This window comes from Ostrea edulis, chromosome 5, assembly GCF_947568905.1.
Source record: "Ostrea edulis chromosome 5, xbOstEdul1.1, whole genome shotgun sequence".
NCBI classification, from domain to species: Eukaryota; Metazoa; Mollusca; class Bivalvia; order Ostreida; family Ostreidae; genus Ostrea; species Ostrea edulis.
Window position 1 is genome coordinate 26,912,522 of NC_079168.1, and position 72,089 is coordinate 26,984,610.

The 72,089-nt window shown below is 34.6% G+C and overlaps 4 protein-coding genes across 4 annotated transcripts in view; 1 reads left to right on the forward strand and 3 right to left on the reverse strand.

The window, feature by feature from the left end:
* Positions 1-23,529: 23,529 nt before the first annotated feature.
* On the reverse strand, positions 23,530-29,691 carry LOC130054790 (uncharacterized). Its single transcript, XM_056165579.1, has 6 exons — positions 29,623-29,691; positions 29,236-29,295; positions 26,360-26,413; positions 26,205-26,255; positions 24,577-24,666; positions 23,530-23,655 (listed from the first exon to the last, which is right to left on the reverse strand). The coding sequence occupies exons 1-6, from the start codon at positions 29,681-29,683 to the stop codon at positions 23,603-23,605; spliced, it is 369 nt and encodes a 122-aa protein (XP_056021554.1). The 5' UTR covers positions 29,684-29,691; the 3' UTR covers positions 23,530-23,602.
* Positions 29,692-46,741: 17,050 nt separating this feature from the next.
* LOC130046251 (uncharacterized) lies at positions 46,742-52,151 on the reverse strand. Its single transcript, XM_048880972.2, has 6 exons — positions 52,068-52,151; positions 51,683-51,745; positions 48,996-49,049; positions 48,840-48,890; positions 47,807-47,923; positions 46,742-46,882 (listed from the first exon to the last, which is right to left on the reverse strand). The coding sequence occupies exons 1-6, from the start codon at positions 52,126-52,128 to the stop codon at positions 46,839-46,841; spliced, it is 390 nt and encodes a 129-aa protein (XP_048736929.2). The 5' UTR covers positions 52,129-52,151; the 3' UTR covers positions 46,742-46,838.
* Positions 52,152-65,747: 13,596 nt separating this feature from the next.
* Positions 65,748-68,157, forward strand: LOC125652503 (uncharacterized). The gene is made up of 5 exons (XM_048881733.2): positions 65,748-65,912; positions 65,998-66,086; positions 66,503-66,605; positions 66,719-66,822; positions 67,805-68,157. The coding sequence occupies exons 1-5, from the start codon at positions 65,765-65,767 to the stop codon at positions 67,982-67,984; spliced, it is 624 nt and encodes a 207-aa protein (XP_048737690.2). The 5' UTR covers positions 65,748-65,764; the 3' UTR covers positions 67,985-68,157.
* A 130-nt stretch (positions 68,158-68,287) lies between these two features.
* LOC125652504 (uncharacterized) overlaps positions 68,288-72,089 on the reverse strand; it is a 20,902-nt gene continuing 17,100 nt past the window's right edge. The window contains exons 6-13 of the mRNA XM_048881734.2: positions 71,646-71,732; positions 71,445-71,537; positions 71,238-71,363; positions 70,958-71,156; positions 69,389-69,538; positions 69,182-69,267; positions 69,028-69,098; positions 68,288-68,864 (exon numbers count right to left, since the gene is read on the reverse strand). Of these exons, the coding sequence (XP_048737691.2) occupies positions 68,792-68,864; positions 69,028-69,098; positions 69,182-69,267; positions 69,389-69,538; positions 70,958-71,156; positions 71,238-71,363; positions 71,445-71,537; positions 71,646-71,732 (885 nt within the window). The 3' untranslated portion in view covers positions 68,288-68,791. The remainder of the gene's footprint in view (positions 68,865-69,027; positions 69,099-69,181; positions 69,268-69,388; positions 69,539-70,957; positions 71,157-71,237; positions 71,364-71,444; positions 71,538-71,645; positions 71,733-72,089) is intronic.

A 72,089-nucleotide genomic window follows, 5' to 3' on the forward strand; every position in this document is an offset into this window, starting at 1 on the left:
AAGCAGAGTTTATTCAAAAATTTCTACGTGAAAAGAAAACATATCTTGTTGCGACCTTCAATTCGACATTTGCCCAGTAACTAAGTATTTCGTTACTAGCTTAAAAATACGGATGTATGTTTAATTGTTGTGAATAGATTTAGAAATTCATTTCAAAATTAAGGATTATCTCCCTCATGCATAGCTCTTTTCGGATTTCAAAACGGTAAATGAAAGGAATGGATTAATTTTTTCATATCTTGAAGTTTGGTATATTTCTGTTTTTGAAATTAAAGCTTAACCTGGAATTCGTTTGTGAGATAAGCATATATTGATCATCCCCTGTTGACCGGTCACACCCGCCGTGAGCCCTATATCCTGAACAGGTAAACGGAGGTATCCGCAGTCAAAATCAGTGTGCCAAGAACGGATTAACAATCGGTATGAAACATGTCAGACAGCATTTGACCCAATGCGAGGTTGTATTGACGAACTAGATCGTTATAACGATCATAGAATTTGCGAAATGCTGATTTCAATCGAGACTGTTGAAATCCCCGTACCATCAACTTGTTTGTCAGTAGCTTACCTCGATTTAAAAACTGACTATACCCAGAACAAGCTCTTGCATATCTAATCAGTTGAGATATATAAACACTATATGCAGGTTATAGTGGAATATTGCTACACAAATATGGAAAATTGACGATGGAGAAGCTGAAATCATCCCGTTTGTCATACAGTTGAGTTGTCAGTTTGCCGTTAATGTCTACTTTCAATAAAATAGCTAAGTATGAAGCAGAAACGGACGACTCTGTGGTGTCCTTTATTTCGAGCTCATAGGGATATAGCAAATCGACATATGAATGAAAGCTATCATTTTTAATAGACAAAACGTCATCGATATATCTAAAAGTCGAATTAAAGGTCACAGCGAGAGATTTTTTCTTCTCACATAAAAGTTTTTGAATAAATTCTGCTTCATATGAATATAAAAATAGGTCAGCAAACAAACGAGCACAGTTCGTGCCCATTGGAATTCCAACAGACTGTTGAAAGACCTGATCGCCAAAGACCACGAAGATAGTGTCAATGAGGAACTCTAGCATATTTTTTATTTCAACTTCAGAGTACTTGTGCGTGGAATCAGAGTGGTGTTTAACAAAGTAAGTTTTTGAATGACTGATCATTAGATATGAATATTTCCGTTTTCCGTTTTTGTTGAAGAAGCAACTGTCTATGATGTCAAAAAGTCTAGTCTTTAATTTATCATGAGGAATGGTCGTGTATAGTGTTGAAAAGTCATAGGTTTTAATGCTATTGATTTGGGAAAAATTCTGTGATTTCAAGTTTACTAAAAGTTCTTTAGAATTTTTTAGAATCCACATTTGATTAACACCACTTCTGGCATATGTAGTCGCACAGTAAGTTTGAAGTTTCTCCTTCACAGCTGTTAAAATTTTCGTGAGGAGCAAAGATAGGGGCTTGGTAGAGCACCTACTGGATCCAGCAATGTATCTTTGTTTGTATGGGGTTTTATGTAGTTTAGGAATCCAGTATAGGTACGGTAACTCATATGCATTCGACCCATTGACTGGAATATTAAATGTGTCTAAAACTGAAGCATGGTTTTGAAGAATTTCATCTTTTGAAAGGGCAGTTGGAGTACAAGTATGATTACGGAAAGTGGAATTAATGCCAAGTTCGTTTAAAATACATTTGTAATAATGAGCCTCACAAACAAAGACATTGTTGTTACTAGCTTTGTCAGCTGGAACCAAAACAAATTCCTCATGTAACCTATCTAATTCTTTTATCACTTCTGGTTTACTAAACACAGAAGGATAGATGGTACGTACTTTTGTTTTCATGTGTCTAATGCGGGATTTTAATATCCCTCTTATGCTTTTAACCCATTCTGACAATGTATCAAGTTCTTCTTTTTCATATTTAGCCCATCGTCTGGCATAATCTTCGACAGAACTCACAATAGAGATGAAGTTCTGTCGCCAATTAAAAGACCGAGGTTCTCTGTATTTAGGACCTTTAAGAATAAGTGATGTGAGGTCCTGATTTTCAACTATATCAACATCATCAGTAACGATATGTCCAGCTGGACTATAGTTGAAAGAAGATGAAGAACATGTTGGTGGATTACGTAGAAGATGGTCTATATCTAAGCACTGCAAAGTCTGTTTATAATTAAAAAGTTTGGATGCAATAGTAGAAGTCTAGCTGTAGGAAATACAGGGTGTAGACTTGAACTTGAAATAAGTTGGAATACGCGACTGAACCCTTTTATGACGAAGAATGTTGCCTATGTTGACGGCATCTATTCCTTTGTTTGTAAATTTGAGCTTAAGGAACTAGCGGCATGATTTAGAAGGAATATCATCCATGGTCCGTGCTGGTTTATAGAGCTTGTGGTAGGCAACATCCATAATCATAGAGTTCAGTTTATATTCAGTTGCTGAAAAATCCAAGTATAGACTAGCCATAGCTTCTTCAAATAACGTGTGTAAAACCCTCAAAGTTTTGTACGAATATGATATGGACCTAATTGTCTGTTGACGTAAGGCAAAAGTGAATCAAATGTGACATCATTTATACTTGATCTTTTATATGAACGATGTACATGACTGCGTTTTCGTCTTTGGGTATTGGGAAAGAGTCCCATCACATTCACGTTATTTCCTTGTGGACTAGTCAAATTTCCCACATCACATACATTATCATTGCATCCATATGGAAATACAGTGCCTAGGGTCCTGATCCAGTGATCTTCTCGTTGTCTACGAAAAGGGGTGCTTAATGTAGGATTGTTTGTGTGCTGGTAATTTTTTTTCTAAAATCCTTACCCTCATGGACAAGATGGAGTGGTTTGGTGCATTAAAATGCTTGTAAAGAAGTTGGTTACCACCATTATTAATTTGAAATTTGTGCCCCGATATTCTTTTATTAAGTGAACCCTTGGTTTCTCCCACATAAATTAAGCCACACAGGTTACACTCAATGGCGTAGACAACGTTAGAAGATTTACAAGTCAGATTATCAAACGTTTTGATATGTCGATTCGATATATCTCTGTGTGGTCGAAATAAAAGGCACCACAGAGTTGTCCATCTCTGTTTCATACTTAAACGTTTCATTGAAAGTAGACATTAACGGCAAACTGACAACTCAACTGTATGAGAAACAGGATGCTTTTAGCTTCTCCATTGTCAACTTCCCATATTTATGTAGCAATATTCCATTATCACCTGCATATGGTGTTTATATCTCTCAACTGATTCGATACGCAAGAGCTTGTTCTGCGGATAGTCAGGTTTTTTTTTTAATTTAGGCACGCTACTGACAAACAAGTTGATGGTACAGGGGTTTCAACAGTTTCGATTGAAGCCAGCATTTCTATAGTCGTGATAGCGATCTAGTTCGTCATTACAACCTATCATTGGGTCAAATGCTGTCTGACGTGTTTTATACCGATTGTTAAGCCGTTCTTGGTACAATGATTTTAACTACGGATAACTCCTTTTACCTGATCAGGATATATGGCTCACGGCAGTTGTCACCGGTCGACAGGGGATACTTACTCCTCTTAGGCACCTGATCCCACCTCTGGTGTGTCCTTGTTTGCCCAACTTTCTATTTTGTATTACTTATTTGATTTATGAGATTGATCACTGTTGGTTATCTTCACCTTTCATTAGTAATCAATGTGTATGAATATTTGTGTTGTCCGTTTTTGTTGAAGAAGTAGGCTTCTGACAAACAAGTTGATGGTGCAGGGGTTCTAACAGTCTCGTTTAAAGACAGCATTTAGCAAATTCTATTGTCATTATAACAATCTAGTTTGCGAATAAAACCTAGCATTGGTTGACATGGAAGTGATAATGTAATATTCCAATATAGATATGGGAAGTTCACAAAAGCGAAGATTTCTTAATTTTAAGGTGTATCACTACTGAAATGTGAAGATAACGAACATTGATCAATCTCACAATTCCTAGAAGCATCGCAAAATACAGAGTTGGGCAAACATGGACCCCTGGCTATACCATAGGTGCGATGATATGCCTAGGAGGAGTAAGCACCTCTATCAACCAGTTGTATTTGTCAAGTAGGTCGTTATAACGGCCAACGAATTTGTGAAATACTAAGTTTAAACGCGGCTGTTGAAAGCCCTGTAATATCAATTTGTATTTCACTAGCCTGCCTCGATTCACTAAGAGATCATATGGAAAACAAGTTTTGGGGTGTTCAATTAGTTGAGAGATATAACTCATATAAGAAAAACAAAATTAAGTGTTGTACAAATATAGAACCTTAGACATACCAAAAGTGGGATCGGGTATCTAGGAGAAGTAAGCATCCCGTTTCAATCGGCAACACCCAGCGTGAACCATATAGTTCCATTGGGTAAAAGGATGTACTGCGTAGTAAAAATTGTTACAACAAAATCTAAGATATGTAATGGTATTAATTTCATACACAGGAGAAGTTACTCACCAAGGTCTGAGGAAATTTCGAGATGATGATTACTTTCGTCAGTGCTCTTGCTGAATGATTCTGAAATAAAAAAAAAAATGTGTAAGTCACAATTATCGATAAATATCAATGAAAATAATACGATATATACTACAGTTGAACACGTAGATTTTTACTTTGCAGAAAAATACCAATTAGTGGTATTGCGAACAGCAGTAACAACCTCATAGGAACCATATTGAATATCCGTCCTTGCGATTCTTAATGATATCGAGAGAAAATATCATGTCTTTATATGCGCTGTAATAAACGCATGCCTATTAAAAAATACGTATATGAAATTACCTCTTTAATCACAGCTGTCAAATTGCCGGTTTTTTGAGCAAATACATAATGTCAAATTACCCACACAGTACTAATATTTACAATGTATGCAAACCCTATTCTGTTTAGTTATTGTAAAACACATCAAATTTTCAGGAAATTAGCTTGATTGATATAGGGTTCTCTTATGGGGTCTAAGCACCTTCTCCAAGCTGTCGCTCGAAGTTATAAGTTAGTGTATTTGATGTTGGAACTTTTCCGTTTACTTTCTCCAAAAATACTTTTCAAATTATAATCCTAACGAAACAGTCGTAGTTATGTTGTATAATATGATATTTACACAAGTAGAGACTGCAATTTAACTTCTCATCATGGTGATCAAAATAGCTTAACTCAATGGTGTAGGCTGTGAATATATAATTTCACAAGAAAAGTTTCCTTAAGCGATAACCATTATAAACCGTCGCATCGAATCGGCCGCCAGCATTTTGAACATCCTAAACAGTTTCTAAGGACAGAAAAGGAAATTGTGATACGCCATTTTTATTTTAAGATGTCGGAACAGACGAAACAGCTTTAAACACCTTCTATATGAAGAAAGCATGAATAATATCGGTATGTAGGAAATAATTTGTAGTTTTCAAAGATTATAACTACATTCAAACTTGTAAATAGACTAAATGCACTCTGGATATTCAAGTGCATCATAATAAGAACCTTTAATCGATATCTAAAATTACACGTGTTTAGAAAGTTGACTGTGATTGCTAGATTGAACTAAAAAGACACCCCACAGTATCTTCGACATCTGTCACGTACTTAGACACAGGAAGAGGTTTTGGCTTCCAAAGTGTAAGCTATTGAATACATTCTGCCATATAAGAATGAAAGGTGAAGATAACGAACAGTGATCAATACAAAATAGAAAGTTGGGGAAACACGGAGGCCTGGATATACCAGAGGTGAATATTATCGTATATCCAAGCTTGTCTTTGATATCCGCATTTTTTCCCGTAACTGTATCCTCGTCAGTTTTTACTATAAGGGAAGGGTGATTCTGGTTTATTCCGGGAATTTAATTCCACAATAATCTAATATATGTTGACACGTACACATCACTTCCTTTCTGGAACATTGTTCCAAACGGCATGGTCTTTGGAATTGGTGCAGCGTAAATTGGGTTTGATTGATTGATTTACTGATTGTTGAGGGGGCTATTCTGTGGTAGCCCCAACCACCACCGCGGCCAAGAACTCCAAAACAAATAAATAACGTTCATTATTAATTTGGTTGTACAGTGTTATTTTTGGACAGGAATCGGTCATAAATAAATATATATTTTGTTGAATATGTATGTTAACGGCAAACAAATAATTCAACTGTAAAAGAAACGGGACGACTTCAGCTTTTCCATCGTGGAATTCCAATATTCATATAGCAATGTTTTCTTATCGCCGGGATATGGTGATCATGTCTCCCAACTGCTTTAAGAGCCATTCTCTGTAAGCATAAGAAATTTCAATATAGGGATGGGAAGGCACCCTCAACGATTTTGCTGAAATTTGGCATTTAGTGATTATTTGATACCCTCGCATAGAATTTGGTATCAAAATTTGTAATTGAGGTACCATTGCCATGGTAACAAGAACACTTTGAAAATAGCTCCCAAGATGCTTCGAAATGCTCGATTTTGGCCTGCTTTTAATTGATTATTAATAAAAAAAAATTACTGGTGTACAAAATTTTCTATTGTTTGCTTATAATTATGCTAATTATAACAAATACATAATAAAATATCAATAAATCAATACTGGATTAGACATTGTTCCTGAAGTTGAAAAAATTATTTTTTATTTAGTATTTTGACTATTTTTGCAAAAAAAAAATCAACTTAAAGGCATTTTATGACATCATTTACAGTAAAACACAACATACATATATAAAAGTTATATATAATTTAATTCATCATTTTATGTTTAGAATATAAAAACACAACCAATGTCTAATTTTGCTAATTAAAATTATATAGCTTTAAAATTTGTTTGCCATGGTGATTTGAAAAATATCATGATCTGAATATATGAGTAATATTTGAATATTTTATCAATAAAATATCCCTAATCTATTAAATTTGGCATAAGCAATGATACATATTATGCATTCCAATGTTATGAAATATTTCAGATGCCATAGTTGTATGGTAGTTATAACGATCTAGGTCGTCAATGCAACTTCGCATTGGGTCAAATGCTGTCTGACGTGTTTCATACCGATTGTTAAGCCGTTCTTGGCACACTGATTTTGACTGGGGATAACTCCGTTTACCTGGTCAGGATATAGGGTTCACGGCGGGTGTGACGGGTCAACAGGGGATGCTTACTCCTCCTATGCACCTGATCACACCTCTGGTGTGTCCAGGGTCCGTGTTTGCCCAACTATCTATTTTGTATTGCTTATAGGATTTATGAAATTGATCACTGTTCGTTATCTTCACCTTGCATAGCAACCGTATTTCAGTATTTCAAAACAAAGTTATCATAAGTGAACTTGTACATCATTTATCATCATGATAATTTGTATCAGAAAGCATTACAGGTCTGCTTAACACCATGTGATAGTGTAAAATATATCATTGTCATATCATCTTTGAACAAATAAATGTATTATGTACAAATGACTGCTTATATTAGCTTAGTTATGCCAATGATTAAATATTCTGTTACCATAAAAGTTATTATATCAGATATATGCTTCCTTTTAGCTTTGAAGAAAACTGCTAACATATAAAACTGATTAGTTTCAGTAAGCAGAAACATGTATACCTATTGTTTTATGTGAAAGTGTTGTCATAATCTAAATGATTGTTATAAAGTACAAATTTCATAATTTCCATGATTTAGTCATAAGTTGATGAAGAATAACATCAATAAAATCTTGAAATCAAAAGACAGTGGTAGAATATTATACTTATAATAAAAATGAAATTTTATGAATGTGTTTGAATGACTTTGTATCGAATGTAATTTTGACTATTCACAAGATAAGATAACTAGATATTTATCTATATAGGTATTTCTTGTAAAAGTATTATATGACTCTATTTAATTATTTAGATGTAATTATTACATTGGGGAAAATATGAAGAAAATATGTTTCTATGGAAATGAAATGGCAAGCAACAATAATCATTAAACAATTCAATGTACTTCAGGAGATTGATTCTATAATATCATAACTTTATCTTTATATTCATAGGCTGGCTAAAATACTAATTAAGAAATAATTCAATTTCTAGTTTAGTTGCTATAGAAACCTTCTTCCATGGAAACATGATGTTGGTTATTCAAATCTCTTTTCATTTACATTACCTACAAGTATGTTACCTACTTATACTCAATTGAGTCAGTTTTGACCAGAGATAGTCCAAAAGTCCTATTAAAAAATGTTAGTAATCTGACTGTTTTGTCTCCATGGAAACATTGAATAGGAACTGTAGCAGCTACACGTAACTCTAGTATATTAATGATCGAGTATACATGCTTTTCCCAACATTTTTTAAGCACTGATTTTCATCAGCTATCCAAATTCGGAACAGTGTTGCAGATATACTAAAGATTTCTAATTTGTTTTCTATGTCATCTAAAACTGCAAGGTACCAGATACATTATGTTACTTAGGTCATAATCAACTTACACAACCCCTTCTTTCTATTTATTTCTTTCTCGATTAATCCAATGTTAGTGTAAAAATTGAATATGGATGTTCTTTGGGCTTGTGACATTGTGTCAGTTCTCTCTCCTAACGAACATAAGTGCACGTTTCTAATTAATTTGCAGCAAATAATTGCATTCATTTCCATTGATATCAGATTATGTGATGATGGCATTAAAAAGATAATTGACAATTCAAAATTGAAAACTGATACCTAATAAAATTTTCAACACATCCATTCTTCATAACAACACAATTTACAGGTGATGGATTGCCTTTGTTGAAAAGAGCTTAAGGTTGTGTATCAAAATTATAAATTGGGTTTATGTGCCATAGGTGAATGACTTATGAGATGCAGGCATTAAAACATATTGCCCACCTTCCAATTCTTTGTGGGGTGTTGGTGTTATTTTGTTTTTAAAAGCAAATTGTGTGTCCATGTTGGTTATATTAAGAATATGAATTTAAAGTCGTCCTGTTTCTGTCAGACCTATCCTCATTGCTTTGTATTAGATTAAGAATTGTACATTTTAAATTGCAGACTGTGAAGCCCTCAAGTCAGTGCAGGAAATGAATTAAACAATCTTTAACTACATTTATATGTTCAAGATTTATCTAAAATTGAGTTTGTAAATAATGACTAAGACACAATATTTGTTTTGTAATTTATTAGTATTCTTCGGTAAACTACATGTACAGTTGCTTTATTCAGTTGGGTACAATTCCTGCCAAGAGATGTAATGAGAAATTAAAAAAAACAGTCCATGAAATATTCTCCAACAGTCTCAGCATCTTTGATTTTTTTCAGTGGACACATTGCAATAGATAAATATTTTAACAAGTTACAGCCATGTTGGATCCACTTGTATTTCAATGACCCACAATTGTGTTGTCATATGATGATGTTGAGTCTTATACATTCCTCAACAAAAATATTTCTGTCTTAATTTTATTTAGAACATCCAATCTTGAATCCGCATGCCTGACAATCAGAACTAAATTGTATTGATATATCAAGAATAATAAATGTTTCCTGCTGAATAATACGTTTATAACATCAGAATCCTTGTTTAAGATTTTCATAGACGTTTATGTTCAACGGTGAATTGCATATATATTTGTTTACTGTCTAATTATGTTACAACCCAGGGTAAAATGAACAGCAATAAACTACTCACGGATGTGAACTGTGATGAAAGTGGCATTGGACACATTTAATGCCACTTGTGCATTTTCTTTCCCGGCTAATTTTCTCAGAAGTGATTGCATACACGTTTTCCCTATTGCAATGATGATCGCAGCGTAAATCCACTGATACGTCATCATTGAAAGCTACCCACCAAGAGCATAATGATCTACGACAAACACTTAAGTGTCAAATAATTTTTAGTTGATATAAATACTTAAACCAGCACAAGATATTCGAAACACCCTTCACTGTAATTGTGAGTTGAGTTCACAAATGTCTCCTTTCACTCCGCAATAGGAACGTAACTTGTCTTGCTCATGAATAAACTTGAAATAATCATTGCTGTTAAGAGTCGAGGTGATCAATATTTTGGAAACACTCACATATTTTCGCAATAGAGCAAGATTTGAAATTGAATTATTTTCTTAAATTAAATAAAACATCTATGATTGTTTGATATATTATTCTATTAGAAACCATGTACATTTATCAATGTAAGAAAAATCTACCAGTTGTTGTGTTTCTGCATAATATTGAAATAATTTTATTTTATTTTCAGTAGATAACTCCGTTTACCTGATCAGGATATAGGGCTCGTGGCGGGTGTAACCGATCGACAAGGGATGCTTACTCCTCCTATGCACCTGTTCCCACCTCTGGTTTGTCCAGGGGTCCATGTTTGCCCAACTATCTATTTTGTATTGCTTATAGGAGTTGCGAGATTGTTCACTTTTCGTTATCTTCACCTTTCCTTAGGCCCTTAGGTAATGTTATATTGACAATTTACGGATTATGTACATGACACTTGTAGATGTGCTTCGATTACAGGACTTTTTAGATATCCATTTTCTCTCAATCTACATGTATATATTATACTGCTTCAGCTTTGATCTTGATTTGTAAATAGTGGGTACATTTACGTGTGCGTTAGTTATTCACATATATGCATATGTACCCACTATTTCACTATTTACACATTAAGACCTAATCAACTATGTGTACATGATAACCTCGCTTTTGACAATTCCGTAATTGAAACACCATATTGTATTCCAATTGTATTTCATGACGGGGGCGGGGGCAAGGGGTAAACGGTAGAATTGCTACATGTACACAAGTGCATACAGGTATCATTATTACAACTGAAGTTGGCATTAATTCCACTTTTGGTAACCGTATTTACGTTTCAACTGCCCATTCAAAATATGAAATTCTTCAAAACAATGCTTCAGTTTTAGGCACATATAACATCCCAGTCAATGGGTCGGATAAATATGTGTTACCATACCTATACTGGATTCATAAACTTCATGAAAACCCCAAGAAAAAAGATACATCGTTGGATCTAGTAAATGTAAAAGACCATGGAAATATTAAAGCTGTAAAGGAAAAAGTTCAAACTTATTGTGCAACTACATTTCCCAGAGGCAGTGTAAATCAAACGTGGTTTAGTAAATTTGAAATTGCAAACCTTTCTTCAAATCAACATCAAAATGTATGACTTTTTAGCACTTTACACGACCATTCCTCGCGAAAAATTAAAGACTAGATGTTTTGACACCATTGCCAGTTGCCTCTTTAACACAAATGGAAAACAGAAATATTGATAAATATATAGTGATCCAGTAATCGGAAGAAAAAAAATCACTTTGTTCAACAATACTTTGATTCCACGTGCAAGTACCATGATTGATTAATTGATTGTTTGATGTTTTCCGGCCCACTCAACAATTTTTCAGTTATCTGGTGGCGCCCAGTTTTTATTGGTGGAAGAGAGAGCCCAAGTACAGTACCAACCTGACACCCAAGCAGTCCCAGAAAGCAGTCCCGGGGACTGCTCTGGAACTGCTCTCTCAAAAAGTGGGACTGCTCTGGGACTGCCCTGGGACTGCACTGGGACTGCTCTAGGACTGCTCTCGAAAGCAGTCCCACCAATCCCAGCGGTCCCAGCAGTCTCGGAACTGTTTTCTGGGACTGCTTTGTTCAGTCAAGCATGAATGAATCACGTCATGGTATGATTGACAAGAAAGCCTTGTCCACTCTGTATTCAGAATATACACAAATCACTTCAGTAGTTATTTCACCGCTTACTGACACACTTTCACTAGAGAACTGGAGAAAATAATGGATGGAAATAGAATAACAAGAATATCTCCCTACATTCGGCGGTGAATAATTATTCAAAATCATGAATATTAAACATTTGTACAAAAGCGTTTTCACATGAAAAAACAAACAAACAAACTAAAAAATCCACCTACGTTGTAAAAACACTTAAATACTTTTGTAAAAGCACAGTGGTCTGTCTTTAAAGTAATGGGAAATAGTGGATTGATAAGTCCACAAGTACATTGTACCTTTATACTTTTTCTAGTTTGTAACTCAGTATTAGTGTCTTAGCCAGAACAATTTGATTCATGATTACTGTACATGTGCACGCACATGTATGCAGTTTCTGGTTTTTTAAAATAGTTTTTTAAAGAAGCAGATTTTACATAAATGTGAACAATTTACTCCTTGTTCTTTTCCCACAAAATCATGATTTTACGTAACAATTTAAAAGTATGTGTACTTCAGTGATATTTTCATGTGAATATAACAACAAAAAATATTTGTCAGCGCCCGCTTTGGTCTTTGTGACATCCTCGGTGTTGGATTTTCTAACCCTGAATCACTCTTTCGGATTCAATTAGAATTTGCTTTATTAATTTTAATTGGGCAATTACATTTGAAAAATGAAATACATTACACCATCTATTAGATAGACGAGTTTATAGATGATTCTTGATGGGAGGTGAGTATGGGGTCGACAGGTTCGATCTGAATGGGGGAAGCTACTCGGGTATACTGTGTCCATGGAGACGGGAGGCACGGAATGCCGTCGTATGTTTACAGGTGTCAAAACAAGGCTATCATGAGTAGCAAAAGAGCAATTATTGTTAAATGTTGTTGTCGGTAACGCTTTGAACACGTTTATTCGAGAACATGCACTTTACAAACACCGTACCTTCGATTTCAGGTATCCTTTTATGACTCGTATTCATAAACTATCATTTTGTTATATATTCATGAAAAATATGTCTCAAAAGTATTTTGAATATGTGCTGTTTTCATGTATAGTGTTTTTTTCTTTCTTTTTAATTACATTGTAAATCATTTATCTTCAATTTCGACTACCGTATTGACGCGCTCCAGTGATTATCGACAATGTTTATTGATAATCTCACTGTCGGCTTAGCTCCTCCCACTAGTTATCTTAACCCCGCCTACTGAGACTGCTGGGACCTCTGGGACTGCTTTTCTGTTTGTTTACTGGGACTGCCATGGTACTGCCCTAGGACTGCTCCGGGATTGCTCTGGGACTGCTTTCTATCAGGTTGGGTCTAGTTGGTACTGTGCCATGAAGTTGCAATCAAAATATGCTGGAGTTCCTCACTGACAATATATTCATAGTCTATGGTGATCAGGTCTTCAAACAGTCTTTTGGCATTCCCATGGGCACAAATTGTGCTCCTTTATTTCTTGACCTGTTTTATATCCTTATGTAACAGAATTTATTCAAACATTTCTACGCGAGAAGAAAAATTAATGGCATGGCCTTCAATTCGACATTTAGATATATTGACGATGTATTATCTATTAATGATAACAATTTTCATTAATATGTCCATTCGAAATATCCCTGTAAACTCGAAATCAAAGACATCACAGAGTCGTCAACGTCTGCTTCATACTTATATATTTCATTGAAAGTAGATAGAAACTGCAAACAAACAATTAATGCAACTCTATGACAGTCGGGATGATTTCAGCTTCCTTATTGTCGATTTCCCGCATTTGTGTAGCAATGTCATTATCACCTGGTATTTATACCTCTCATGATTCGAGACGCAAGAGCTTGTTCTGCGTATAGACAGTTTTGAAATCGAGGCAGGCTACTGAAAAATAAGTTGATGGTACAGGGGTTTCAACAGTATAACGTAAAGTCAGCATTTCGCACATTCTTTTGTTGTTATAACGATCTAATTTGTCTATGCAACATATTATTGGGTCAGATGTTGTTTGACGTGTTTCATACCGATTGTTAGGCCGCCCTTTGCACACGTGGGTATGTTAAGGCAGATCATGCTTCCTTTATGCACGTAAAGTGCATAATTTTTAAAATCTGTCCTACACAGAGAGAGGGAGCTACTAACTTTTAAAAACTATTTTGGCTGTTTACGTGAGAACATTTTGTATCATAACAGCATAACAACCATGCGCTTCCGTATGACGTAATTGCATGACTGTTATAAATATATCATGGATGTACCTTAATAGAAAATGGAAAAGTAGTACACTACCCCAGGATCTAAATATTGGTCTAACCGGCGATAATGACGATAATTCACTTATAGTTTATCAGAATGCCACCACTTTCAGTAGGAAATAATTATTAAACATTTAAACACGAAACCATCTAGTCCACGTTTTACATTTTGCTGATGCTAGGCAGTTTTTAAAAAAAAAGTTTTTCTTAAGGTAGCTATTGATAGCTAGCCCCCCCCCCCCCCCCCCCAAAACCGTTCATTGAATGTTTTTCAATTTTATTTATTACAACATTTTGACTTTATCCTAAAACATATCATAAATCAACAAAAGTAATCAGGTTAATTTTCGAGGAAAGCTAGATTGAAATCCCCTCTTTTGCAGCCCCAAAAGGCAAAAAATGCCAAAATTGAGCAAATTAACACAGAAGCCAATCAAAATTTTATTGACACCAGAAATATTGTTTGTCATATACAGTTATGTAAATTAAACACAAACAGATAAAAAATCAACATTGATTAGAAATTCAAAATGCATCTAAGGAAAACATTGGGATGATTCGATTTGGCAATTGGCCAAATTTACCCTAAATATGGTGTTTCTCAAATACTATCAGGCATACATTTTCTGACAACAAAAAAATTCTGCTCATAAAATTTCTGATTTTATTTTATTTTTACAATAAGTCAAGTAGTATCTAAAATATTGAATAGAAAAAAATATACCAAATGAGGTTTAATCTGAAACTATGTCAGATTTTGTAACCCCTCCCTTCCAGAAATGAATTTTAAGAGATACAGTCAGCAGAGATAAACTATTGACATTAAATGATTAAGCATTCCCAAATTACGTATACATTTACATGACATCCGTTCGTTTACAATCACATGCACAGGTGGGAGTTATATTTTAAGCACACATGGAATACATACAAAATAATACATCTACTGTATGTCGTGTGTTTAAACTTACAGATGTTATTATAAATTGCGTCGTGAAATAGCAGAGGAAATGTGAGTTGAACTTTTGAATACAAATTTATGGCATTTTTTTCACTCACCAAACGAAACTATGATTTCGTTGTCCAAGTTGAATGCATCCACCAACTTCCTCTTCTTGCAAGAAACTTTGTTTAGCCTCTCAATGACTGTATAAACAGCATTTAATCTCGCAGCATGCTGCACTCGGACATTACGATGTATCAACCAACAACTTTGTTTACGTAGCGCATCTATGTACATGGATTGGTGGTTGGTTTAACATTTCGATTAGCAAAAAGTTTCACACAGATGAAACATTTGATCAACTATTATTACAGATATTGACGTATACTTATGTGGTATGTGCATATTTTCTCCAGGCGAGTCAGTCACAGCAACAAAACACTTTCGGAACCCCTTTTTGTTTTTCGACTATTCTATGACGGAGTAAGGAATTCCGGAAAATGAATTCACGTGAAAATACACAATTTTTACTGATCACGTGGTTGCTATCCGTCGCTACCTTAATAGACGATTATATCACTAATTGCCGTGTACATTAGTTTATGACCTTTCACACGGTGTATAAAAAGTCTTCTAGTGCATGCAGGACGATGTGGCCAAAAATAACTAGCCAGTGAATATTTTTTTCTGTTTTTCATGAAGCACCATCAGGATGTCCTTTACAATGTGTATAACTTTCATGACCACTTTCTAAGTATACAAGGGAGGTAATAAGCTTTGAATTACCCTCCTTTTTGAAAATTGTGAATTTTACAAGATCATTCCGATTTTCAATTCAAAAAAAATATTTGATGGAATTTTTATCTATATCTATTACAATAATCTCTAGAATATATGCAAAATATAAAATCTATAATAATAACATGCTTACACATAACCATATAATAAGACATTGGGAAAATATAATGATTTGGAGTGGAAATTAGTACTTTCCAAAAAAACAGGATAATCCAGATACTAAATGAAGCACTCCTCAAAAACCTGTCAATATATTTTTGTTCTTGCAAACACTGCAATTAAAAAATCTAACTTCCAGTAGAAATATGAAGGGGTGAAGGTAATCTTGATTTTGAGATAGGCGTCCTTGAAGTTGTACATTGGTATATTCACTTGGGGATATGGTTGGCGAAATATTTTTTAATAACTTTCAAGCTTATATTCATTTCATGTACAACTACTGTTAAATGTAATGGGCGAGGGGACAGCCTTAATTTATTTGTACTACAAAATAAAAAATAAAACGCTCATTATCAAATACGGGAGGGGGGAGCTTAATTCTTCGTGCTTGTTTTGGAATACATTGTTCAAAACTATATTTGATTTGAACCTATTGAAATAAGTTTGAATTTTCATGTTTATGAGAGAGAAAAAATTAAATTAATGAAAACAAATTATTTTTTTTATTTTTTAAAGAAATATAATGTATGTGTTAAACATGGATTCGGACAAAACGTCTAGTCTAGCATGACAATTAGTCTTGTTTCATACCACGGGTTAGATCAAGTTAACGTCAATATGAGCTACTACTTCCTTTACAAGTTCAACAGCATTTCCACGGCAATGCTAGCTAGTGTCGCTTGACTTGATCGTCCTCTTGCTATTAGTCAAGGTATTTATGTGTCGCACATGTTGTGACTTTGCAACTTTTTCTTTTTCACACGTCTGCTTTTCGCATACATTATCACGCGTGTCATGTTTTTTACATTAGTTGCCATTTCTGCAGCAGTTTTTTGTAAAATAATTTGGAATATGAAATAGTTTGAGGGATAAAACTTGCTTATATTTAAATGAAAATGCTTGCCAAAATTAAACATCCCCAGTATGGACGTTAATATTTGACCAAAAGTATCGATTGCCTTCATAAGGGGGAGGGGGTATTTTTTGCAAACAATGATCGATTATAAAAGCACCAGAATAGTTCGTACGTTTACCAATCAAGATTCGGAGAAATGTGTGTCCAGCACTAGTTTCAAACTACTATGATAAATATCAACAAACGATCATCATCTTACACTTGTACCGAGTCATTCTTTACACACGATTGACTTTCTTTTTGTAAATGCCTAGAGATGTAAATTGCATGTACATGTAGGAGCGATTGCAGTGACTTATAAGCTATACTATTAAAATTACTGTGGCGCATACTATATATATAATATATGCAATGCACATGAAAAGGGAAACTTGTAATCAATATGAAATAAGATAAAAATTATCATTTGACAAGAATTCAATCGCTCCTACATGTACATGCAATTTCAATTATGACGTCACATTGTTTCGCAGATTTTATCCCATTAAATATTTTCATAACCTGCCTTAACATATCCACGCACTGTTTTGGACTACGAATAACTCCGTTTACCTGATCAAGATCTAGACTCACGGCTGGTGTGACCGGGCGACAGGAGAACTTATTCCTGTGTGTTAAGCGGTCCGTGTTTGCCAAACTCTCTATTTTTTATTGCTTATAGGAGTTATGACATTGATCACTGTTCATTATCTTCACCTTTCATCTACATCATATTTTGGAAGATATCAGTAAGTATCGCCTACAATTTCTAATTAAAATAATTTATAGCCCAAAAGTCCATATTAAGAAAAAGATTTTATATGACCCCATCTTAACTTTAGAAGAGTCTATTTCTTCATTACCACTCTCCGAAGATAACGAATAATGATAAATCTCATAACTCCTATAAGCAATACAAAATAGATAGTTCAGTATCGTATATGTAGATATATATAGATAATATACTATAATAGATAGGTAGAGGTGAGACCCGGACCCTAGGGGGACATACAATAAAATCAGTATTATCACATTCTAGCTGATTTAACTAACGATAATGTTACATGAAAGGTGTAGATAACAAACAGTGATCAATCTCACAACTCCAATAAGCAATACAAATAGATAGTTGGGCAAACACGGACCCCTTGACACACCAGATGTGAGATCAGGAGCCTAGGAGGAGTGGGCATTCCATGTCGACCGTGAGACATATATACTTATCTGGTAAATGAAATTATCCGTAGTCAAAATCAGTGTGCCAAACCAGTCTAACAATCGGTATGAAACACGTCAAACAGCATTAGTCCCAATGATACTGACCGTAGAATTTGCGAAATGCTGTCTTCAATCGAGACTGTTGAAACCCCTGTACTATCAACTTGTTTTGTCAGTAGCTTGCCTCGAATTAAAACTGACCATATGCAGAATAAGCTCTTGCGAATCGAATCAGTTGGGAGATATAAACACCATATGCAGGTGACAATGGAATATTGCTACATAAATATGGGAAGTTGACGATGGAAAGTATGACATTATCTCGTTTGTCATAATGTTGAGTTGTCAGTTTGCCGTTAATGTATACTTTTAATAAAATATATAAGCATGAAGCAGAAGCAGACGCTTCCGTGGTGTCTTTTATTTCAAGCTAACAGAGATGTATTGAATCGACATATGAATGAAAATTGTTATTGTTAATAGACAAAACATCGTTGATATATCTAAATGTCCAATTGAAGGACGCAGCAAAAGTTTTTCAATAATTTTGAATATGTAAGATATTAAATATTTTGAATATGTGGCGTCGGTTGCCTAGTGAATAGGCTGTCAGACTCTCGACCGAAAGGTTGTGGGCTCGAGTCCTGGCCGCGGCATGGCCGATGTTGTGTCCTTGGAAAAGGCATTTTACATAAATATTCTCACTCCACCTAAGTGTAAAAGGGGTACCTGGCTATAGATAGTGAAAGATAGTGAAATATATTGTTATAATTTTAGTGCTCTAGCGCCTGTAATGGCGACATCCACTGTATGCTTCCCAGGAAGCTGAGGAAATTCTAGATTGGTATAAGGTCTGCCGGGGAAATAATGTATTGTAAATCGCTTTGAGCAGCATACACGGGAAAAGCGCGATATAAAAACCAATTATTATTGTTATTATTCATTATAATAAATTCTGCTTAGTATGAATATAAAAACAGGTCAGCTAATAAAGGAGCACAATTCGTGTCCATGGGAATTTCAACAGACAAAATTAGACGTTTTTTTTTTAATTTATTAAAATGCTCATTGAGATTGATATTTAAAAAATAATGGAGTTCCTTATTGACAATATCTTCATTTAACAGTCTGGCTAGGTTTTTCGAAAGGTGGTTAACTTTAACATAGTGGTTAAGTTTAACGCAGTGTTAACTCCTAACCAAGTGATTAGCTGTCACAATGGTTAAATTATGTTTTTCGAAAGCAATTTAACACATTGGTTAGTTAACACTGCGTTAACCGAGTTAACCACTTGCTAATCATTGAATTATCCATAATGCACATGTACTTCCTATGTAAACAATAAGAATGCAGGAGTAAATAAAAGTCTTGTTTGTTGGAGATAGCTGCTGAAATGTTCATGTATTGGTTAGTTTCGAAATACATGACAGTGACTGTGAGCCATGAACTTATACTTGTATAAATGCATTCATTAGTCTATTCAATTTGAATAATCATAGAGGTATTAGAGCATTATATAATGATATATATAGTAGGTCTTTAGAAGCCAAGTTGAGAACAACGGTGCTTACATATATGTTGTAGAAAGCAGGCTCATTGAATAGTTTATCAAAGTAGGGGTTTATAGGGAGTTGGACAAGTTGACTTCACAATTGTCTGAAAATACTTGACAAGCCAAAACAAAATAATGTATACACACACCCCTAAAATGAGGTGTTCTGTATGGGCCGAACCTAAGATTCTAAGTTGCGTGATAGGGGAGGGGGTCAGTTTCATGCTTTATCAGTAAAATATACGGGTTCAGTTCAAGCTTACATTTCAGCTACCAATCACTGGTGCTATAATATGAAAAAGCGGGGAAGGGGGGTGTCAGACTTTGTATGTAAAAATAACAGTAAATGGGGGTGGGGTGCTACATGTTTTGAACTAGGAAATAAAACATATGGTTTTCTATATAGTTTGATTCATAATTGGACACAATTTATGGGAAGGGTTTAACGACGATGCTAGCTTATAAAAAATTCTAAATATCTAACTTTCCCTTTTTTATATATACTCTTAGTCTTATTTTCCCCAAAACAGTTAAAAATATTAATGAAGAAAATGATAAATTAATTTAACTGATGATTGTCTGTTCACATACATGTCTATCGCATTCTATATGTAAAACTTATACGGTACCAATTTTGATGCACCAGATGCGCATTTCGACAAATTATGTCTCTTCAGTGATGCTCAACCGAAATGATTGAAATCTGAAATATGTTCTTTTTATGCATTTATCTATTTTGATATTCTTTTTATTTTAAACATAACACTTGACCCACCACTCCATTTCTACTAAGAGAGATTAATCTGGAATATCAACAATGAAAAACTCTTTTTCCTAAGTTTGTGTTAACAACTATTCTGTATTAGCCTGAATTGATTATTGTTCATATTAGATAGCCTTAAAAAAGAAAGTACATGTATGTACGTTTCATGTATGCACATTTTCATTTGAATCAGTTTTAAATAATACAAGGGATTTTCAAACGGTCAAGGCCAGTGCAGACGATAGTGTTTTTAAAGTTGGTGTTTCAATGGAGATTATCATGACCTAAGGGCCTGCATGCACTTTGACATTTGGAAGCCAAAAAATAGGTAAAATTAAGCATGTTGCAGGATTTCATATAATTGAATGCAAGGTGAAGATAACGAACATGGAACAATCTCATAACTCCTACAAGCAATACAAAATAGATAGTTGGGCAAACACGGACCCCTGGACACACCAGAGGTGGGATCAGGTGCCTAGGAGGAGTAAGCATCCCCTGTTGACCGGTCACACCCGCCGTGAGCCCTATATCCTGATCAGGTAAACGGAGTTATCCCCAGTCAAAATCAGTGTGCGAAGAACGGCTTAATATAATACGAGTTTTATTGACAACCCTCCTACCCCCATTGAAAGTGTATGCCGAAAGTATCTATAGATGCGTGCAATATATTGCCACTGACAGAAAAGTGTAACACCATCATCCAACTGTACTAGTTTTTTCCATTAGCTGTTCCCCTTAGGTAAATTTCATTAAATTTGACGAATATATCTATTTATGACAACATAAACATCACACCATCACAGGTCAGCATCAATACACACCTCAGAATGTCTGAACCTTTGAAATTGTCATGATTTTTGGTCTGAGGCAGACAGAAAATGAAGTTGGCGGCCATTTTTAACCACTGTGTTAAGACTTAAGACAAGTACTGAAGGTGGATTAAAGTTAACACAGTGTTAACGCAGACTCGCATTTTGAAAATCAGTTAATCACATGGTTAACTTTAACACAGAAGTTAACACCGAGTTAATAATGTGTTAAAGTTAACCGGGCCCTGATGGAATTGCTATGGGAATGAATTGCGCTCCTTTCACTGCTGACCTGTTTTTATATTCATGCAAGGCATATTTAGTGAGAGTTTTACATGAGAAAAAAAAGCTTTTACATCGGAATACAATATGTCTTACTGTGGTCTTCAACTCTACAATGATGCATTTTCTATTAATTATCCTTTGTGCACGCTTACATTGCAAAGTCACAATTAGCGTCTCGCTATTTAGGTAGACAATTTCGGAAAGAACAACGATCATTCAGGAAATAATAAATACAGTTGATGGATTTACATTCCAGTCTATTTTTGCAAAGACAAGCTTTGAATTCTTAATGATAGTAGTGGGCAATGACATCATAGGGTTGATCTAACCAATTACATTCAAGAAAACCATTCTGATTTTGTGGCTCTAGCAATCATGTTGTAAATTCTTTGAAGGTACGAGTTTGGTTTGTTCATTCCTGGGCACGTAGAATCAGGGTGCAGGGGGGTGCTCCCTTTTTCGACAATGATCTTTATTTGTTACTTTGTAATACAAATGAAAAAATTATTGGATGACTGACCTCTACCACGCATCATTTATTTTAGCTGTAGCAGTCAAAGGGAAGGATATAGGCTTCAAAGTCAGGAATATATACCATTTAGCGAAATATGAACATAAATAGCAAAAATATTCCCCCTCCCCTAATGATATAAGAAAATGAAGAATGTGATTTTTAAGGCAATTAAAGAAAAAAAACTCTAACCTAAACCCCCGCCACTGCCCCTACGGTTGAAAACAATAAAGACTGGACATGTTTAAAGATTTTTTTTTTTTTACATTTTGCTTGTCATGAACTTTTTAGAAGTCAACTTCATACATGTATTTATATTTCGGTTGTCTTCCCCTTCCCTTTGAAATACGAAGATACGTGTCTGGATTGTATGTCCCAACTGAGAATTTCATCTTTCTTATATAGATGTGAATGAATTACGGAATATTTTTCTACCTATGCATGTCGATCACGGCCCTAACAAAGATAGTCTTTTCTCTTGTGTAAACGCTTACCATGACTCACAAACTCCGTTTTGACTTTATATGTGACAGAGCCGTGACTTAAATTGCGTTCACCAGGCGTTTAACGAATTGATTATTACATCAAATAGATAAATATTTTTGACATCATAGAATGTTGCGTCTTCAACTAAAATGTAAAACGAAAATATTCATATCTAGTGATCAGTCATTCAAAAAAATTACCTTGATAAACACCATTCTAATTTAGGCCAAACACACTGGAGTTGATATCAAAAAGATGCTGGAGTTCCTTATTGATAATACATTTGTGGTCTTTAGGGTTAAGATTTTTCAAATGTTCGTTGGAATGAATTGTGTTCCTTTTATTTTCTTACGACACAAGATTTATTCAAAAGCTTCTACAGGAGAAAAACATTCTCACTGTGGCCTTCAACTTGACATATCGATATGTCGATGACGTTTCATCTATCAACAATAATAATTTTCATTCATATGCCTATAGAATACATTCTGCCTGGTAAGAATAGAAAGAACAGGCCAGCTAATAAAGGAGCATTCAATTTGATAACAAAGTACCCATATCTACCACATTGTGTATAAGCGACTTTTTATTTTAATCTGTTTAATCATTTCAAAAGTGGCTCAAATTGGATATTATTCTTGGAACCAAGGGAGAAAAGGTGGTTTTAAGGTATTTTGTTGTAAACTGTGTTAAAGGATTTGAGAAGTGTGCTGGAATCCCCATTTCGTGTACATCTGAAGAAAGTTTGATTTTTAAATTCTCTTTTTAAATTCACAAGATAAAGCGGTAGAAAATGCTAACACACAATAACCTTTTGTTAGCGTACATTCACGTTTTATTCGTACCTGGAATCCTGCGGTAAGGTAGGGGACACATGTAAAATTTGAGGCGTTACATGGGAACGTACAACTGCTCTGGAGAGTAATGAAGTTTATAGACTTCTTGTTTACCATACTGATAGCTGAAAACTAGGAAAATGATTGTCTCTATTGAATTTTTTTTGTAGAAGGAAACAAATGTCATTACTAAATGTTTTGTTCATTACCAGAATCTTTTCTCAAAGTTTGTGACAACAATAAAAGCAATTTATATTTTTTTTATTTGGTTTAATTTGCTGTGCATACATTTTAGGCATCTTCGTCCTAATATTCATCCTCGCCCATTGTCTTCATCGTTCCTATCAGTGTCTCGAACCCCCAATCAGATTAGTGAGAGATTGTCCTATACGTAAACCTGTACATAGTAAATACTTCTTTCAATATTGCGATGAGTAAAAATAGTAAACGTTTCCATCAGAAAACAAAATTGTACTTGCGTGTTATTGTTCAGTTCTGGTATTAATAAGCAGCAGTGACACTTCAGGTATTTCAATATAACTATATAACACTGGCTTGTGTCATTGTTTTACTTGGATCAATGCAAAACAATAGAAAACAGCGAATTTATAGAGTTAGTATTCACCAAAAATGATAAAATATCAGTGATTCAAAATGTAAACGGTGATCATCAAGTGTATGGCGTGAGCATTCTACTTGATAAAAAAATATGTGCCATTTCACACCCATTTTCGAAAACAACTGTTGATGACGAAATCGTGCACCAAACACTTTCAGAGATTGTACAATTCAGTGAAAAGAGGCTATATTTCATAAAAAAAATATCTGACTTTTCTATACATTGATCAATGCTTAACGGACAAAGATGAACCAAATCCCTCATATTGGAGTAAATGATCGATTACCGGGTAATTGTTCTTGAAAAGATGCCCGAATAAATGCATAGATAAATGGCCCACGAGCGTTAGCTTTCACCGCAACATTTCATAATGGGGAAATAGAATTAAAACAGTTCCTGTTGGTGCAGGAGGGATATTTTATGTTACTTGAACATACACATATATACAGTGTACTTATTTGTTATCAAGACAGATCGATGTGACAATTAATAACACATACTATGTTCAAAAACGGAGATAGGAACCGAAAGCCAATCTGCCCCAAGAGATGAGGAGTTGTGAGTACTAATTGTATATATTTAACGATAAATAAATTGCATTTGGATTTCATACGAAGGAAATTGGAGTACACATGGACATAAACAAATATTCAGATACGGAAATGCCATTATATTCATCAGGTCAAGCTTTGTAGTTACCTTTTCGTACTGCCCCCAGAATACGTCCGACACCGAAGATCCTTTGGCGGCGTTTTCTTTTACGTCGACCCAAACGTTTTTCTATTTCATCTGATGAATAATTCACAATTTTTATTGATCTTTTCAATCAATGATCAAAAGAAGTTAGTGATTGTTTAGTGTTCTATAATAACATAATCATAATGAGATGTTGATTCCTCAGTCTACTACGCTAATATAACTGTAATGAGATACTGATTGATCAGTATTCTACATTACTATAATCATTATGAGATACTGGTTATTCGGTATTCTACACTGATATAATTATAATGAGATATAGATTGTTCAGTATTCTACACTAGTTTAATTATAAAGAAATAAAGTAATCTACACGAATATAACAAAATGAGATACTGATTGTTCAGTAATATACACGAATATAATTATAATGATATATAGTAGTCTACACTAATATAATTAGAATGCAATCAAGTATTCTACAATAATATAGTTATATTGAGATAAAGATTGTTCAGTATTCTACACTAATATGATTAAGAACTTCGAAAAAGCGACAGAATATATGTTAATGTAAAACTTATACGGTACCAATTTTGATGCACCAAATGCGCATTTCAACAAATGATGCCTCTTCAGAGATGCTAAACCGAAATGTTTGAAATCCGAAATAACAATGAATTTTTAGAGCTATTATAGGAGAAAACAGTGTGCCAAAAAAGTGGAGTCAAATTCGTCTAAGGATAAGAGCTATGCGTGAGGGAGATAATTCTTAATTTTGAAATGAATTTTTAAATTTTATAACAGCAATTAAATATACATCCGTATTTTCAAGCTAGTAACGAAGTACTTAGGTACTGGGCTGTAGAGACCCTCGGGGACTAACAGTCCAGCAGCAGAGTCCTCGAAACAGGGGTCATAATGTAAAACGTATACGGTACCAATTTTGATGCACCAGATGCGCAAATTCGTCAAAGGATAAGAGCTATGCGTGAGGGAGATAATTCTTAATTTTGAAATGAATTTCTAAATTTTATAACAGCAATTGAATATACATCCGTATTTTCAAGCTAGAAACGAAATACTTAGGTACTGGGCTGTAAAGACCCTCGGGGACTAACAGTCCAGCAGCAGAGGCCTCGAAACAGGGGTCATAATGTAAAACGTATACGGTACCTATTTTGATGCACCAGATGCGCATTTCGACAAATAATGTCTCTTAATGTATCACTACCACGTATATTTTCAATATGTAATTTCAATGTTTTTGCAATTGATAGCTTTACAAATCGAATTGGTAGCTATTACCTTATGAATGAGCCGCAATTGTAAATAATCCGCGTAAGAATACAATACTGATTGTAAAATATAGTACGCATTTGATGATGACTGCAAATTCAACAAAAATAAAGAAATGTAAGAAATAAACTTCATATTTGAACATGGTTGTTTAAACCGTAAGGTTTCATACCCTGTATCCGTTTTATGAAACGCTAACTAGCATCCATCAGCTTTCCTTAAACTTCACAGTTCATGCCGTCATGTTATATATTTTCTTAATGAAAAATATATTCAAACAAGTAATCTTAAATAAAAACATTGATGCTTAAATGATTTCAAACACTTACCCTCATTTGATAGCGCAGAATCGCCCACTGCACGTTCAGATTCTGTCATATCTTTAACAAAAATGTGAAAAAAGTTATAATTATTATTCGTAACATACCATCTTAGAGATAATTTCATCTGCAATACATACAAAATCATTTAGGCACTTTAATACCTGCAATTGCACTGTCTATATCTCGCCTGGTTCGAATCAGCATATTCCTCCCATCTGAAACAAAATATTGAGATGGAATTTTATAATTATGTGGCGAGTTTTATTATTAGTTTTCAGAATTTGGTACTTTAAAATTTCATACCGTTGGGTCAGTTATGGCATCGTCATCTAATTCTAGTTTTTGTATTCAAATGTAAAATTCACTGGATTTAAATGAAAAAAAAATAATGCAAAAGTGAGATTGTCATATTTAAATATTTTCTAAATCTGTTTTAATCGCCTTTTATATATACCCAGTAAACATTGCAAATGTGTTTTTAGAATTTGAAATAAAAATTGGATGCATGGGTTGTTATTACACACGACACATCAAAACAAAAGTATGTACAATCTATCCTTCTTGTAACAACATTGTATTTGCTTGTATGGCTCGTTTTTACAATTGCATATTAAATGGAATTGGGATCAATTCTACTTTTGGCAATCGTACTTATAATTTTACTGCCCTTTCAAAAAATAAAATTCTTCAAAACCATGCTTCTGGCTTGGACACATGTAATACCCCAATCAATGGGTCGGATGAATATGAGTTACCGTACCTATACTGCATTCCTACACTTCATGAAAATCCTTACAAATAAAGATACATTGTTGGATCCAGTAAATGATACACCTCACGAAAATATGACCACCCGTGAAAGAGAAACTTGAAACGTACTGTGTGACTACAGATGCCAGAAGTGATGGTAATCAAATGTGGACGCTAAACAATTCTTTTCTCAAATCAACAACATCAAAACGTATGACTTTTCAACACTTTACATGACCTTTCCTCATAATGAAATAATAACTACACGTTTTGATGTAAGTTGGAGATGACGAGCAGTGATCAATCTCATAACTTTTACAAGCAATACAAAATAGACGATTGTGGAAACACAGACCCCTGGACACATCAAAGGTGTGACCAGGTGCCTAGGAGGAGTAAGCATCCCTGTCGACCGGGTACAGTCGCCTTGAGTCCTATATCTTGATCAGGTAAACGAGGTTATCTTTAATCAATATCAATGTGCCAAGAACGCCCAAACAATTGGTATGAATTATTATGGTATGGCATTATAGACAGTTGCTTATTGAAAGTTAAAGATAACGAATCAATCTCATAACACCTATAAACAATACAAAAGAGAAAGTTGGGCAAACACGGACCCCTGGATATACCAGAGGTGGGATCAGGTGTCGTGGAGAAGTAAGCATCCCCCGTCGACCGGTTTTATCCTCTGTTAACCCGCTGTGAGTCCTTTATCTTGATCAGGTAAACGGAGTTATTCGTAGTCAAATTCAGTGTGCCAAGAACGGCCTAACAATTGCCATAAATTACGTCAGACAGCATTAGACCCAATGATAGGTCGTATTGGCAAACTAGATCGTTATAACAACCATCGAATTTACAAAATGCTTAATGTGAACGAGACTGTCGGAACACCTGCACCATCAACTTGTTTTCATTTTTATTTTTAGACCTGATCATTTGCAGAACACGTTCGTGCGTATTGAATCAATTGAGAAATATAAACATCAAGTACAGATGGTATTGGGTTATAGCTCCATAAATATAGAAAGTTGATGATGGAGAAGCTGAAATCAACCCGTTTATCATAAAGTTGAGTTGTTCACTTACCATTAATATTTATTTTCAATAACATATCTAAGTATGAACCCGAAGTGGATGACTCTGTGTTGTCAGTTATTTTCAATTCACAAGGATATATCGAATTGACATGAATGAATATTGCCATTGTTAACAGATAAAACTTTGTCGGTGTATCTACCACAGGAAGGTATTTCTTTTCTCACGTAGAAGTCTTTAAATACATTGTACACTCTGCTTCATATGAATATAAAAACAGGTCAGCTAGCAAAGGACCATAATTCGTGCCCATAATTATTCCAACAGATTCTAGGAAGACCTGATCATCAAAGACTACGAAGATATTGTCAATGAGGAACTCATTTCAATTTCAATTTCAGGGTACTTGTGCGTGGAATCAGAGTAGTTTTTAACAAAGCAATTTTTAGATGAGGAATCAATACATATGGATATTTGCGTTTTCCGTTTTTGTTGAAGAAGCAGGCTACTGATAAATAAGTTGATGGTGCAGGAATTCCAACAGTTTTATTTAAAGTCAGCATTTCGCAAAATATATGGTCGTAATAACAATCTAGTTTGCAAATACATCCTGTCATTGATTTACATGCAGGTGATAATGGAATATTTCCATATAGATATGAAATAGCAGCTTTGTTAATTTTCAAGGTACAATACTACTGAAATGTAAAGATAACGAACAGTGATCAATCTTATAACTGCTACAAGCATTGCAAAATACATAGTCGGGCAAACACGGACCCCTGGATACACAAAAGGTGTGATGATGTGCCTAGTAGGAGTAAGCACCTCGATAAACCTGTTGTATTGGTAAACTAGGTCGTTATAACGGTCATAGAATTTGTGAAACATTAAGTTTAAGCGGGACTGTGGAAATCCATGTAACATCAATTTGTTTCTCACTAGCCTGCCTCGATTCACTAAGTGATCATATGGAAAACAAGCTCTATTGCATTCAATTGGTTTAGAAATATAACTTGTATAAGAAAAACAAAATTAAGTGCTGTACAAATATGGAACCTTAGACATACCGAAAGTGGGATCGAGTAACTAGGAGGAGTAAACACCCCCTTTCAATCGGCAACACCCAGCGTGAGACCTTTAGCTCTATTGGGTATAAGGGTCTACCCCGCAGTAGAAAACAGTGATTATAAAAGGTGTTAGATATCTAATGCTATTAATTTCATACGCATGTGAAGTTACTCACTGAGGTCTAAGGAACTTTCGAGATGATGATTACTTTCGTCAATGCTCTTGCTGGATGATTCTGAAATGATAAGTTTTGTGAGTCACAACTATCAATAAATATAAATGAAAATAATATGATAGATATTACAGTTGAACAGATAGATACTGTAGATTCATTATTTTACGCGAGCATTTGTCATCGCGAAATCAGTCATGGACGTCGAATCGCGAGAAAATCAATACGCAAGTTCTCTGTTGATCAAGTGTTTTTGCATGTATTTTAGCAATATGAAAATAAAAGCGAAAAATATCTTTTTTTCCAAAGTGATGTTTCTCGCGAAACTACGCAATAATAAATTCCTCGCGTATAATTAGGAATGTACAGTAATGATAGGTTGATATTTACTTTGCAGAAAAATACCAATTAGTGGTATTGCGAACAACAGTAACACCCTTATAGGAACCATATCGAATATCCCTCCTGTGAGTCTCAATGATATCGAGAGAAAATATCACGTCTTTATATACACTGTAACAAGCAGAATTGTTTGAAAACAAATACGTAAATGAAATTACCCCTTTAATCACACCTGTCAAATTGCCGGTTTTCGAACAAATACGTATGCCAAATTACCCATAAAGTACTAATATTTACAATGTATGAACACCCTATTCTGTTTGGTTATTGTAAAACACATCAAATGTTCAAGAAATTAATTTGATTTATATGTGGTTTTCTTATGGGGTCTAAGCACCTTCTCCAAGCTGTCGCTCGAGTTGTAAGTTAGTGTATTTGATGTTGGAAACTTTTCCGTTTACTTTCTCCTAAAATACTTTTCAATTTATAATCCTAACGAAACAGTCGTAGTTATGTTGCACAATATATTTACACAAGTAGAGACTGCAATTCAACTTCTCATCATGGTAACCAAAATAGCTTAACTCAATGGTTTGGGTTGTGAATATACAATTTCACAAGAAAAGTGTCCACTTCCACAAGCGATATCCATTATAAGCCGTCGCATCGAATCAGCCGCCAGAATTTTAAGCATCCTAAACAGTTTCCAACGACAGAGAAGGGAATTGTGATACGCCATTTTTATTTTTTGAAAATGTCGGAACAGAAGAAACAATTCTAAATACATTTTATATGAAGAATGCATGAATACTATCGGTATATTGTTTTCAAAGATTATCTTGTAAATGGACTGAATGCAGTATGGACATTTTAAGTGCGTCATAATAAGAACCTTTACTCGATATCTAGAATTACAGGTGTTTAGAAAGTTAACTGGGATAGCTAGATTGAACTAAAAGGAAATTCCACCGTGTCTTCGACATATCTTTCATACTTAGTCACAGCAAGAGATTTTGTCTTCCCATGAAGAAACGTTTGAATACATTCTGCCTAATAAGAATCTCGTAACTCCTTTAAGGAATACAATAGAGAGAGTTGGACAAACATGGACCTCTGGATATACCAAAGTTGAATATATCAATAGATATTTTATTGAATATGTATGTTAACGGCAAACAAATAATTTAACTGTAAAAGCTTTTGTATCCTGGAATTCCAATATTCATGTAACAATGTTTTCTTATAGCCGGGATATGGTGATCATGTCTCTCAACTGTTTTAAGAGCCATTGTCTGTAAGCATCAACATCTTCAATATAGGGATGGATAGGTACCTTCGTCGATTTTGCTGACATTTGGCATATACATGTAGTGATTATTTGATACACTCTCATACAATTTGGTACCAAAATTTGTAATTGCCATGGTACCAAGAACGCCTTGCAAATGCTTAAAATGCTCGATTGACCTGTTGTTTTTGTTTTTATTAAATATAAGTAAATTAATTCTACTGGTGAGCAAAATTCTTATTTGCTTACTTAAAGATTATGCCATTCATAACAAATGCATAATAAAACATCAATAAATCAATATTAGATTTCCTATTGTTCCCGAAGTTGAAAAATCAATGTTTTGTGAATTTGACTATTTTTGAAAAACATCAATTTTAAGCCATTTTATGACATAATTTACAGGAAACACGACAATTTACATCTATGAAAGTTATATATTATTTGATTATTCCCTTTATGTGTAACATATTAAAAAGAAACAACCTATGTCTTATTTTGCTAATTAAAAATATATAGCTTCAAAAATTGATTGTCAAGGTCATATGACAAATATCATGATCTGAATATATCAGTAAGGTATAACAGACAATATCATAATATGCGGGGATTTTAACTGTTACACAGATAACTTTCATGACTAAAGTACATCAAAGCATAAAAAGATTGTTCATTTGATTTGTATGATACTTAACAATCAGCAAATCCAACGTTTAAATGTCATACATGGTGTAATTCAGAGGATATCCTAATAGTAGAATCGATTATATATTTCTGAATAGAAACTTTACATTTGATTTAAGCAATATAATCATACGAAGAATTACAGGTACAAAATTGGGAAAAGAATGTTTGACCATAGGTCATTAAAAATTACGTTTACAATAGACGCAAATAAAAGAGGAAATGGATATTGGAAACTTTATAACTCCCATTTAAATGATTTAAACTAAGAAATGCATGAAGTTATTATGAGATACATAATGAAGAATTAGACCCAGTAGATTAGTAGGAAACATTCGAAATAAAATCCCGGGATTTTTCTATTCAGGTTTCGATCAAATCTAAATACAAAAAGTCATATTAAATCAATATAAAAAGCGATAAATGAAATAGAAGAGCTTGAATCTTAAAGTATCAATATGAATAAAAAACGTAATCAGAATGAGATGAATTATATGACAAAAATGTAAAGGTGCCTTCATGATGTCACGATCAAAATGAATGCTGGAAGGCAAAAAATATTCAAAATTCTTTCTAAATTCTAATTTTAAAGAAAAGTAGGCAGAAACAAAGTGTTATAAAAGAATTGAAAGTTAATGGAGATACTCGCATAGAAAACACCAACGATATTTTGGTTGCTATGTGTGATTTCTACAAAAGTCTAATTTTAATTTAAAAATCTAACAATTTTGGCATTTTTGTTAGGTCTTCATATTTGATATCCTTACATCACATAGCATATATTTGTTTTCCTCTTATCATACATCACTTTTATTACAACATTTTGAGAATTATATTTTACCAGTCTACGTCAGTCATTCAATAGTCCTCACCATTGTTTCAATGTCAATATAATATGTTCAATTCAATTATAATTATTTCCAGGATTTATATTGCATTGCGTTTATCACTAAATTTACTCAATTATATTTTATTTTCAAAATATCGAAGAATTTCATTATCTACTTTTTTTTAATGCAACTGGGTACAATGCAAAATAAGAAACAAAATCCTAGCAGTTCACTGAAAAGTCACCACAAAGATACAAGACAAGGCCATTCAAATTGTAATATTTTATATTACATGTACATGCAAAGCATATTGAAAACCATGTACAACTTGTACCACTTCACATAAATTTACTTCTGTCAGTGAGTTAGGATTGATAATTGTGATTGCATGCTTGATGTGACATCATATAATTCATAACGAGAGGCGAATATAACGAACAGTGATCAATCTCACAACTCCAGCAAGCAATACAAAACAGAGTTGGGCAAACACGGATCCTGGACACACCAGAGGTGTCAGAGGTGGAATCAGGTGCCCAGAAGGAGTAAGCATCCCCTGTCGATCGGTCACATCCGCTGTGAGCCCCGTATCCTAATCAGACAAAAGGAGTTATCCGTAGTCAAAATCAGTGTGCCAAGAGCGGCCTAACAATCGGCATGAAACACGTCAGACAGCATTTTACCGAATGACAGGTTGCATTGGCAAACCAGATCGCCACAACGACCACAGCACCCGAGAAAGGCTGACTCCAAATGAGACCGCCGGAACACCCGCACCATCAACCCGTCTGCCAGCAGCCCGCCTCGATCCAAAAACCGATCATACGCAGAACAAACCCTCATTCATGGAACCAGGCGAGAGACGCAAATTACAAATTATAACAGAGTCTGAATAAGCTATATTTTTATGAATGATTAATTACGGTATCAACTGTAATTTCTGACTGGTAATTTTATTGTTGAAGAACTTCAACTGCATAGAATGTGTTGTATATCTTAGATATGTAATGTATGTCTGACGTCATTCGTGAATATATAGTGATTGGTATATATCATTATCAAGGTTCTTTTAACTACTGTTACCCCTTTTGCATGTAAAACATTTTCCCCTTCAATTGTAGAAAGTTTGGAGAAACTCCATTCATAACATTGGTAATTTGTGAATCCCCCCGGCAATTGGAGATCACACTTGCATTATTGTCTCATTTTGTCTCCATTTCGGCCCATGTAAGCAGTGATTCATTAACCTCAACCAAGGCTACCCTGATGGAGAAATCAAAGTCAACATTCAGGAAAATATTGATAAAAGTTTTACCTCAGATATAGAAAAAATATTTGCAGATCATAGAAATCCCAGTATTCTTTCCCTTTGTATATGCAATATATATCTTTAAAGATCTATTAGTAGTAGCACCAGGGATTTTTCATTATGTGTCTGTTTTCTCTCTAGAATTATTCATAACTTGTATTGTGGTATATTATCTTCGTCCTCTCTTTTGCAGATTATGTGACACAGGATTTCTCTCAGGATAGCACTACATGTACCACCCAATCTATCCTTTCAACTGAGTTTACTGAAGGATCACATTCTGATTGGGAACTCCAAAAATGAGAGTGACTATGAAAAGTATCTGAATGTTTTGTCTACAAATGTACCACTGCTTTTTCACTTTTCATTTTTCGAAAAAAAATTATATGTAGTTGAACTTAAACAATTTTAAGCCTGCTACCTACTTTGGGTAACCAACTCATCTCACAGCTTTTACTTAAAGACCCAAAAATAATACCGTACGGTTTCTTAACGGATCACTGGATGTGGGTGGAGCTCATCTATGATCATTGTTATTTACCTGAAATTTACCTGGCCAAAAGATCAGGGTGTTATGTATACTTTTGATACACACAGGACATATTTCAGGGGCGTGTGTAGAGTGTTTGTGGTGATAGTGTTTATATAATTGTTGTATCTCTAGCTGACACACAATTTACACCCACCCACCCCATTTTCTCTCTCTCTCTTACTCTCATTCATTGATTGAATAAATTATTTCTTTTATAAATATACACTGTAGCGCTATGATAAACTGATAATACAAATTATTTCAGTAAGTTACAAGTTTTAGAAATTAATGTGCAAGTATTGTTTGATTTCTGATTGAGTAATTATAATACATGTATATAATAATAATAATATGTATTTATATATATACCGCCTTATATGACTATAAATAACCACTCTAAAGCACTGCACACAATAAAAATGATACAACATGCTTTAAAAGTAGATTATATTAGCATTAAGACAGATAATATCAAAACAATGCTAAAAAGACATCAATAATGTGAAGTAAAATTATTACAATCTAAAACATGATGTGCATGGAAAAAGTTCCACGCCGTACAATCAAATGATATAAAATACAATAGCTGAAATAAATATATAATTATACAGGAGAAAAGAATACAATTACAAATGTATATTAAAATTACATTGTTAAAAAAATAATTACGAAAAAATAGCAGTTGTGGACAGGTCAATGCTATCAAAACTCTGGTATACTGGGCTTCCTCAATATCTAAATAATGTACGTATTGATTGACTGTTATTGCTATCAAAACACCTCACTTGGGTAGCTCCAGACCGCAGTCTCTGCAAATGTCTTTCCACTTAAGATCTATTTTTAAATGCTTGAATGACAGCTGGCTTACCATTTGGGGGTGTTAACTTAAACTTGGATCTTTACCATTTTTCAGACTTTGTTCTATATAGATGTTACAAAAACATTGAAGATATTCATATGGCATTTTAAAAGTGCTTCTGTTTGTTTGAAAAATCCAAAATTTGATATGTCATTCTTATTTTGATATGTCATTTTTCCAGTATCTTTGTTTTGCTGTCTCTATGATCGTAGATAACATATCTTTGAGCAATGCGGCCATTTCTATTCTTTGTATTATATTGTCTTGTATGTTTGATATTGACTAATGTTACCTTTGAAAGATCATTGTCATTTGTAACTATGAAATTCATTGAATGAAGTATGAATGTAAAACTTATATGGTACCAATTTTGATGCACCAGATGCGCATTTCGACAAATGATGGCTTTTCAGCGATGAATTTAATTTTAGTCCAATAACTTGAATGTATAGACACATGATGTTTAATAGTTTTTTTTTTACAGTATTGTAATAACGAATTATTTCCTAGCCTGCTCTTTATCTTCATTTCTGAAAGATTGGCATGTTGCCATTTTTTAAAAGTTGTCTGCCCTTTGGTGTGTTGTATGTTTGATTAAGAATACTATTTTTGGAAGTCTATTGTCAGTTGTAACTATGAAATTCATTTCGTGATGTATAACTTTCATTTTATGAAACCCTAATATCTCATCTGAGTTTTAAAAGCCAAGCTCAATAATAATTAGTTCTAATTGTAACGGGGACCGTTACATATGTTCCCCAAACCTCCCCCAATTAAGAAGTCATATCATTGTAAACCTATAGCAAAATATCATTTTATTTAAGACTGTAATTACGTTCAATATGGTCATTACAGTATCAAGAAATGAAAGAAAGCGTTGCACGTGATTACACGCGCACGTATAAATATACGGAAGTTTTAGCGATTTTAAAATCGTCCAATCAGAATTCAGCACATGTGCTGTCACGGATAACCATGCTAGAATGTGAAAATGATAAAGTCACAGAAAACAATTTACATATTTATTTGGTATACAAATATTTAAATTTCTGGTCCCGGTTTTATGGCGTTGAGCGTAAAGTTCCTCAAAGTTCCTGGCTTAAACACAGATCCACTACACTAATGACTGCTGTCATACGTGGATATCACACATGTCGATGCTCCCCAGTGTTTGGTTTCGATACTGTGGTTACTTGGTACACGTGTACTTGGTACACACTACAAGGTAGCACCTACGACAATAAAGTCAAACTATATAAACGTACACATACACACAGGTTTTCAGGTTGAAACCTTACTTTACATTATCCATGGATATATATACCATACACTGTTATACATATAAGTTACTTCATATTATAACAAGATACACTAAAACTCTAGCAATTCTATGCATATGAGTTACACAATGTTTCTTACAGCGAAACAATTATGGCCAGTACTACACGCCGTAACTTTACAAACAGGACTATATAGTGAACACGTTTTTGAAAAAGGAAACCGGTATTGAAACAAGCACAAAACACAAAGTATGAATAAAGATACATGGAAGCTTTAGAACCTTTAAACAAAGAAAATACTCTATAAAAATCGTTACATAAAACTCACCTCAGAACAAGCCGAACACGGGCAACATTTACAACAATGCCAAAGTGTTTACAATTAAGTTATTCTACAGTTGATGGCAACATTCTGGTTGAAGCGTGTTCTATCAATGTGTCCTTCTCGCTGAACAGCTCAGTTCCTACTGAGAGCACGGACTGGCGGTTTTTATGCTCCAATAGATTGAGGTTTAATAAAGGGGCATTTACAATTTAAAAGAGGTCCCAAGCAGGATAAAGCTACGTTTGATTTGACAAAACAAAACTGAATTAAAATGAACATGCAAATATATTTTAATGTGACATGTGCATGCATTTGCTGAGCAGTAATTTTAACAACAGCAATTTGTAAGGAGTACCAAGACACATCTAAACCCCAAATATCAATAGAAGTTGATGAAAAACAAAATCGTTATCATCCTTTAATAATTGAACATTTGAAAAACGATGCACACGCATGCGCACGTGTGTTGGCATTCTTTGTTCTAATATATAGATACGCATATTATCTACCTATACTGTGAATATCAACTCATTCGCTTCATAAATAAGATAGTTACAAACGTTTTAGTATTATCCAATCAAAAAGAAGCACACGTGCATGCGCGTGCAAATTAGTAATTTTGACCATGGAAATCATTTAAAGACCCATCTCATGACCGTACATCAGTGAAAATGTAGGTGGAGCCTAATCTAAACAGATGTTATATACCTGGAGTGGCCAGGGTCTACCAAGGTGTTAATTGCTATATCCCATGGCACTCAAAGAAATACAAAGAGACAGAACATGGTAGAAATCTAACTGTCCATGCTTTTTTATACACAGGACCTGTCTCAGGGACCTCTGTAGAGCTTCTCTGGTCATAGTGTTTGAATAATGGTTGTATTCCTAAGGGTACCTGACACTCATTCTACACCCACCCCCTCTTTCTCTCAGTCATTGACTCAATGAATAATTTGTGTTATAAATATAGAGGTATCATAAATTGATGGCATGAATTATTTCAATAAGTTGCAAGTTTTAGAAATTATTGTGCAAATTATTGTTTGATTTCTGATTGTGCAATTATAATACATGTACATAGAGGGGAGAAAATTACAATTATATTGAAATTGCATTGTTCAGGGGTCTTTTTAAAATAATTGAATTACAAGAAAATAGCAGTTGTGGACAGGTCAATGCTATCAAAACTCAGGTATACTGGGCTTCCTCAAGATCTAACCAATGCCTGTAGGTACTGGCTGTTATTGTTATTAAAACACCTCTCTGAGGTAGCTCCAGAGCACAGTGTCTGCAGATGTCACTCCACCTGATATCTATTGATAAATGTTTGATTGACAGGCAGCTTACAATTTGGGGGTGTTAACTTAAAATTGGGTCTTTAAGGGTCTCAATATCTACCTATGATATAAATATCAAGCCACTTCAATGAACAACAAAAAAATAGACTGATTCCAAAGTTAGTGTACATATTTTGTAATGCACGTGCATGCGCATGCAAGCGCGTGCAGACAAAATAACTATCATTTTTCATATTTACAAATGATATACTATCATCCTATTTCGATTTCATATCGATCCCTTTAATATTCTGATTTTCCATTTTTTGTACCAAAATTGCAGTGCACGTGCATGCGCGTGCATGTACGTGCAGACAAAATGACTATCATTATGCACATCTACAAACACTATCCTATCATCCTGGAAAGTTTCATATCGATCTCTTTTGTAGTTTCTGAGAACACTACCGGAGAAAAAGAATAATAACGAGCTATAACTGTGTTAGGATGCCAACACAAATGTGTCCGAACACCTCCCCATGTCAGAAATGGTTTTTGATGCCAGATATGCACTCAGGATCCTCAAAAAACCCTAGAAACGAAATTTGGTTGAAATCCGACGGACTTGATTTTTGGCCGCCATTTTCTTCAATGGCGGCCATTTTGAAATATTTGAAAATAGATTGGAAGGAAATACTGATGCTAGAAATGAACTAAGGACCCTCTATTGACCCCCAGAATCCAAATGTTGTAGAGATTTTAACACTTTCAAATATTTCGGTATATGGTGGCCATTTTGAAGATGGCGGCTCAAAAAAAAATTGATGGTGGAAATGGACTCGGGGTCACCAAATTACCCTAGAATTAGAATTTGGTTGAAATCCGACAACCTTGAGTTTTTGACGATTTTTGGCCGCCATTTTGAAACGGCGGCCATTTTGAAAATTTGAAAAGTTGATTGCACCCCTCCTAATGACCCCCTATCAGCTCACAAAGTTTGAAGTGTTTCTGTCGAAGCACTTTCATAAAATCGCGCGGGCAAATTTCTCACTAAAGAAGAGGAATAATAATAAGAAGAAAATAATAAGAATAACGAGCTATAACTGTGTTGGGATGCCAACACAAATGTGTCCGAACACCTCCCCATGTAAGAAATGGTTTTTGATGCCAGATATGCACTCAGGATCCTCAAAAAACCCTAGAAACGAAATTTGGTTGCAATCCGACGGACTTGATTTTTGGCCATCATTTTCTTCAATGGCGGCCATTTTGAAACATTTGAAAATAGATTGGAAGGAAATACTGATGCTAGAAATGAACTGTGGACCCTCCATTTACCCTAGAACCCAAATGTTGTAGAAAAGTTGATTGCACCCCTCCTAGTGACCACCTATCAGGTCACAAAGTTTGAAGTTGATCAGTCGAAGCACGTTTATATAATTACGTGGACAAAATTCTCACTAAAGAAGAGGAAAAGTAAGAAGAAGAAAATAATAATAAGAACGAGCTATAACTGTGTTGGGATGCCAACACAAATGTCTCCGAACACCTCCCCATGTCAGAAATGCTTTTTGATGCCACAAATGGACTCAGAATCCTCCATCAACCCTAGAGAGTAAATTAGGTTGAAACCCGACGGACTTGATTTTTGGCCGCCATTTTCTTCAATGGCGGCCATTTTGAAACATTTGAAAATTGATTGGAAGGAAATACAGATGCTAGAAATGAATTGTGGACGCTCAATTGACCCCAGAACCCAAATGTTGTAGAGATTTTAACACTTTCAAATATTTCGGAACATGGCGGCCATTTTGAAAATGGCGGCTCAAAAACAATTTGATGGTGGAAATGGACTCGGGGTCACCAAATTACCCTAGAAATAGAATTTGGTCGAAATCCGACAACCTTGACTTTTTGACGTTTTTGGTTGCCATTTCGAAACGACGGCCATTTTGGAAATTTGGAGAGTTGATTGCACCCCTCCTCATGACCCCCTATCAGTTCACAAATTTTGAAGTGGATCTGTCGAAGCACTTTCATACAATCGAGCGGACAAATTTCTCAGGAAAGAAGAGGAATAATAATAAGAAGAAAATAAGAATAATAAGAAACGGAGCAAAAACAATATGTCTCCGACACTTTGTATTCGGAGACATAATAATAAGAAACGGAGCAAAAACAATCTGTCTCCGACACTTTGTGTTCGGAGACATAATAAGAAAAGGAGTATGTCTCCGACACTTTGTGTTCGGAGACATAATAAGAAATGGAGCAAAAACAATATGTATCCGACACTATGTGTTCGGAGACATAATAATAATAATAACTAGACACGATCTCGTTGCGGGCAACGAGTAAGTCTTCCGTCCGATTCCTGATGAGAAAATATCTTGACTGGAATAATTCAATTAATGAAGAACGGCTATACATGCAAAACTGAACAACTTTTGTTTTACATGTATTTTTCTCGAAAAAGAAGTTATTGATTGCGACACTTAGCAGACTGTTTAGGCGAACCATGAGACCCCTGGGCCTTTTTCTTGATATTTTTTAAAAAGATCTTGCAAAACTGAACAACTCTTGTTCTATATGTCTTATCAAAAGTTTCTCGAGAAAAATTATTGATTACTACGCTAACCAGACTGTTCAGGTGAGCCAAGAGGTTCGTTCACCTTTTTCTTGATATTCTTCAAAAGGTCTTGCAAAACTGAACAACTTTTGTTGCATATGTCTTACCAAAAGTTTTTTGACGAAAAGTCATTGATTGAGATAATAATCGGACTCTTTGGGCGAGCCATGGGGCCCGTGGGCCCATTTATTTATATTATTCGAAAGATTTTGCAAAACTGAACAACTTTTGTTCTACATGTCTAATCAAACGTTTTTGGACAAAAATGTTATTGATTGTGATAAAAATCCGACAGTTCAGGTGAGCCATGAGACCAGCAGGCCTATTTCTTGATATGGTTAGTTAAAGCTTGCGAAACTAAACAACTTTTGTTCAATATGTCTTGTCAAAATTTTTCAAGAAAAAGGTTGATAATGTTATTTACTGCGATACAAATTCGACTGATCAGGCGAGTCATGTCACCCGGAGGCCTATGTTTTGATATCGTTAGCTGAAGACGGAAGACCCTAATAGGAAACAGAGTAAAAACAATATGTTCCCAAACTTTGTTTGGGGAACATAATAAGAAGAAACAGAGTAAAAACAATATATTCCTCAACTTTGTTTGGGGAACATACTTAAATCGAAGCAAGCTACTGGCAAAGAAGTCAGCATTTCGCAAATTTTATGGTCTTTATAACGATCTAGTTCGTCAATACAACCTATCATTGGGTCAAATGCTGTTAGATAGGTTTCATACCGAGTTTTAGGCCGTTTTTGACACACTGATTTTGACTACGGATAACTCCGTTTACCTCATCAGGATATAGGGCTCACGGCGGATGTCACCGGTCGACAGGGGATGCTTACTCCTCCTAGGCACCTGATCTCACCTCTGGTGTGTCCAGGGGTCCGTGTTTGTCCAACTATCTATTTTGTATTGCTTATAGGAGTCATGAAATTGATCACTGTTCGTTATCTTCATCTTTCATGCTTAAATAATGTTTAATAGTCTACTTTGACATAAGTGTCAAAAAGAATTATTTCCTAGCCTGCTCTTGGAAGATTTGACACTTCCAATATATACTTTTTCTTCATTTCTGAGAATTTGGCATTATGCCAATTTTTAAGACTTTTCTGCCCTTCCATGTGTTGCATCTTTGATTATGACTCACATCAATTTTGGAAGGCTATTGTCTGTTGTTATTATGTAATTAACTACATGATTTTTTTTAACTTTAATTTTTGCTTAAAATATAAACGTGCACTGCAGGTAACCTTTTTGAAGACTTTTTTTAAAAAGCCAATACCTAAACCCTAATGTCTCATATGATTTTAAAAGCCACGCTCAATAATATGACTTGATGATGTTTAGTGGTCTATTTTGACAGTAGTATAAACAGGAATTATTTCCTAGCCTGCTATAGTAAGGGTTGACCCTTCCAATATGTACTTGTTCTTCATTTCTGAAAAATATGACAATTTCCTCATTTTTAGGAGTTGTCTGCCCTTTGATGTGTTGCATGTTTGACTATGAATCATACCATTTCTGGAAGAGGACTGTCTGTTGTAACTTTCAAACATATTTAAATTAAATAAATTTAATTTCTATTGAAATAATTTCGATTTAATTTCACCCCTTTTCTCGATTTTTACATATATCACATGCCTTTAACATATTTTAAGCTTGAAAATACGAATGTATATTTAATTGTTGTTAAAAAATTTAGAAATTCATTTCAAAATTAAGGATTATCTCCCTCACGCATAGCTCTTATACTTAGACGAATTTGACTCCACTGTTTTGGCACTCTGTTTTCCCTAAAATAGCTCTAAAAGTTTATTGTTATTTCGGATTTCAAACATTTCGGTTGAGCATCACTAAAGAGACATTATTCGTCGAAATGAGCATCTGGTGCTTCAAAACTGGTACCGTATAAGTTTTAAATGTAATATTGATGAAATATGCAAAATACATTTGGTGCTTTGTATTGAGGCTATGTTGAAAATAACAGTTGAGGGGGGGGGTTCAGTTATATTTCAGTATATTCAGTTATTCAGTGTATACAGATATTCAGTTATGTTACAGTATATTTAATGCTGTTATAAAATTTCGAAATTTATTTCAAAATTAATGATTATCTCTTCCATGCAAGGTGAAGATAACAAACAGTGATCAATCTCATAACTCCTATAAACAATACAAAATAGATAGTTGGGCAAACACGGACCCTTGGACACACCAGAGGTGGGATAAGTTGCCTACGAGGACTAAACATCCCCTGTTGACCGGTCACACCCGCCGTGAGCCCCATATCCTGATCAGGTAAACGGTGTTATCCCCAGTCAAAATCAGTGTGCCAAAAACGGCTTAACAATCGGTATGAAACACGTCAGACAGGATTTGATCCAATGCGAGGTTGTATTGACAAATTAGATCGTTATAACGACCATAGGATTTGCGAAATGCTGACTTCAATCGAGACTGTTGAAACCCCTGCACCATCATCTTGTTTGTCAGTAGTTACCTCGATTTAAAAACTGACTATACGCAGAACAAGCTCTTGCTCCATGCATAGCTCTGATCCGTAGACGAATTTGACAGTCTTTGGCACTCTGTTTTTATATTTAGTTCTTACAAGCTCTGATCCTCAGACGAATTTGAATGCAGTCTTTGGTGCTTTGTTTTTCCTTTTAGTTCTTACAAGTTTATTGTTGTTTCGGATTTGTATGTTCATGGATGTTGCCAGTCACAGGTTCTTTAAACCACCACAGGTCATGGATGATACCCTTTCCAAATCGTGCCGCCAGTTCCTTACGCACAAATTTACAAACAGAGGAAAAGATGCCGTCAACGTAAGCAATATTCTTCGTCCTAAAAGAGTTCAGTCATGTATTCCAAATTATATTAAGTTCAAGTTTACACCTGATAATTCCTACAAATGTATTCTACTATTGCATCCAAAGTTTTCAATTATAAACAAACTTTGCAGTGCCTAAATATGGACCATCGTATACTTAATTCATCTACGTGTTCTTGTTCTTCGTCTTTTTTCAACTCTTCTTTCAACTATAGTCCAGCAGCTAGACATGTCATTATTGGTGATATTGTTATAGAAGAAAATGTGGACTTCACATCACTTATCCTAAAAGGTCCTAAATACAGAGAACATCGGTATTTCAATTGCCGACATAACTTCATTTCTATCACGTGCTCTGTCTAGGAGTACTCCAGACGATGGGTTGAAGATGAAGAAGAACTTGATACATTGGCAGCATGTATCGAAAGTATAAGAGGAATATTAAAATCCCACATTAGACAAATGAAAACAAAAGTACTAACCATCTATCATTCTGTGTTTCGTAAACCAGAAGTGATAAAAGAATTAGATAGGTTATATGAGGAATATATTTTGGTTCCAACTGACAAAGCTTGTAACAGCAATGTCTTTGTTTGTAAGGATCATCATTACAACTGTATTTTTAACGAACTTGGCATTCCATCAACTTTTGGTACCTTTACTCCAACTGCCCTTTCAAAACATGAAATTCTTCAAATCCATGCTTCAGTTTTAGAAACATTTGATATTCCAGTCATTGGGTCGGATGAATATGAGTTACCGTACCTATACTTGATTCCTAAACTTCACAAAACTCTTATAAACAAAGATACATTCCTTGATCCGAGAAATGTTCTATCAAGCCCCTATCTTTGCTCCTCACAAAAATATAACAGCTGTTTAGGAGGAACTTCAAACGTACTATGCTACATGTACTATACATGCTGGAAATGGTGTAAATCAAATGTGGATTCCTAGAAATTTTAAAGAACTTTCAGCACACCTGAAATTGGAAAACTTTTCCCAGATCGACAACATCAAAATGTTTGACTTTTCAACACTTTACACGATCACTCATCACGATAAATTAAATACTAGATTTTTTGACATCATACAATTGTAGAGACGTGCTTCAACAACAAAAGTGGAAAATCCAAATATTCATATCTAGTGATCAGTCATCCAAAAAACTACTTTCTTAAACGTCCGTGATCTTTGGTGATCAGGTCTTCGAATAGTCTTTTTTATATTCATATAAAGCAGACTTTCATCAAAAACTTGTACATGAGAAGAAAGAAATCTTGCTGGGGCTTTCAATTCGACATTTATAATATATATCGATGACGTATTATCTATTATCAATAAAAATGTTCATCCATATGTCGATTCGATATATCTCAGTGAACTCAACATAAAAGACACCATAGAGTCGTGCACGTCTGCTTCATACAAAGATATTTCCTTTAAAGTAGATATTGATGGCAAACTAACAATACAACTCTCTAATAAATGGAATGATTTCAACTTCTCCATCGTCAACTTCCCGCATTCGTGTAGCAATAATCCATTATCACCTGCATACGGTGTTTATATCTCCAAACCGATTCGATATGTAAGAGCTTTTTCTGAGTATGGTTAGTTTTTGAATTGAGGCAGGCAATTATTAAACAATTTGATGGTGGAGGGGTTCAACACTTTCAGTTACAATCAGCATTTTGCAACTTATATGGCCGTTCTAATGATCTAGTTTGTCAATGCAACATATCATTGGGTCAAATATTGTCTAACGTGTTTCATACCGCTTGTTAACCGTTCTAGGCACACTGATTTTGACTACAGATAGATCCGTTTACCTGATCAGGTTATAAGGCTCACGGCGAGTGTGACCAGTCGACGAGTGATGCTTAGTCCTCCTAGGCACCTGATCCCACCTCTGGTGTGTCCGGGGTCCGTGTTTGCCAAACAATCGATTTTGCATTACTTATTGGAGTATTGAGATTGATCACTGTTCGTTATCTTCACCTTTTATATATAAACTTCATGAAAACCCATACAAAGATACATTGCTGGATCGAGTAAGTGTTCTACCAAGACCCCATCTTTGCTCATCACGAAAATATTAACAGCTGTGAATGAGAAACTTCAAATCAGCTGTGCAACTACATATGCCACAAGAAGTGTTAATCAAATTTTGATTCTAAAAAAAATCTTAAGAACTTTAAGTAAACTTGAAATTGCAAAACCTTCGTCGAATCAACAACATCAAAACGTATGGATTTTCAACACTTTACACGAACATTCTTCACAATAGATAAAAGGCTAGACTTCCTTTACATCATAGACGCGCGCTTGTTCAACAGAAATGGAAAACGCATATATTCATATCTAGTGATCAGTTATCCAAACATTTACTTTGTTAAACGCCATTTGAGTCCACGCACAAGTACTCTGAAGTTGAAATAAAACGTATGCTGGAGTTCCTCACTTGCAATATTTCCGTGGTATTTAGTGATCAGGTTTTCCAACAGTCTGTTGAAATTCCCAATGACCACGAATTGTGATCCTTTGTTAGCTGGCCTTTTTTGTACATTCCAATAAAAGAGTATTTATTCAAAACCTTCAACGTCAGAACCAAAAAAAAAACTCTCTTCGTCTGGCCTTCAATTCGTCATTTAGATATATCAATGACGTTTTATTTATTAACAATAATATTCATATGTCTTTTAGATAAATTCTTCTTGCTAAGAATAGAAACAGCAGGTCAGCCAATAAGGGAGCATGAAAGGTGAAGATAACGAACAGTGATCAGTCTCATAACTCCTACAAGCAATACAAAAAATGGGAAAACACGGACCCCTGGACACAGTAGAGGTGGGATCAGGTGCCCAGGAGGAGTAATCATCCCCATGCGATTTAATAACAGTTCTTACATCTCTCCCAGTTCTGTGTGTGTGGCTTTTCATTTTAACCTGTTTAGTCATTTGAAAAGTGGCTGAAACTGGATATGATTCTTGGAATCAAGGAAGAAAGGGTGGTTTTCAGGTATTTTGTTTGAACCACCTTTTCTTCCTTGGTTCCAAGAATCATATCTAGTTTCAGCCACTGGGTGAGGACACGTGTGAGATTTGAGGCATTACATGTACATGGGAACACGCAACTGCTCTGGAGTACAATGAAGCTCATGAACTTTTAGTTTTCAACATTGATAGCTGAAAACTAGGAAAATAATTGTCTCTATTGAAAGTTTCTTTCATTGTTTAGAAGGAAACTAATGCCATTACTAAATGTTCTATTCATTACCAGAATCTCGTCTCAAAGATGTGGCAACAATAAAAGAAATCAATGTTTTTTTAATTTGTATAATCGATTGTACATGCATCTTTGTCCTAATATTCATCCTCACGCATTGTCGTCATCGTTCCCACCAGTGTCTCATCCCCCAATCAGATCCTTGACAGACTGTGCGATACCTAAACCTGCATATAGTAAATACATCTTTCAATATTGCGATCAGAGGAAATAGTAGAGGTTTACATCAGAAAACAAAATTGTACTTTTGTACGATTGTTAAGTTCTGGTATTGATAAGCAGCAGTGCCACTTCAGGTATCTCAATAGAACTATATAGCAATGACTGGTGTCATTTTCTTACTTGGATGAATGCAAAACAATACAAAAAAGCGCATTTATAGAGTCTTTAATCACCAAAAATGATAAATATCAGTGATTCAAAATGTAAACGGTGATCATCAATTGTATGACGTGGAAATTCTACCTGATAGAAAACACGTGTCATGTTACATCTAGTTTCGAAAACAATGGTTGATGACGCAATCTTGCACCAAACACTTTCAGAAGTCGTATAATTCAGTGAAAAGAGCCTATACATATATGTATTTCATAAAAAAAAATATCTGACTTTTCCACACATTGATCAAAGGTTAACGGACAAACATGAAACCATTCCCTCATATTGGAGTGAATGATTGATAAATTGTTCTTGAAAAGATGCCTGAATAAATGAATAGATAGATGATCTACGAGCGTTATCTCTTACCATAGTACCACATACTGAGGGAATAGAACTAGAAACAGTTTTTGTTGGTGCAGAAGGGACATTTTCTCTTATTTGAGCATACACATATATACTTATTTGTTATCAAACCAGATCGATGTGACAATGAATAACACATAATATGTCCCAAAACGGAGATCGGAAACGGAAGCCAATCTGCTCCAAGAGATGAGTTGTAAGTACTAAGTGAATATATGTAACAATAAATAAAATGTATTTGGATTTCATACAAAATGAATTGCACTTTTTTAACGTACACATGGACATAAAAAGATATCCACATACTCATATGCCATTATATTCTTCAGGTTAAGCTTTGTAGTTACCTTCTCCTACTCTCGCCATAACACGGCCGACACTGAATCTCCTTCTACGACGTGACCTCCTGCGGCCCCCTTTTCTCCTACGTCGGCCCCAACGTTTTTGTATGTCATGTGTTTCATCTGATGAATAATTCACAATTTTTATTGATCTTTTCAATCAATAATCATAAGAAGGTAGTGATTTTTTAGTGTTCTATAATAACATAATGATAATGAGATGTTGATTCCTCAGTCTACTACGCTAATATACTTATAATGAGATGCTGATTGTTCAGTCTACTACACTAATATAATCATAATGAAAGAGAGAGTACTTTACACAACTATAGGGACAATGAGGTAGTGAGTGTTCAGTATTCTATAATGATATAACATTATTCAGTATTCTACACTAATTGAGTTATAAAGAGATAAAGTAATCTACACGAAAATAACAAAATGAGATACTGATTATTCAGTAATATACACGAATATATAGAGATAAAGTAGTCTACACCAATATATATATATATATATATATATATATATATATATATAATGTAAGAAAATATTCCACTATGATATAGCTATATTGAGATAGAGATTGTTCAGTTTTCTACACTAATATGATTAAAAACTTCAAAAAACGTGACAGAATGTATGTTAATGTATAACTACCACGTATATTTTCAATGTTTTTGCAATTGATAGCTTTACAAGTTGCATTGGTAGAAATTACCTCATGAATAAGCTGCAGTTGCAAATAATCCGTGCACGAATACAATTCTACTTGTAAAATATAGTATGCATTTTATGATGGCTGCAAATTCAACAGAAATGAAGAAATGTAAGAAAAAACTTCATATTTGAACATGACTGTTTAAACCGCAAGATTTCATGCCAGTATGTGTTTTATGAAACACTAACTAGCATCCATCAACTTTCCTTAAACTTCAAAGTTCCTGCTGTCATGTTATATATTTTCAAAATGAAATATATATTCAAACAAGTAATCTTAAATAAAACCATTGATGCTAAAATGATTTCAAACACTTACCCTCATTTGATAGCGCTGAATCGCCCACTGCACGTTCAGAATCTGTCATATCTAAGAAAAATGTATAAAAAAAAATTATAATTACTCTTCGTAACATAGCATCTAAGAGATAATGTCATCTGCAATACATACAAAATCATCTAGACAGTCTACTACCTGCAATAGCACTATCCATATCTCGCCTGGTTCGAATCAGCTCGTGTTTCCCATCTGGAGAAGGAATTGAAATTGAACTTTTATAATTATGTGGTGAGTTTTACTATTTGTTTTCAGAAATTGTTACTTTATACCGTTGGGTTATTTAAGACATCATCATCCAATTCTACTGTTTTTATTGAAATTTAACATTTGTAACAACATTGTCTTTGTTTGTAAGGCTCGTTATAACAATTGTATTTTAAACGGACTTGGCATCAATTCGACTTTTGGTAATCGTACTTATACTCCAACTGCCTTTTCAAAAGATGAAATTCTTTAAAACCATGCTTCAGTTTTGGACACATTTAATATCCCAGTCAATGGGTTGGATGAATAGAGTTACCGTACTAATACTGTATTCCTAAACGTCATAAAAACCCTTACAAATAAAGATACATTTTTTGATCCAGTAAATGTTATACAACGAATCTATATTTGCTCCTCACGAAAATATTAACACCCGTGCAAGAGAATTTTGAAAGGTATTGTGCGACTACAGATGCCAGAAGTGGTGTTAATTAAATGTGGACGGTAAACAAGTCTTTTATCAAATCAACAACATCAAAACATATGACTTTTTAACCCGCTGCACAACCATTCCTCATGATGACATAATAACTACACTATTTGATGAAAGCTGGAGATGACGAACAGTGATCAATCTCATAACCTTTATAAGCCATACAAAATAGAGGATTGTGGAAACACATACCCCTGGACGTACCAGACGTAGGATCAGGTGTCTCGGGGGATTAAGCATCCCCTGTCGTCCACCCACACCCACCATGAGTCCTATATCTCGATCAGGTAAACGAAGTTACCCTTAGTCAAAATCAATGTGCCAAGAACGCCCAAAAAATTGGTATAAAATTATGAAAGTATGACATTATAGACAGTTGCTTATTGAAAGGTAATGATAACGAATAGTGATCAATCTCATAACACCTATAAACAATACAAAACAGAAAGCTGCGCAATCATGGACCCCTGGATATATCAGATGTGGGATCAAGTGCCTCGGAGGAGTAAGCTTCCCTTGTCGACCGATCACACCCGCCTTCAGCCCTCTATCTTGATCAGGTCAACGGAGTTATCCGTAGTCAAAATCAGTGTGCCAAGAACGGCATAACAATCGCCATAAAATACGTCAGACAGCAATCGACCCAATGATAGGTTGTATTATATAACAACGATATAATTTCCAAATGCTGACTTTAAACGAGACTGTCGGAACCCCTGCACCATCAACTTGTTTGTCATTCTTATTTTTAACACATGGTCATTTGCAGAACACGCTTGTGCGTATCGAATCAGTTGAGAGATATAAACATCATGTGCAAGTGAGAATAGATTATAGCTGCATAAATATGGGAAGTTGATAATCGCGAAGCTGAAACTATACTGTTTATTATAAAGTTGAGTTGTTCATTTCCCGTTAATATCTATTTTCAATCAAATATCTAAGTATGAACCGGAAGCTGATGACTCTGTGGTGTCATTTATTTCCAGTTCACAAGGATATATCGAATTGACATATGAATGAATTTTAGCATCTTTAATAGATAAAACCTTATCGGTATACATGTATCTAAATGTCGCATTGAAGACCACAGCAAGAATTTTTTTTTCTCAAGTAGAAGTTTTTGAATAAATTCTGCTTCATATGAATATAAAAACAGGTCAGCTAGCAAAGGAGCACAATTCGTGCCCATAGGTACTCCAACAGACTCTAAGAAGACCTTATCACCAAATACTACGAAGATATTGTCAATGATGAACTCATTTCAATTTCAATTTCAGGGCACTTGTGTCTGGAATCAGAGTAGTTGTTAACAAAGTAATTTTTGGATCAGTGATCAATACAGATGAATATTTGCGTTTTCCATTTTTGTTGAAAAAGCAGACTACTAACAAACAAGTTGATGGTACTGAGGTTCCAACAGTTTCCTTTAAAGTCAGCATTTCGCAAATTCTATGGTCGTTATAGTAATCTAGTTTACAAATACAACCTATCATTGATTGACTTGCAGGTGATAATGGAATATTTCTATAGAGATATGAAAAAGCCGCTTTGTTAATTTCAAGGTACATTTCTACTGAAATGTAAAGATAACGAACAATGATTAATCCTATAACTCCTAAAAGGATTACAAAATACCGAGTCGAGCAAAGACAGACCTCTGGGTATACCAGAAGTGTGATGATGTGCCTAGCAGGAGTAAGCACCTCCATCAACCGGTTGTATTGGTAAACTATGTCGTTATAACGGTCATAGCATTGTGAAATACCAAGTTTAAACGGGACTGTTGAAACCCATGTAACTTTAATTTGTTTCTCACTAGCCTGCCTCGATTCAATAACTGATCATATGGAAAACATGCTCTAGGGTATTCAATTAGTTGAGAAATATATTTTCTATAAGAAAAACAAAATTAAGTGTTGTACAAATATGGAACCTTAGACATACCAAAAGTGGGATCGGGTATCTAGGAGAAAGCATACCTTTTCAATCGGCAACACCCAGAGCGAGCCCTATAACTCTATTGGGTAAAAAGGGTGTAGCCCGTAGTAAAAAAAAAAAGAAGATTAAAAACGGTCTTAGATATATTATGCTATTAATTTCATACATTGGTGAAGTTACTCACCAAGGTCTGAGGAACTTTCGAGATGATGGTAATTACTTTCGTCAATGCTCTTGCTGGATGATTCTGAAATGATAAGTTTTGTGAGTCACAACTATCAATAGATATAAATGAAAATAATGTGATAGATATTAGAGTTGAACATATACATACGGTAGATTCCTTATTTTACGCGAAGACTTATCGCGAGATCACTCATGAACGTCAAATCGCGAGAAAATAAATACGCGAGTGCTCTGTTGATCAAGCGTTTTTGCATGTGTTTTAGCAATATGAATATAAAACCGAAAAATATTTTTTTCGCAAGTGATGTTTCTCGCGAAACTACGTGATAATAAATTCCTCGCATATATTTAGGAATTTACAGTAAAGATAGGTTGATATTTACTTTGCAGAAAAATACCAATTAGTGGTATTGCGAACAGCACTAAAACCCTCATAGGAACCATATTGAATATCCGTCCCTGCGAGTCCCAATGATTTTGAGAGAAAATACAAAGTCTTTATATGCACTGTAACTAACGCATGTTTTTTTAAAACAAATACGGATACGAAATTACCCTTTTAATCATACCTGTCAAATTGCCGGTTTTTGAACAAATATCTATGTCACATTACCCATTCAGTACTAATATTTACAATGCATGCACACCCTATTCTGTTTGGTTATTGTAAAACACATCAAATTTTCAGGAAGTTAATTTGATTTATATAGGGTTTTCTTACAGGGTCTAAGCACTGTCGCTCGAGTTGTAACTTAGTGTATTTGATGTTGGAAACTTTTCCGTTTACTTTCTCGTAAAATACTTTTCAATTTATAATCCTAACGAAACAGTCGTAGTTATGTTGCATAATATATTTACACAAGTAGAGACTGCAATTCAACTGGTAATCAAAATAGATTAACACAAGTGTAGAGGTTATTAATATATAATTTCAAAAGAAAGGTTTCCACAAGCGATATCCATTATAAGCCGTTGCATTGAATCGGCCGTCAGCATTTTAAGCATCCTAAAAACAAGGAAATTGTGATACGCTTTTCTTATTTAAAAATGTCGGAACAGAGGAAACAACTTTAAATGTCTTCTCTATGAACAAAGCATGTATACTATAGGTATGTAAGGACACTTGTGTAGTTTTCAAAGATTATAAATGCATTCAAACTTGTAAATGGACTAAATGCAGTATTGACATTTTAAGTGCATCATAAGAAGAACCTTTGATCGATATCTAGAATTACAGGTGTTTAGGAAGTTAACTGGGATTGCTAGATTGAACTAAAAGGAAATCCCACAGTGTCTTCGACATGTGCTTTATACTTAGCCACAGCAAGAGATTGTGTCTTCCCATGTAGAAACCTTTGAATATATTCTGCCTAAAAAGAATGAAAGGTGAATATAACGAACAGTGATCAATCTCATAACTCCTATGAGCAATACAAAATAAACAGTTGGGGAAACATGGACCCCTGGATATACCAGAGTTAAATATATAAATTCATATTTTATTGAATATTTAAGTTAACGGCAAACAAATAATTTAACTGTAAACAGCTTTTCCATCGTGGGATTCCAATATTCATGAAGCAATGTTTTCTTCTCGCCAGGATATGGTGATCCTGTCTCTCAACTGCTTTAAGAGCCATTCTCTGTAAGCATCAACATTTTTAATATAGGGATGAATAGGTACCCTCACCGATTTTGTTGAAATTAGGCATATAGTGATTTTTTGATGCCCTCTCATAGAATTTGGTACCAAATTCTTAATTGGGGTACCGTTGCCATGGTAAAAAGAACATCTTGAAATAGCTCGATTTTGGACTGTTTTTTATTAGACATGAACACAGTAATTTTACTGGTGTACAAATTTCTCTATTGCTCACTTAAAGATAAAGTTAAGCATAACAAATGCATAATAAAACATCAATAAATCAATATTGGATTACCTATTGTTCCTGAAGTTGAAAAAAAAACAATGTTTGGCATTTTGACTATTTTTGAAGAAAAAAAACCCTACAATTTTAAGCCATTTTAGAACATTTACAGGAAAACACGACAACATACATCTATGAAAGTTATATATGATTTAACTCATCCCTTTATGTGTAAAATATTTATAAAAAAACCAAAACAACAACCAATGTCTTATTTTGCTGATTAATATTATATAGCTTCAAAAATTGGTTGCCATGGTAATATCATGATCTGAATGTATAATGAAAATCTCAATATTTTATTAATATAATATCCCTAACCTAATAGATTATCTCCCATCTATTGAATTTGGCATAAGTAAACTACTACACAGTTAAATTATCATAATGATAAGTTGTATCGGAAAGTATTAAAGGTCTGCTTATTACCATGTGATAGTGTAGACTATCTCATTGTCATATTATCTTTGAACAAATAATTATTGTGTTATCATAACAACCATTCCTTTTATCTTTGAAGAAAAATACTAATTATAAAACTGATTTGTTTCAGCAAGCAGAAAAGTATATGCCTATTGTAATGTGAAAGTGTTGTCATAATCTAAATAATTGTTATGAAGTACTTTAATAATTTCCATGGATTAGTCATAAGTTGATGTAGATAAAATTTATAAAACCATGAAATTAAGAAAAGCATATCACATTGGTAGAATATAAAACTCAAAATGAAATTATATGAATGTGGTTGAATTACTTTGTATCGATTGTAATGTTGAGTATTCACAAGATAACTAGATATTTATCTATGTAGGTATTTCCTGTAAAAGCATTATATGACTCTGTTTAATTATTTAGATTTGATTATCACAAAGGGGAAAATATGAAACAAAATGTGTTAGTATGGAAATGAAAGGGTCAGCAACCATAATCACTGAAACCAATTCAATGTACTTCCGCAGATTGATTCTATAATATCATAACTTTATCTTTGTATTCATTTGCTGGATAAAATATACTAATTGAGAAATAATTGAATTTGTAGTTTAATTGATCAAGAAACCTACTTCCATGGAAACATATTGGTTATTTAGTTAACTACAAAAAAATTACCTACTTATGCTTAAATAAATCAGTTTTGACCAGAGATAGTCCAAAAGTCCTGTTTAAGATTTATCTAAAATTGTATGGAGTGGAATCCACTCCTATGGTAGAACTTTTCTGGATCCGTGCAAATATATGTATATGTAATAGTGTGGGGTTAATCTACAGATCTAGTATTTCGAAGTGAAAATGGTGAATATCCTCAGTTATCTATGGAATTTACGCTTGTAGATGAATATTTAAATACGATGGAGAACCGAGGACGAATGCTGGATCAGTTTACACAAGTGTATATTTGATATTTCATATTGCCAAGTATTTCAATTACTATTTCATGGGCATGTGTTTATACCCACAGGCAATGCTATGTAAATAGTTTCACGAACTTGACAATTCGCGACAATATTTGATGGACATTTATTGTCATTTATATCACACAATTAGTGACTTTAATTGGCAAATAAAGAAAACATAGGTAGAGCATACAGGTCAGAAGAAGCCGTCAAAGATTAAGCAAATCACTTTGAAGGTAATAGAAGACAGCATATTTATGATAGATACATTATAAAAAATTTTTTATATTTTCATAATACCAGAATGGTTTATCTTTTATGTGAGCAAGCTGCACAACATTCTTCTTCCTCCATGGAGTTGACCTCTTTCTTCAGTGTAATGTGAACTCCATCTGAGTCAAAATAGGGGACCTAAGCTTGTATTAACAAAACGAAACTAAAACTTAAACTTTGTACATTTCGTATATTGTCTACAACGGAGAATCATAAGTTAGTTGTATCCAGGGAACACTGTCCAACTTGGCCTTACACTTCTCTAACGAAGATGTTGCCGTTACATACTCTAGTAGACGGTGTCAGTCTCTAACCTACCGAGAAAAGATATTTCTATTGACATGTCTGTAGACACATGAATGTCTATGGCGGTGGTCTCTAGTCATGGCATCTCCATTGTGTGTAATACTTGACATTTTTTATGTCTATCCTGTTTCTTGATCGTGTAGCAAAAGCAAAATCCACGTTCAAGACACACCTGGCGGTTCTACCCTACAATTGTTCAAGGAACATGATTAGTGTGATTTGTACTGAATGCTACTGAGGACGCATGTTCGATCGATGCTCCGATCAATGTGTAGTATAGTGTAGCTTTCACTTGCGATTTATACCGCTTCAGGGTTTTTTGTAGAATTTCCAGTGAGTGTGTTGCTTTCGAATTTCTGATCGTGGTTTATGATTACAATTATAGAAGTTGATATATTTCATTGTCACCTAATCGACGGGAGAACCAAATATAGCCTTAGTTCATTATTTAACATAAACCTATTGGAGAGAACTTGTTTGTACCTGTTGATCAATCATATTACTTGACATCCATATAGTGAAAAGATATTGTTTAGATTAATTGATAAATTGTACAATGTAACATATATGTAGCTGCTATGAAAGCCCAGAAGGCTCATTCGAGATTCGAAATTCAAAATACGAAATTCGAATTTCGAAATTCAAAATCCAAATTAACCAATCAAAATGTAGGTCACAATAGATAAAAGGGTAGAGGGTACATGCATGTAAACTTAAAATATGACAGAAAGCTTATACTTCTAATATGTTTACCAAACAACGAAACATGTCTTTTAAAACTATAAATGTTAGATGATGTATGCTTAGCATGCAGACAGGCGCGTAGCTGTGGGCGTTAGGGTCCAGTACTAATCTATTATATACTGTAAACGTATTATATTTGGTGTGTACAATATTTGGCGGAAATCGTTTTTCAACAAGTTAGCGTAGATTTTATTTAGCGCATTCCTGAATTACTTTAAACATCTAGATTTATGGATGGCATTTAGCGATGTACTTGATTTAGCGGAAGCTTCGTTCCGCCAAAGGCGCTAAATAGAATACACAGCCAAATGTAATACATTTACAGTATAAACAATAGAGGAAATTCGAACCATGAATACATATTTCTCTCCGATCTATATCTTTCTACATTCTTTTAGGTTCCAGGAAGGTTAACTACATGTGTCATTACGACAGAAAAATAAGCTTTCCAGGTTTTAAAAAAAATATCTTATCCCCCTCATTCATATCATGGGCAATATTTTGACATTATAAATCATGTCATTATATGCAAATAGGCCTGTAGAAAGTCAGGTTCATAGATAGCGTGGGGGGAGGGGTGTGTGCGGAACCAGGTCGAATATATTTCAAATAGTACACTTTAATTGAAATGGAATCGAAGGTTATATTAATAAAATTAACTGATGACACCCCGTAGCAATGGATTCTGATTTTAGATTAATCTACAGGTTTACCCCCATACCATTCATCTCTGCTTGTATGATCATATATGAGCATATTCTTATGATTTATTTTTCATGAAGATAACTATACCCCCCCCCCCGCCCACCAACACCACCCGAATAGCCTACATGAGTTGATTTAATTATTTTTGTTGAAAATTTCTCTGATGCATGTCACAATGTCTTGCCTACCCCAAAAGTCCAAAATAACTTAAAATAAGCCTTTTTATTGTATACCCTAAATACCCAGTGATGGTATTTATAAAAAGGGATTATTTTGATTTATTTTGGACTTTTGGGGTATGCAAGACATGCATTAAAGAAATGTTCGACAAACATACTTATAACTCAACTCATGTAGCTTATTCGAGGGCGGGGGTGGGGTGGGGGGAGGGGGGGGGAGCTGATCCCAAGTACCTGTGAACTACATGTATGAAGGAAAATTACAATGTAATCAGTGGCGGATTTAAGGGGGGCGCTGCCGGCGCCCCCCCCCCCCCCTTATAATTTTCAAATTTATGTTAAATGTATTAAACGATATAAGAAGCAATAATTTCTTCCACTCCCGGAGAAAAAAAAAATGACAAAATCTTTTGATTTCTTGAATTACTTTGATGGGATAACCTATTTTTTCCCGAAAACCCCTAATATTTGCGTCATTTTATTAATTTCACCTTTTAAAAAATGATAGAAAATAATACAAATGACTAAATAGGAGACATATTTCAAGCCCTGTAAAATTCAGGAGCTTCTGGGGGCTTCGCCCCCTCAGTCGCCCCCACTGGGGGCCTAAAGGCGGCCTCCAGCCTCTTAAAGTGGCGCCCCCCCGTAACCGCAATTCCTGGATCCGCCCCTGGTAATTACCGGTATTGATTAACGAGTGTTTAACCAGACCCGTAGCCGGCCAGCAATTTCAAAAAGGGGGAGGGGAGGGGAAACTTAACTGGGAACAAACCACCCATTTTAGTGTTTGACCAAATATCCACAGGCACCTGAAGTATCGATACTACAACCAACACCCATCCCCCTTTTTCTGATTTTTTTTGCGGCGATAATTTCTCTGAAATGTGTGTATTCCCTGTCTTCATGTATCATATCCCAATTTCGATTCATATAATCATTTCACGCTTTTTGTAAGCTTTAGAGATTGGCATTACAGATAAATCGAAATAGGGATGGGATAGACAAGGAATCCACACATTTCGGAGAATTTATCGCCGCAGAAAAAAAATCAGAAGGGGGGTGATGAGAAGAGTGTCCATACTTCAGATGCCTGTACAAATATCTTCATCACCCGTTCATTTATTATATGCGCCTGGGTATAAGCAATGGAGGAAATTCGAACCAGGAATAATTATTTCACTCCCATCTAGGTTGTCTACACACACACACACACACACACACACACACACACACACATATATATATATATATATATATATATATATATATATATATATATATATATATTATGTTTCAGGAAGCTAGCAATAGAACACTAATTTATTCACCTTTTGAAAGAAGTAGCTTATCCCATTGATTCATAATGCACATGTATCTTCTGTGTTAATGTAGGTATAATCTCAGGAACCGGTAATTTTGTCTGTAAGAGTAACAGTGGGGTTCTATACTATACCACACCCAAATAAATAATAGGAGGTGATAAGGTATATACCCCTACTATTATTATATTACAGACAAAATTACCGGTTCCTGTGGTACGTAGGCTGATATAGGCTAATATGAATCAATGGATAAGATCATTTTTAAAACGTGGATATATTAGTATTCTGTCGTTATCACGCACATAGCTAAGCTTCCTGTAAATGTAAAAAGATACAACTTAGATCCAAGACTAATATATATTCATGGTTGAAATTTCCTTCATTGTTTATATTAAGATGACTGAAAAAAATCAAACTAGAATCAATTGTTGGAGGGGTATCATCGGTTAATAGGCGTCGTATACAACTTCACTTTCAGGTATATTATGAGATGTATTCGTCATTATTTGACATGGTTATCACATAAAGTGCAGAATTAATATGTGGGAGCTGGAACAAGTTTTCTGCCCCCCCCCCCCCCCCCCCCGCGCTTTCTATGGACCTGTCTGCATGCTAAGCATACATCAAACCATGTATAGTTTTAGAAGAAATGTTTCGTTGGTTGGTAAACATATTAGAAGAATAAGCTTTTTGTCGTATTTTAAGTTTATATGCATATACCCTCTAACCTTTAATCTGTTGTGACCTACATTTTGATTGGTTAATTTGGATTTTGAATTTCGAAATTCGAATCTCTTATTTTGAATTTCGAATCTCGTATTTTGAATTTCGAATCTCGAATGAGCCTTCTGGGTTTTCGTGAGCTACAACTTTATACGAAAGCCCTGAAGGCTCATTCGATATTACGAGATTCGAAATTCAAAATACGAGATTCGAATTTCGAAATTCAAAATCCAAATTAACTAATCAAAATGTAGGTCACAATAGATTATAGGTTAGAGGGTACATGTACATGTAGATAAACGACAGAAAGCTTATACTTCTAATATGTTTACCAAACAACAAAATAATTTTTTAAAACTATAAATCAAGCTTCCTATAATTAAGCTTCCTGAAACATAAACAAAATATAAATAGAGACGACATAGATCGTACAGAAATATTTATTCATTTTTCGAATTTCCGCCATTGTTTACACCAAATCGCCTATAAGATATGGAACGGGTGGGGAAGATATTTGCGACACTACTACCGCCCCCCCCCCCCCCCCCCCCCACTCCGCTTCTGATTCTTTTGCGGCGATAATTTCTCCGAAATGTGTGGATTCCTTGTCTATCCTATTTCGATTTATATCTAATCATTTCACGCTATTTGCAAGCTTTCTGCCGGTATAATAGGACTACTATGTTTTGATTTTCCAACAAATCAAATAATTATCGGTATAGTAATCGCTGGATATATTCTAATAATTTCACCGAACAAAGAAGAAAAAAAACAAAAAAACAACAACAAAAAACCAACACTTATTTGTCATTATGATTTATATGCGTCACTTTTGTTTCCATAAAAGATTCATATTTGTATTTCGCAATTCCTGTTTTGTAACGATATTGCGGCTGGGTGAATGCTTTAAATTAATATTATTTTGTATTCCTAGTCAAGATGCGGTATATTTCCTCGCCATGTTTTGCTGACTCATCAGAGTAACAAGTAAAATAATAATTACCCTGGAATGATAGAAACATTTTGACATTATATATCAAGTCATTATATGGAAACAGGCCTATAGCAAGTCAGGTTCATAGAAAGCGGGATCGGGGGAGGGGGGACCAGGTCCAATAATGACCAATACACCTCAAATAGTACACATTAAATTATCTAAAATGGAATTGAAGGTTATATGAAGAATATTAACTGATGAAACCCCGTGGCAATGGATTCTGATTTTTGATTAATCAATAGATTTACTCCCATACCATTTTTTCTGCTTGAATGATCATATTCATAGAATTTATTTTCGATGAAAATAACTGAACATTTTGAGTTAACAATGACACAAGTGCATGGGTTCAGGACCCCCACCCCCCACCCCCACAACCCCCACCCGAATAGCCTACATGAGCTGATTTGATTATCTTTGTTGAAAATCTCTCTAATGCATGTCACAATGTTTTGCATACCCCAAAAGTCCAAAATAACTCAAAATTAGCCTTTTTATATTGAATATCCTTCATATCCAGTAAGGGTGTTCATAAAAAGGGCCTATTTTGATTTATTTTGGACTTATGGGGTATGCAAGTCATTGTTGATATGCATTAAAGAAATGTTCAACACACATACCTATACATCAACTCATGTAGCTTATTCGGGCGAGGGGGGCTGAACTCAAGCAACTTTGAACTAAAATTTATAATGTAATTACCGGTATTGATTATCGTGTGTTTAACCAGACCAGTAGCCGGCCAGCATTTTCAAAACAGGGGGAGGGGATGTGAAAAGTATCTAACTGGGAATAAACCACCCATTTTAGTGTTTGACCAATTATCCACAGGCACCTGAAGTATCGACACTACTTCCAACACCCACCCCCCCCCCCTTCATTTTTTTTTTGGCGGTGATCATTTCTCCGAAATGAGTGGATTTATATAATTTTTTCACGCTTTTTGTAAGCTTTAGAGGGTATTCTAATGCTCGCAAAAAGCGTGAAACGCCCATAGGGATGGGAATTATCGCCGAAAAAAAATTCAGAAAAGGGTGTGGGTGGGTGTTGGTATCGATGCCTTTGCAAATATCTTCCCCATCCGTTCATTTTTATTTTTTTTTTATAGGTAATGGAGGAAATTCGAACCAAGAATAAATATTTCTCTTCGATCTATTTTGTCCTTCTTTATATTTGTTTATGTTTCAGAAAGCTTATCTACTTGTGTTATTACCACAGAACACCAATTTATCCATGTTTTAAAGAATAATAGCTTATCCCATTGATTCATATTGTACAAACATGTACATGGACGTGTATGTTCTATATAATCGCAGGAACCGGTAATTTTGTTTGTATTATTAATAGAAGGGTTCTACACTATATCACTCCCTAATAAAAATCAGGAGGTGATATAGTATAGACCCCTACTATTATTATATTACAGACAAAATTACCGGTTCCTGTGGTATAATATTCATGAACCAGTGGGATAAGCATCTTCGCTAGCCAGGTGTTTTCGGTCCACTCCGGGGAGCGGAGTGGACCGAAAACAGCTAGTGAAGAATTTTTAAAACGTAAATAGATTAGTATTCTGTTGAAATGATCGACACATGTAGTTAACCTTCCTGGAACCTACAAAAAATGTAAAAAGATACAACATAGATCGGAAAGAAATATTTATTCATGGTTCGAATTTCCTCCATTGTTTATATATAGATGAGTACAAGTTTCTTGCTCCATAAACCCACAGCCTCGTGAACGTCCAGGAAGGGATATGTTCCTTGTAGATCTCATAATGAAAATGAATAATTAAAATAAAATGGATGAAGATGAAAATAAAGCGTAATGAAATTAATAGAAGAAAAAAGTAGGCCTAAATGAAAACATAGATAAACAAGTGTTTCCTCCGAAACCACAGGCACTTGAAGTATGGATATTACTACCCCTTCTCCCCCTTTTTGATAATTTTTTGTGTCACAATAATTTCTCTGAAAAGTGTGAATTCCCTGTCTATATCATCCCTCTTTCAATTTATGTAGGCCCTAATCGTTTCACGCTTTTTGTAAGCTTTAGAGATTGACCTTCTACCGGTATGATAAAAGACAGGGAATTCACAATTTCAGAAAAATTATTGCCACAATAAAAAATTATCCAAAAAATGGGGGGGGGGGGGCGGGGGGGGGGGGGGTAATATCCATATTCAGGTGCCTGTCCTGAAATTCTAGCGGATGGAGTATACTAGTACTTAAACTATTGATTAGTACTTAACTGAAAAAAAAGCAAACTAGAATTAATTGTTGGAGGCGTATCATCGGTAAAGGCTTCATACACGATTTCAATTTAAGGTACAGCGTATATTATGAGGTGTATTCGTCATTATTTGACCTGGTTACCACACGATACAGAGTTAGATTAATGGGAGCTGGAACAAGTTTTCTGTCCCCTCCCTTCCCGTTTTCTACGGGCCTGTATGCATGCTAAGCATACATCATAACATTTATAATTTTAAAAGAAATGTTTCGTTGTTTGGTAAATACATTAGACGAATAAGCTTTCTGTCGTATTTTAAGTTTATATGCATGTACCCTCTAACCTTTAATCTATTGTGACCTACATTTTGATTGGTTAATTTGGATTTTGAATTTCGGAATTCATATCTCGTATTTTGAATTTCGAATCTCGAATGGGCCTTCGTACCTTTAACATATCAAATACACCAATCCTTTAAAACTCGACATAAGAAGAATTTGATAATCATATATGTGAAAGTACATTGTTCGTTGACGCTTTTAAGTGAAAGTAAGGGTGATATTCTTCCAATCTATGGTGGAATGGGGGTTTAATTGTAAAAATATCGGCCATTATTTGTAAATATGAAACTGCAGAAGATAGATTGGGAATGAAGTGCACGTCTTTTTCATATAGTAACGTTATGCACAACGTATACCATATATATAGGCTGATTTGACTTCCGCCAATTCACGGATAATAATAACAGAATTTTAATATTCAATAGGTGATTGAAAAACACAGCGCATTTTCACTGTTCAGTGCACTAAAATAATTAAATATGATGTAAAAATAGAGATTGCTCAGGGAGAGCGTTTCCACAAACACATTGTTTTAAATATGCTAGACTAATACCACATGTACATTTTGAATTTCTTGTCAATTGGGTTGTAATTAAGACATCATTGTTGTCAGTAGTTCCTGTCATCTAAATCGTCAATGATGTGCAGTCATTTTGTGTACCTTTGGAAAAAAGTCATTTTATCATGATGGGATGGTAAACTCATTAACTGTTGCCCAAGGCAGTTAGCTTCGAACAAGAGTTCATGAGTTCTTCCGCTCCACCAAGGTGTAATAGCTGTGTATGTTTCCCCGAGATACACGAAGTAACTGTTTAATTACTCAGTTAATATCCTTATCTGAAATGGATAGAAATAAATTGTTGTAGTTTATACTTCTATAATGAGAATATATGTAATCCGATGTTCTAAAATTGTTTCAATTTTTTTTAAACATACTTTTATCCACAAATCTCAGTTATGGTGTTGGGTATGTATAGTTGGATATGAAGACAGAGGATAATTCTTCCCCTAGTCAACTGACCCTACCTCTGGTATATCCAGGGTCCGTGTTTGCCCAACTCTTTATTGTTTATTCCTTATGCAGCACGCTCGGAGCAAATGTTAAGTGCAATGCCATGAAACAGTCAAAACTATTGACCGCTTGATGTTTGAACTCTGAGAAATTAAAACTGAATAAGCAAAAAAAAATAGTTAATTACTCTATCAAAAATCACGTGGATAACAATTCCTCATCCCCCAATCTTGTCATCTAGAAAAGGATGCCCTCCTCAATATGAAATCATCTGATTTGCTAAAGGCATGTTAATAAAGCGCAAATCATAACGAAATACACACTGATGTAGCGAATGTTTTGAATATTAGCAACACCTGGACCAAACCAAACTTATGAATAGTGTTGCGTTAAATTGCTGTCAAAAGGGTCATTTCCTTTAAATACTTTTCCATAATTCATTTTTAAGCAATTTCAAGTGACAAATGGAACATATGATACGCATGTAAAACGGAACATTTTTTATGAGAAAATGTCCGGAAAAGGAATCAGTTGTGCTTGTTTTTCCACAATGTCGTGTAACTGCCCTTCTATAGAATGCAAACAGATTACAGTGAAAATATATAAATTTATCCGAAGAGTGGCATATTAAGTAAATAAAGACCTGAGTATAAGATTGTACCACCTGCAAAATGTTAAATTGCGGTTAACCTCGGTAAGCATATGTTTATTATGCACATGTAGAAACATAGACAACCGACACTTACGCAACATATACACAAAGTTCTTTTTATATGCAAAGTCTGTACTTTTCAACAGGTAGGTGATTGACAGACTTCCGATTTCTGTGTACTTTAACAGTTCCGTTAGATTTCAAGATGTTTTTGTACATACGATATAGTATTACAGCATTGAACATGTTTCAATCACATCTCGTTTATAAAATCATATAGTGGATACGATGATAAAATATTATTGCGTAGAAACTTTGTCCATTCCCGACCGAAAAATTAGAAATAAGAAAATATCGTATATTTCTTATCTAAGTTGATGCGAGTAAAATGGCTCAGTTGAAATGCGTCTATTTATGTCATTAATTACAGAAACAACAATGTTCTATTTAAAACAATCACTGCAAAACATGATGCATTAGTTCTCATTTAGAGTGGGCGTTTATTACTTCTTTAATATTCTCTATCACTTGCATGTTTACAAAGTAATCACTGGATATTGGTATTGTGTATACATGCCGAAATTGGCTTTTCTTTCAAACATATTTTCTTTTTATCTCATTTTCTTTTCAACCCTTTGTTTTGTTTGGGTTTAATACAAATATATGCAACGAAATTACATTTCAATACTTTGAAAAATACCTTGAATAGTTAAGAGTTTTACTTCTATACCAAGAACGATCATTTCTAAGTAGCACTCCAAAACAGTGCCTCACAAAACATTAGTGTACCATAGATGGGCATATCACAGTATGGAAACTTGTAATGCCATATTGCAACGTTTTTCTCTCCCATGCCCGAAATTGTGATAGACACAGGAAGTGTATTTAAAACACCAAATACTAGATGTAATACTGCGTAAAATATTCTAATAAGAAATTCATTTCAAATTATGAAGACAAATATCATCTTCATGCAAAGTCGGTTGCATTAATTTCTCTCACTTGATATTAGGAAGGGAATTCAAATTCTTCAAACTTGGAAACCGCACGCCAATGAAGAAGAAGTACATTGATTTACTGAATTTTGTCAAATTCCTTCTGCACTTGATTCACTGCTTCGTAGGCGATTACATAACAATGCTTACAGCGCACCTGTCGAATATAAAATTGATTGGTGTCTGAAATTTTAATTATACATAAGGGGTGACCCCCTACCTGAAACATGACAACCATGTATCATTTCTTAATAGACGCCTATCTATATAAACAAAGATGAAACACTCAACCACAAAACTGTTATCCAATGCTAAAATGGTTCTCTTTTATGTCATTTTAATGCTATTGTTTCAAATTGAGGAAACTATAAGTTGTCAACCAAGAGTGTTTCACAGACAGCAATTATTTTGCCATTCTGATTACAGTATGTTTGACCGTGTACTTTCCAATCTTTTTCTTATTGTTTTCCCTACTAGTTACGCCGTTCATTTATTGTGTGGAATATTTAGTTTTTCAGGTCCAAGCTGAAGGAGTGACAAATAAAGGAGATGATTTGTTTGAACGTCTCTACCGCGTGTCCGTCATAGATTCTTACAAGGTAAGGTATTTCTTGATGTTTTCAGAGTCATAGATGTATTTTATATAGACAATACAGGTATATTAAAAATATTTCATAAAATTATCTCTTGAGAGGGTATGCTTCATCCTCCTAGGCACCTGATCCTACCTCTGACGTGTCCAGGGGTCCGTGTTTACCCAACTATAATTTTGTATTCCTTATAGGAGTTATGAGATTGATCACTGTTAGTTATAGTCACCTTTTCCGTCAGTAGATGGGACACATATGTACAATATCGTGGATACATAGGAATAATGCTGTCAATCTGTTCGAGTGGCTAGACACTTCAATCCATGAATACCCTGGGTTATGCTTCAATAACTTTGTCATTGAAAATATTTCCCTTTCAAGCCTTTTACGTTATTTTCACTGGTGCTTTATCATTTCTTTGTTAGGGCAGCATAGGTACGGAGTTCGACGGGGCGATAGTAGGAAATGGATACTTTATGTCCTGTGGTCCGCAGATACTGGAGAAGGGCTCTAAATATTTAATATATGGTGAATTAAAGCATTTCATTACATATTCATTGACATCATATAAAATCCTTGCAATTAGTATTTCTTTTTTATCATCAATTTATAAAAGCTTCTTTTAAATTATTTGATTTCAGCATACAAATTCCATGGAGATGTACGAATTCGAGAATATTACAACATGATGAACGTCACTAAAACAGACATAGAGTTATTCCGAAAATATGACTGTTTTTGTAAGGTATGTTTAAAAGGAAAATATTTTTTTTATGTGAAAATGTTTTAAAGCGCACAGCATTTACACAATCCTCAATTGTTTCCTATTGTTTCCAGTAGTATGAATTTACAAGTATATAAAGCACATCGTCCCTAAGCACGCGTACTGAGTCCTGGAGTACCTCAAACTGTAGTTGTATGATCAACAAAACACTCGATTTTCATGTATAGTTATGAAATCACACAGCCATTTGTTGATCCATCACAGTCACGATAACAAATTTTGATATTTTAATGGCTGTACCCACAGGTAAAACGTTTAGCGTTTGTTTACAAATGATAACTGACAAAATCAAAACTTACAGACAACTCGTTTTGAATCAAATTAATTACTAGTATATACACTGTAGCTAAATATAAAATAAAATCAGCCTGAACAACAGCGGCTCTGTTTGCAAATTCTGTATCAAAGAACTTATTTCAATTGGTTACTTTGTCAGTTTTCCAAAACGACAAGCAACCGGGTGATCATGGAGTGATTTTCTCTTTATCAAAAAATTATGTTAGCTCCCTGATTGGTTGATATATAAGCATGAATATTCATTAAGTCGAGGTTTTTTTTAATCATACAACCATGGTTATGAGGTACAGTGAACGGGGACAATAGGCGTGGATTGCTACAATGATAATTTCAAGCTGTGAATTTAAGGAATAAATCTTAGTTTTGAAAAAGAAAACTGCAACGCTTCACACTGGCATGCTCCATGAGCCGTGCTATTTTTATATATACATTCTACTTTAAATTATGTCGTAATTCTAAGCCGATAAAGAGACGCACTATGTTTAACATGATTCGTACGCGCATATTTCACAACTGAAACGCATCTATGATGAAATGGTCATCATTAATATCGGTAAAGACATCAAAGGCAAAATGTAGATATTTCACCTTGTTTCGACAGTTGAATATGAGATTAACCTTAAATCTCTACTTTCCCAATTCTTAGATTATCACTGATAAAGACGGTGTGATATTACGGAAGCTTGGTCAGACTAATTCATGTTCGTCACCTATTCCCAGTACCAGTGGTTGTTCTTACAGACGAGGATATTGTCAAAGGGACCCACAAGGGGCGTGTCAGTGGGCAGTACTCAATCCCTGTGGACTAGGAAAACCCACGAACTAACCAATTGAAGCAACTACATAAGTGTGTTTTTTTTTCTGTTGATCACGTCAAAGATAAACAATCAGTGGACGCAAGTGCCGACTGTCTGCATTTTTCATCACAAGTTGCATTCAATGGTGTAAGCTGATGTTTTTGTACAGGAGAGATATATAATACTTCAGAAATGACCTGTGTTGTTTTCGTTCTTGTTGTTTTTCTCGATATAAGACATAATAGAATAAGCCGAATTATTCTTATTACTTTTTATTTTCATCTCAGAATACAATGAATCGTGAACGTATTCTTACAGAACAGATTGAATGAATTGAGCATGAAATTCAACAAGAAGATATTTTGACGCTTACTTCAGCTTATATTTGCATGAAATGACATGGCTTATGCTATTGTGCGTGAAAACAAGAATGTCTAGATAAAGGTATCTACATTTTACCGCTCATGATAAATTTATACTACCCCATATGCATACAACAGGAAACATCGACAAAACATTTTAAACATGCATTATATTCATATAGCGCATTCCATAGCCAACACATATGTGAGGCATTGTAACAGTGTAGATCATGACAATTCATATTTCAAAAGTCTTGATTTGAGTCGGTAATTTGATAAACAGAGTAATTCATCTTGATATCTTTCCCTATTATGACAGATGTTAAATGGTTCAAAAATATACATGTACAATAGAAATGCTTAGATTTATCATGCTTTGCAATCATTGTCACGGCTGTAATGTTTACCGATACGTTCAGTAAATGGTAATATATTCTGTGTCGGAGTTCATTCACTCTCTCAAATTTTAGGATTTTAAAGTATCTTTCCGCAGCCCATTTCGTTTTGCACCCTCCACGTCATTACAAGATTTGAATCATTCGGATCGCTGTGAAAATTCAAAGTCGGGTTTTATGAAAATGATATTATAAATCAAACTATATCTACATGTACATGATCGCGTCCGTATTTGATGTAACAATAACCGAATATACATTTCAAAAGAGATCTAAGCGACCACCGCGGAAAGGTAAATGGATTGGTATACTTACCACAATATCAAGTCATATTTGTTTTTGTGACCAAATCTGTAATTACTTTTATTACCGTTGGGCCATCGCACCTGCAAATAGCGAACACAAACATGTTACATATACAATGGTGCTTACAACCTTGTACGTACGAATAATTTTCACAGAATCTTACATAAACAACCCCAGATTTCTGTACACGGTACACTGTTCCAATGCTATCATCGCTACCATTCTGGTCACCCCATTGCCAATCTGGTCCTTGTATTAAAACGTATTCATATGTATATACTTGTTCAGCAAATTGTTCTTCACCAAAACCTAAAATCGATGCCCATATCATTTATCATCATAGTGACGAAATAACTTTAAATTAACCTACCTTTTCTCACGAGACAGCCGACCGCTATATTTTGATTTTCCAAAAATCTTGGTTCATCGCTCACTAATAAGTCATAAGCCTCGAACACTCCATTATATCCATGCCGGTAGTTATAACGTCTGCCAGTATCCCACTCCACGTGCAGCCATCCTGGGGAAAACGTTTCCGTTCAAAATGAAAATTGCTTCATTAAATTGCTTAAAGAGGCATGGGCACGGTTATAGCTGAAAATTTTCAAATTGATTTTTATTTTTTAGAATGCTTAACAAAGGTATTTCTAAGTGAACAAGATGTCAGTTGTCGAGGTATATGAGAGATACAGAGCTCACCATTCTTTGTTATGTAAACCAGACTCGTGTCATGTTTTTGTTTACCTGATCCCACCTCTGGTGTGTCCAGGGGTCCGTGTTTGCCTAACTATCTATTTTGTATTGCTTGTAGGAGTTAAGAGATTGATCACTGTTCGTTATCTTCACTTTGCATAGGTTAAATGTACTAGTCAAAATTTCGTTGAAAACAATTTTTGAAGAAAAAACAAGTTAACTCTGAGCACAATTAAGTAGTTTCAGTGTTTGGAACATCTCATTTTGTTTTAAATATGCTATTTTCTATTCAGAAATCTATATGCAAAAAAAAAAAAAAAAAATGGCACGAACCTTGTTTACATAACAAATAATTGTGAATGTTGCATCTCATTTGTAACTCAACAACTGATATTGTAATTTCGGTTGACCATTAGAAATACTTTAGTTAAACATTATAAAAAAAAAATGAAAACTAATACTTGATAATTTTCAGCTCAAATCATAGCCATGCCCATTTAAATATAAAATTTACCCATGTTTGTTTTCGTTCATATTCAATCATCAATAAAAGAATATCAAACTAAGATTTTTAGAGTCTATCTTTTTGTGATTTTAAGATGTCAATAAAGCATTACACTGGTCGACGTAACTCAGTAGTACAGTGTTTGCGTCGTCACTGAGAGATTGTGAATCCGAACCCCGCTTGTGTATTAACTGCGTCAAGCCTTAGATGTAAACCAAAACAAAATAGATACGTGATTGCTCCTGCAGAAAACGCTCAGCTTTCTGAAGTGAGCATCCCTGGTCCTCCCGGTATCACCTTTATAACGGCAGTCTTTGATACATTTTGAGATACAGTCAAGATCCCTTTTACAGTCTTTAGAAACCTGTACGAAAGGTGAGGATAGCGAAAACTCCTATAAGCAATACAAAATAGAGAGTTGGGCAAACACAGACACCTCTATATACCAGAGGTGGGACCAGGTGCCTAGGAGGATTAAGCATCCCCTGTCGACCGGTCACACCCAACGTGTGCGCTATATCTTTATCAGGTAAAGGGAGTTATCCGTAGTCAAAATCTTTGTACCAAGAACGTCTTAACAATCGGTATGAAAGACATCTTACATCATTTGACCCAATGATATGTTGTATTGGCAATCTAGTACAGTGTATAAAATATTGTGGTATTTCACCTAAAGGTGATGACATCTCAACATGAGTGAAACATTCTCGGAGGGACTTACCAATCATGGTAAGACATTACCTCGTATGGAATGGCCTGTAATAGTTCCTACTCCATGGCTATCCTGATTGCCCCACAGCCAGTCGGGTCCTCTTCTGACTCTTGTTCCCGCACAAGGCATTGTGGTATATCGTTCAATATATAGATCATCATTGTCCTCCTCTATGTCGTCATCTCTACTGTATACTTCCTTTTCATTTATAATTTCGCAGACATAACTCTAATTAAGAGAATATTTCCAAGATATGAAATATGTATACTTTCAAATAATTATTCAAATACGTTGCAGATCATAACTTACAACATCTTCCTCGTTGTGGTGAATAAATGGTCGGAAAGGAGTTTCCATGCTAGAAATGTGCCTTCTAACAACGCTCTCAGTTATACATCTCTCCGGGAATTGTGTAATGAGATGATCAGCCCTTCTCTGAAAATGTAATTAGCATGAAAAGAAACCACGTTTTGAGAGCCATCTGAAAACTCTGAAACATTAAGAGAAAGTACTCACAACATGCAACGAAAAACGTGCGCATTGTCTTGCCTCATCAAGTGAAAGCATTCTGCCACCTCTTGCTGCAATGGCTAGGGTTCCTAATAAATGCTAAAATATGAAAGATATTACGTCCCTATCAACAATATATATAAAATTAGCTGCAGAAAAAGTACATGAAATTCCCAACGTTTCACCAAAGAATATCAGAAAACTTACGTAGTTTGGTTTAGTACCAACAGGTATGAAAGTAAACGGGTTCCATCTTCCTTGTGCCTCAACGAGACGTAGGATTCTATTGAATGTCTACGATGAAGATTGACAGGACAATAACCATCATTTCATTAGATAAAAGTAGATACAATTTAAACCTAGGTTCAATATATTGTCTAACGTCCCTCTCGAGAATTTTTCATTTATATGAAGACGTCACCATTGCCGGTTAAGGGCTGCAAAATCTAGGCCTATACTCGGCTTATGGCCATTAAGCAGGGATGGATCTTTATAGTGTCACATGTGCTGTAACTCTGGACCTCGGTTTTTGTGGTCTCATCCGAAGGACCGCCCCATTTAGTCGCCTCTTACGACAAGCAAGGGGTACTGGGGAGCTATTCTAACCCGGATCCCCACGGGACGGTTCAATAGACGAACATTATAGATAGA

Bases quoted from the DNA above. Each gene is read 5' to 3' on its own strand.
- LOC130054790 (XM_056165579.1), bottom strand. From the start codon at position 29,683: ATGGTTCCTATAAGGGTGTTACTGTTGTTCGCAATACCACTAATTGGT. The intron at 26,414-29,235 runs GTGAGTAACTTC...ATTTTGTTTCAG, and splicing joins CGAAAGTTCCTTAGACCTCA to ATGGGAGGAATATGCTGATT. The intron at 26,256-26,359 runs GTATTAAAGTGC...TTTTTGTTAAAG, and splicing joins TATAGACAGTGCAATTGCAG to ATATGACAGAATCTGAACGT.
- LOC125652503 (XM_048881733.2), top strand. From the start codon at position 65,765: ATGAAACACTCAACCACAAAACTGTTATCCAATGCTAAAATGGTTCTC. The intron at 65,913-65,997 runs GTATGTTTGACC...TGGAATATTTAG, and splicing joins ATTTTGCCATTCTGATTACA to TTTTTCAGGTCCAAGCTGAA. The intron at 66,823-67,804 runs GTATGTTTAAAA...CCCAATTCTTAG, and splicing joins AATATGACTGTTTTTGTAAG to ATTATCACTGATAAAGACGG.
- LOC130046251 (XM_048880972.2), bottom strand. From the start codon at position 52,128: ATGGTTCCTATGAGGGTTTTAGTGCTGTTCGCAATACCACTAATTGGT. The intron at 48,891-48,995 runs GTAGTAGACTGT...CATTTTTCTTAG, and splicing joins TATGGATAGTGCTATTGCAG to ATATGACAGATTCTGAACGT. The intron at 47,924-48,839 runs GTAAGTGTTTGA...ATTATTCATCAG, and splicing joins TTCAGCGCTATCAAATGAGG to ATGAAACACATGACATACAA.